Raw genomic sequence first — 56,805 nt, forward strand, 5'->3', positions numbered from 1 at the left:
ATGGAATACTTTTCAATTTTGTTTAAACAATACAACTATAATCCACTTCACATTCACTATCCTGATAAATAATTTCTTTATCAGTGCAACATAAATTCTTGCATTAATCATTTCATAATTTTATTATACCTATTAAAAACAATAAATATTATTCAAAATTATTCAAATAGGTAACACAATTTTTAATAGTATCTAGAAATAATTTATAAATTTTTAATTAACAAATAACTAAAAATAATTCATGTCAATAATATATAAAAACTTATTATTGAACCAATAACCTATCTACTCCTTTTAAACTATTTAATTATAATAATGATTACATTTTTTATTTGAGTAAGTTAAAACTTACAAAAATATGGTTTTCTAGGTAACTATAAGTATTGAAAATATAGTGAATATAGTAGTTTAATTTATACTTTTATCAATTTTATCTCAAATTTTAATTTATAATGTTGATTGACTATTAACCTATGGATAATTATCTAATGACCATACCTAATATAATTATTCACTTTCACATGTATTACAGAAAAAAAAATCTTATCTTGTTCGCATTAAAATTTGGCATTCGATTTTTAATGCAATTTTAATATAAGAAAATGTTTCCTATTGAGTATACATATATTGTTGAGGTAGTTTATTTTTTTTTGTTACATTAGAAAATAGTTTTTATATCATATGATTATTTCTTCAAATTTTCTATTTATACATTTACTAACTTGAAGCTTTAATATTGTTTCATGAAGGTTTAAATTGATTTAAGTATTTCATGTCAGAAAAATATTCAAATTTAATACAAAAATCTGTAAAAATGTCAATCCAATATTATTTAATTGAAGACTACTGAATTATTATTATTCAACATTTCTTAGATGGGTACCGAAATAAAAGATAGACAGAACAAAATATTTTATAGTTCTTTTAATATTAATTTATTTTAAATTGTGCTTAATAGAATTTCTATGATTAGAATCAGCAGATAAAAGCTCTAAAATTGTAAGAACTTTAACATGATATCTAAATCTATTGATTTTGATACTGAATGCCATCATGATCAACAAGTTGAATACATATTTTTAGAATTGTAGAATTCAAGATTTTTTAAACTCTTCTATCATGAAATGTTTTAGATATAATAAACATAAAATATATTTGTAAATAAATTAATAACAATTAAGTGTAAATCTAGTCAATTGCACATTTTTCCATTGTACAGTAACTATATAATCATAAGAGCACAGAATTCTATAAATGAAATAATTAATTATATTATAACTGGTTTACAAATTATCTATTATAGTTACAGATTATAAGAAATGTATTCAATAATTTTGGTGGTATATTAAATTTAAATGAAACCCTTTTTAAAATATTCATAAGACAATATTTTTACGATCAGTTTAATTTTTGTGTTTATTTTATTATACGAGTAGTATACATCAAAATATATATATTTATTATTATTTATCATTTATACTATTTACAGAATGGGCTTGTAAGTAGATCTGCTATAAATCACGAGTTAAAAAATTATACAAGTTCTACATGCTTTAATTTTTGAGTTCTAATCATAGGCGTAATTTGGGAAATTTTTATGGGGGGGAGAGCAAAATTTATATTATGTCGATATACCATGTACTTAAAGATACTTTGAGACTAAACATACCTAATGTATCTTTAGCACTTTATAAAATATCAAGGGGAGCAGTTGCCCCCTCTCGCCCTCCTTAGTTTACGCCTATGGTTCTAATTATAATAAAATTGGTACAATAATGAACGGAAATTACTTTAAATTTAATAGCATTTATCATTAAGTTTTTTATTTAAGTTGCTTATATAATAGATTGATAAAAGATTAATATAATAATAATGCAAAATCAACAACAGTACATCAATCATTCTCAGCATTTTAGCAAAAAGTAAATTCTAATTTTCATTGGCTATGGACAATTATAAATACATTTCAATTAAATCAAAATTTTTTATTACTGACCATAGCTTATAATTTGCTCTCCTACATATTATTATATTGTATATAAATATGACTATTAAATAATATTAAACATATTAGGGTTAATATGAAATAAATTAATCAATCAGTATTTTATTAAGTTTGACTGCAGGCAAAAATAATCGTACATTTCATAATTTAATTTTTAATACAATATAATATGATTCAATCATATTCATTATCTAACCTTGGAATGTAATTAATAATTATGAATATTACAATAATTCTTTATTTTATAATTTTAATTAATAATTGAATAAAAATAATTTATTATTTTATTTTATTTTTATGTTTAATGTAGTCCAATTAGTTTTTTATTTGTATCTTGAATATCTGTTCCTGCTTTCCAGTTTACTTATAATGACAGCTTTTAATAAAATAGTTGTTACTTAAAACCAAAAATGTCAAAAACGTAGCTCATGACTTTTTTTGTTTACAGCTACTAGGATTATCGGAAAATTAAGTGTAAAAAAAAATAATAAATATAAATTTTAATTTAATTGTAGTTATGTTAGAGAGAGATACATTTGACATTTTTATGTAATTTCTCAACAATATTTGTTATATATTATATAGTACATACCTATTAATTGTACAACATGATATTTTTATAAGTTTTTTGTTTTATTCAATATATTTTAATAGTTGATACTCAATATTTAACAGATGTGTTTTAAGTTGTTCTATCACAACACCAATGGGCATACATCATAAATAATTTTTTTATAAGTAGGTTGGAGATAGTATACTAAACTAACATATAATAATTGTTATTTAATTTTAATAGATAATTATTCAATAAAAAAAAGTTATTTTCTTAACTTGTTTTGATATGGAAATAAAATATTCATAACTAATTTAAAACCATTTAAAATTATTGACTAAATATAAATTACTACATTTTGAAATAGCATATTATGTACTGTATTTATGTAGAAAATGTAAGTGACTTTTGATTATTATAGTGAAATTATTTTGTTCTCGAGTTAGAAAAAATAACTTCTTACAAACTAAATAAATTATTCTAATTAAACAAAAAAATGGACAGATTTGAATATAAATAAAATACAATTAGTCACTTAAAAGACTATATTTTATAGTAAAAATTGATCATAGAATAATTCATTTTACAAAAAAGGATATTTTATCACAATATTTCAACGCCTAACATGTACATAACAATTAACAATTGACTAAAAAGATAACAAAAGAAATCTATAATAATTACATTTTACAATAATAAAGTATAAATAAATTTTATGCATAAGTATTGTAAATTTTCATGTAAATATAAAATTTGAGACGTTGTATTGGCATAAGTATAAATAAAAAATATATTATAAATCCATAAAAATTAACTGCAATTGAGAGCAAGTGATCCACAGAAGAAAGCAGTAATGAAGTAGATAACAGCCTGAAAAAAAATCATACTAAAAATTTTAAAATTTATTGCAGAAAACTATATAAATTAAATAATTTTCTTTTTATAAAATATGATTAATACAAATTTTAAAGGCTTGATATTTTGTTTTAAGAGAAAATAATATAATCCAATAGCATTCTGAACTATTATAAATTTACAATAAACAAAATATTGTTTGGGATTTAACAATTCTATAAAACTGTGAAAATAACCAGTTTCATACTAAAGATCTATTATATGTTACACAAAGCAGACATTATACTTGTATTTTAGTATCTGTTAAATTATAAGAAGAGAACAACTATATTTGTTATTTAATTTCGATGTTTTTGATAGTTGTTTGTCAAAAATTATGTGCGCCATAATATTTTAAATTAAAATTATATTAAAAAATGGAAATAGGATAATGGATATTAAAAATGTACATAGGTATCATATACAATTTAGCAAACATATTTAGAGTTTTTTTTATTAATCCTAGTCTGAAATACATAATTTTTAAGTCTTTTGTTTTATTAAGTAAATATTAAGTATTATTTTTAAACCACACTAATTTAAAGAATAAAAAAATTATTTTACAATATTTATAAAATATTTTACTTACAAGTCCTATAGCTATAAATAAAACATATATTTTCACATTTTTCCAGAATAATGAACGCTGTAGAGTACGACTTTGTACTCTGAAATTCATGGATTGTGAACATAAGTTTTCAGTTTTATTAACCAATAGTTCAAGCTTTTCTCCGCGAAGAGCTACACTGTCTGAAAATAATAGTAATTTATTGTTTAAATTAAAATAATGGCATAAATTTACCAACTTACCAATATTTCGAACCATTATGTCTTTTAATTCATCTAATTCTCCATGTACTTTAGATAATGTATCAAACTCATTTGGACTAGAAAATCGTTTCTGTGAAAAAAATAAAAATTGTAGTTATATTTGAAATTAAGATTTTATATAGCATACAACGTTTAGTACCATTTCAGATGCAAGAATTGGAGCAAACTCAGAATTCATGGAATATGCAATAGCATTGGATGCTCGATGACCATATGTCGCTTGAAATCTTCGTTTTATTTCATTTAAGAAAAAAAATGCTTTGGATCTTTGAAATTCCTATAAATATATAAAAATAATTAAACTATGATATACTTGATCATAAAACTGAATAATACACAAATAAATATTTTTTTTCTATTAAAATATTTATTATTAAATTGTTACATAATTATGAAAAGTGATAATTTTATACACAAACGCTTATTTTACATTATTTAAAGAATTATCATACTAAATTATCTAATTTTAAAACTTACATCATCTGTGATACACATATAAACTATTTTATCTTCACAAATGTAATGATACAAGTAACGATCATGAAGTAAACTTTGTTTTTTGTTTTCTGATCCAATCTGGGTTAAAACACCTTCTAGAATTTCTCCAAAATTGCCCTGGTAGTTGGCATGCTTGGCTAGCACGACCATACCTCTGGCTACTACACTGTAGAAGAGTGGCATTGCTTATCAATTATATTATGAACTGCCTGAAATAAACAATAAATAATTTAATTATACCAAAATCAATAAATAGTAATATTCATTATGGAATCAGTGATTATTTATCATAGGTAGCAAAGGTTATTCATAATTTATACTTTTAATTTATAAGATATTTTTTAGTTATTTGAAATATAAATTAAAGTAGGAAATCAAGTTTCAATTAATTATTCAAAAAAACAAAGTTGATAGTATATATAATATATGTATATGTATAGGATTTTTGCATGATAAAATTGTACATAATATGCCTACAACATTTTTACATTTTTATAATTATATATTTTCAATCATACAAACTGAGTATTATAATTTAAATTTATACTTATTATCATAAAGAATTTATTGTATTACATTCAGTGGCAGAGCTAAGTATTTGCTGTTTTTTAAATTTTAAAACTACCTAATTATATCTTAAGTTATAGGTATATATTTTTTTTACATTATGTTAAGTACATGAATACTATTTTCTATATTAAGTGTACAACATTAAAAGGCAATCAACAAATTATTTCAGAAAAATAATAAGTGTAGAAATTTCAAATATTTACATCCTGATACAGTCATTAAGAATATTAATTGTATTCTGATTGTTTTGTGGATAAGAATTTGATAATAATAATAATAAAAATTAATTACCAGTTAATCAATAAATAGTGTATTTATTATTATGATTTATAATAATCAATCAATATCATAAAATATTCTTAATGACTGGTGGTTGCATGGTCGTACTTCTTATAAAACCACATTCTAATTTTGATGCCATTCCAAAATGATAAGAATTAATGAATTTTTAGTTTTTATATAGTAATATTTGATAAACTGTTGATTGTATAATATGACATAACTTGTGTTATGTAACTGATATATCATTTGATGTAGTATACTTATATTTATTATATTTTTATGTCAGTAGTCATATGGTGTGTAAATAATAATATGCATGTATCAAATATTATAAAGTTTAACGTTATTATTTATAAGTATAACTAATAACTATTAATGCAGGTCTCTAAATACTCTTTTATTCTCTATGGTTTGAATCCAATACCAAATGTTATAGTCGGGGAACAAAAATTAGCGTGTAACCGACGCAATCCAAGTGGTTAAATCGTCTAATGGGTTCTTAAGAGGCCAAAAACCGAAACAAAAAATCATACTATCAATGTAAACAATTTAATTTAAAAATATCTTATCATTTTATATGCTATGTTATATATTTACAAAATACTATAAACATAATATACACAATTTTAATTTTAAACATATTTTCATATTATTTATAATAATTAAAACGTTTTCTATTGATTGGCCCTATTTTTCATCTAAAATGTTTAAATTATAGCATAATAGAATTATTATGGCATTATTATATCTATGGTTCAAATCGACTATTGATTACCTTTTATAGACGTATAAATACTAGTAATGTTTGGACGAAAAATGGCTGCTATCACACCAGTTGGTCACTCTCTTATTATATAGGCTCTCTAGGGATGGCCTATACATTTTTTTATCATCTATGAAAATAACAGCAGCAATAAGCCATAGACCTATATAATATAGTTATAATAATAATATAATACAATAGGTCTATGCAACAAACCACCTGAAAGCCGTAGAATAAAAAAAGTAACCTTATTTTGTTTATGATGTGTACACTGTACAATGCACAAAATGTTACGCTGCAAGCGTGAAATACACAGCGTGTTGAGAACCACCGACCACAGGCCGGGTATGGGTTGGGGTACAGTCTCTGACTATAATGTTAAATATGTTAATAAAATACAAGACATGGAATTTAAATGTCAAGGTATTCAACTAAAATATTAGCTAATTCACAAATTATAAACATTATAGGTAGAAAAAACTTTTAAATCAAATATAATTGAAAAAATCTATTTTATAGATTAAATGATATTTTCCTGTTTTAGTTGTTATACAAGACTACAGCAATTATTGCAACTACCACTATCTTAACAATGTCCATGTGCCACATTCTAGTGTCCCGATTTACAATAAATTATCATTATATTATTTGTTTGTATGATTTTGTTTTTCCTTTTAATTTACTCACCAGTTAAAAGTGGTTGAGCAGCCTCATTTTAATTTCAGTATAGTGATCACATTTCAAGATTCAAAATCCAATTATTTTCCTACATATTACATTTTTATTAATTACATATAAATATTATAGGCATATGATCTCTACTTAAGACAAAAGAAGAAACATTAAGGTTGCTTTAGGATTGTAGTAGTTTAATACTTTAAATATCCAAAAACAATGTAAGAATAACCATGATGCAAAATTAATAATTACACTTTGGGAAACTCTTATTTTGAAAATGTAACATCAAAAATTATCAAAAAAGGTTATAGGTTATCAAAAAACACTTATTTTTAACAATGTTATCATCTGATAGTTAGTTATATAATTTATTTTTGCTTGGATGGAAGGCTCCAACTGCTATAATAATATTGTATGATGAAAAATTATTAAATAAACAAAAATATTTCTATAAAGTGGAGGCAAAAATTCAAGGAAAAATTGTTGAGATAGAAGAATGTTTACTTTTTTAAGCACAAAAATAATACAAGAAGAATACTTCCATGATAATGGATTTGTTGAAAGACTTTGTTATGAAACTAGGTATATAATGTTTTATGGTATAGGTTTATAGGTTTATGATTGAACCATGTCTACTCTTCTTAGTGTAATATTGTTAAATATTAAAAAAGAAAGCAATTTAATTAGATGAATGGTGATTGGTGGGCATACAACTTCGATAAACTTGAGAAATTAGATTTCTTAAATATTTGTATGTAAACCTTAGAAACAACTTAATTGATCTGTTACATGGAGGATCTACTTAAAACTTGATAGAACGTTTCTGAGAATCAACAAAATGACAATACAAACCTAACGAGAGACAATATGTTGTTGTTTTTGTCATTTAATATAAATTTACCAAAATTTTAAAAACTCAAATCCCAATTTTCTCTAATAAATTGCTATCAATAAATTATGTTTACAAAAAATATTGGTACTTGTTTGTTATCACCACTAACAAACAAGTACCAAAATATTTAATATATGTAATTAACAAGAAATTATTTTTAATTAACAAAACATACATTTTAAAAATTGAATCATTTCATATATGTGTATAATATGAATCTAGGTCAAAATAGCCAAGTTTAAAATTAGTTCAAATATAAAATTATAAAATTGCAAGCATACAAAAAAAAAAAATGGTTCATAAATAACATAAAATGATACATACAAATTTGTGAGTTTATTTAGAAGGGCTCTTTTTTATTTTCCCAAACCGATACCTCTCTTTATTTTGCATTTGAATTGAACTTTTAACTTTTTTTGAAAGTTATAATAATAAAATAAAAAAAATATTCGACATGAAAATGCAGTAGACAAAACTAAAGTTTCATAGCCTAAACTGGGTACCACTAGACCATCATAGATAAAAATTAATTAAAATATCTCTGCAAGGAATACAATGATTGGCAGTAGGAATTTTCCAAATTTTTAAACTGTGTTGCTAACTTAATTAGAAAATAGTGTATCTAGTTACTAATTTAAATCATTGAATTAATTTATATTTTATTTTATATTATTTAACTATAATAACAAATGTTTGTGAAACATATTTTGTGATATTATTGCTATTAATGTAATTTATTTTACTATTAGAAATACAGTAGGTAAATCTAGGATGAATAAATTTTGCGAGGTAATTTTATTGGAAAATAAAGTATTTACAAATTTGGAGATATTTTGACAGATTATCACAAAAACGAAAATTTACTATGGCTTGTAAAAAAAAAAATTGGGTAATCTGCAATAAAAAAAGAGTGTCAAATGTTAGAAATCATCAAGATTGTGATGAATAAAATAAGGTAGTGTAGTCTTGTATAATACAAAAATTACTGATTCAATTACTGTAAATCAGGGTTAATTTTCATGGTGCTTATTATAAAATCCAATAAACAATTACTGATTGTATAAACCTAAGGTATATTTTATCTATGATCACTTTTAAAATAAATAGTAAATACAACAAATATATTACAAGAATACTGAATATACTTAATAAATAAATAAAAAGTAGATAATTACTAATTAATGTACAAAATACAATTTAACTACATGTATTTATTTTTAAATAAACATCTATCATATGAATAGGATAAAATAATTACTGTTTTATAAGTATCAAACTCAACTTTCATTATACCTATTAAGACAAGAATAGCTCTTTAAAAATAAATTGATAACTTTTTAGTGGCTTACCCAGATGTACTTACATTTTATGATTTAAATTTCAAAATTAAACTTTAAAATTTAATTTGTGTTGTATGGGTTAGATATTTAGATAGCTAAAAAATTAAAAATATTTCAGTCTCAAATTTGAAACTAAAGAAAATGAAAATTGTTTTCTACTTATGAAATAGTATTAATGCTCATCTATACAAAAATTGACGACTACTTGAAAGTTGTTTGAATACTATACTATACTATGTAGAATATAAATCAAACCTATTTAGATAACTACATAGACTTTGGTACTTAAAAAATACTGATAAAAATATCGATAAATCATCAGAAAATCACTTTAAACCAAGTTTTTAAACATTATATTGGTTTCGAGTGATTGTTGGAATAGAGGTAAAGTATTGTTCTAGTAAAAATTCTATCATATAAATTTATAATACTTAATAATAAAGAACGAAATACGTATTTTACTATTATCTATAAAGGTACTAATTATGTATGGTACCAAAGGATGCACAATATTTACTTACTGTGTAATTTGGAGTTCTCAGACGACTATGTTCATTTTTCGACAAATCTAAAGTGTCAATAGCACATTGAGCAGGTGTGTGATTCCACTCGATAATATGCACGGACAGTAATGGACACTCGTCGGTCGTGCGTTCAGTGCCTATATTATACCTAATACTTAGTTTTTGGGGTTTCTTTGCGTCAGTTGCTAGGATAGTAGAATGGGAAGCCGGACGACAACAAAATGTGTGGCGACACCAGACACGGAACAGTTAGCTAACCGAAATGGAAAAATGATATGTATGACGCAACTGCGCGCAAGGACGACACACAATATTACTGTTTTTCGACGAGAGCACGCGCACGGACTACAACAACGGACACACTACTCGTAACGACTACAGTGTTATGATCGACGTTGCATTACAATATTAAAAAATTATTAAATAAGAGTTGTTATTGTTGTCGATGCGCTGCTGTCCAATGAGTGTTCGCGTTATCTCCACCGCCGTTTATCTATATCGCGTAGGCACCAGCTACGTGATTCGAGAACAGGAAAAATAGACAAAGAAAACAACGAGAAAATAAAAATTAATATTCGGAGATCGAACACTTGTACCAATTATCGTCGCGGAACGCACGTTTACGTCGATTATTTTGGATTTTGTTGCTCCCCAAAAAATCAATTCCTACGCGATAATCTTTAGCGTTTTATTACTTATCTACAATTGAAGTTGCGAGTGATTTTATCTCTTAAGAAAAAAAATGAAAAATGGAAAAGCTCTGTCTTGGTTTGAAAATGGTTATTGTTGGACAAACGACGCCTTCGTAAAAGACATGACGGACATTTATGGTAACAGGATTATTGATAACGCGGCTCACTGTTCTACAGCCAAACACTGATAACGGGTTCATAGACATCAGACATCATACCGTGCGATTGTTACTTGTTAGGGATTACGAACTTATTTGTCGCTTTTTAATTAAAACGCTAGAAATAAATTCACAAACACACCCGTCTTATTGGATTCTTACGTTTATGACATTCGTTTCGAACGCGTAAAAATTTACGTTTGTTTTCATTTTTTCCAACGTTAATGGGGTGCATTTATGATGTATTTCCATTGACTGTCAATAATGTGCCGACACTCCAGTGACGTCTTACACTTAGGCTGTGGTTAATGTTAGTTGTGTCTCAAGGTACGAACAATCTATGACCATGTTCTCTTGGATACGCAACAGGAGGCAATTGACTAGACTTGGTTAGTATAATAATAAGTTTTTGTTGCTTTTATATCTGCTAATTAAATTCATTTTTACACTAACACTGATAATATAAACTAATAGCTGAAAACTTATTAATACTCGCATAGTTGGCACAATAATACTTCTTTTATGTTCACAAGAAATTCAGTATAAAATGTCCCTTAATTTTTTAGCATTCACAATTGTATCATTATTTGATTTTAACTCCCGTTTTGAGAAATAGGGCGTTTTCACTTTCACATTATTTAGAAAGCTGTTTGACCAAACTCATTACTGATTTTTCAAAATGTTTTGACTTAATTAAAAAAGTTATTAAACTAAATATAGTCTTCTATTTGAAGATCAAAATACTTAAGCTTAATTTGAAATGCCTAGGATTAGTTAGTTTTTGTGTTTGTAGGTATTGGTTGAGGTGTTTGATGATGATTACAACTAATAAGATAATAATAAGTTTAAATAATAATTGCTTTTTATTGATATCACTTAATTATTTTATTTCACTTATCAGCGCTTATTTTATTTTAACTTTAAGACTTAGGTAATTATTTAATTTAAAGACTTTCTTGTTTTACATCATTACATGGTAGTAATACCTAGAAATGTTTAGTCTGATTTAAGCTATAGAAATTTAATCTTCCCAGTTGTCTTTTTTATTAGCTTCTTTTTCATGTGAAAAATGATTATCAAACTTAAGTAAATGGTAAAAGTGAAAAGTGATACTAAAAATATGTTTATTAACTTCAAAATATGAATAGAATTAATTACATCATTTTATAGCCACATATTATATTATATAAAAATAGTACATACCTATCCTATTCAATTTTAGTATTGGTTCATTATGTCAAACTCAAAACTAAAGAACATATTTTTATAAATAGGTATTTAACAGAGGCGTAGCCAGGATTTTTTATGGGGAGGGCTAAACACTTTTAATTTGAGTTATTGAAAATCAAAAACAACAAAAACATTAAACACTTTTAATAATACTTTTTTTTAATTCAAATATTCTATTATAAAACTAATAACAAGAAATATATGAGTCAAATTTGTAAGACAATTTCTATATTTAAATTTAAATATTTCAAAACAATATAAAAAATACAGCCAATGGGAGAGGCCATAGGCCCTTTAGCCCCCCCCCCCCTTGGCTATGCCACTGGTATTTAAGAAACTTACCTAATTTTCAAATAATTATTTAATACCACCTATTTACAAAACAATCATCAATATAAAGAGTTCCTATCTGTATTGTACTAGACAAAATTGATGAAGTTGCAATAATTTGTTAATTTGTTAGTAATACTAGGGTAATATTTTTTTTTTTTAATTTTATTAAATTAGAGATTCAATCTGCAGTATAATATTATAAAAAGGCATTAGTATTTTGATTTTTGAACTAAAACTATATACTATCATATTATATTCATATGTTCTTGTACACTACCTGTAGTGTTCAAAAAGTGAATTAAATTGTATCCATTTGTTAATTTTTTATTTACTCATGAAAAAATTTATTGTTAACCTATTACAATAGGTTAGTACTACTCAATATAATACGAGGGTATGACGAAAAGGATAAGACCTTTGATTTATGGCTTTTAATAGGCAGGTAGGTATTGTTTGAACAAATTTTTGTTGTTACTTAAATAATTTAAAGTTTAAATTTCAAATATCTTGAACAGTTCGAGCATAATCAAGTTTGAAATATTCAATCACAAGAGCAGATTTATTTTTTTTATTTTTTTTTTTAAGTGGAAACAGTAATTTATTGTGGTTACTTAAATGTGCACCTAAATGACTTAAATATTATAATATTATTTTACATGTTAAGATCTTTATGATCCCTATCGACACCTATTTCATAAGATATGTCATGGAATGTAGTAGAACTGAGTCTATTTATTATATTTTTTAGTTATTACTAGGGCTCGGATTTAAATGTTCTAAAAACTTCAGAAAAATGCATTATAAAACATGTATTTATGCTCTTAATTTGTAGTAATATACCCTATAAAATAAAAAATATGTAAAAGGGATCTCAGATAAGATAAGAAAACAACTTTGTCAAATTACATAGATTATAAATATAACTGTAAATACATTTTTTAATTAAAATAAGCAATATTACATATTATGCATTTAAAAACAATTCAGGTATTTGCAATAAAAAATAGTAAAATATAAAAATAATAAAATAATTTAAACTTATAGCTTACTTAGCTATTTTGGGATTATTTAGGAAAAACATGCAAATGATTAGTAATCCGGGCCCTAGTAATTATTTATTAATGTCTATTAGTAATGTTATTGGTTGATAATAGTTACAGATTTAATCATTGGTACCCACTACCCATATATACATATATTTATTGGAACACAGGGATACAATGTTAATTTAAATATATAAGTAGATTTTGTTAGAATTTGTATTAAAGTTGTATTTAGAGGGTAGTAGTATTAGTTGTAAATTTAATAATTAGTAAATTTTTAGGTTAATTAAACACAGTGGTGTAACTGAGGGCTCGTAGATCCCGCGTTGCAGGGGAGCCCACTGTCATAGGGTTGTATTTGGTATAACAATATATTAGGGACTCATTTTTAACATTTTTTTATTTTTGCGGAGGGGCCCAAATTTTTTTGTTACGCCACTGATTAAACATAAAATTAGTTTTATTTTTCCATCCTAATCAAAATTATATTAAATTATTTTTTTATAATTAATTTAAAAAAAAAAAATGTTAGAATCTTTATAAATTGTAAATTTATTACATTTTAAACTAAGATTTCATTTATTAATATTAAATTATTTTGTAAAAATACTGAAAATTTGGACTGGTTTTGCCAAAATGATCAATGACTGCTTACATAAAACAACTTGAATATTTTTTTTCTTGCTTTGTACTTCCATTATACAGAGTTCAATGAATCATTCTTTGCTTATCATAGATTATCTTGTATTAATTTGTCCAAGTTTTGAAAGGTCTCTAATTCATTTTTAATAATTCAACCATGAAACAAAATATTTGACTATTCTATTACATTTTTGATTTGATGTGATTAATTAATAAATTCTTAATCATGTAAGACATTGAACGCCAGTTTAAAAATAAATTTAATGCACGTTACCATTTTTAAAGTTATTGAATATAGTAAAACTTCCATATAACAAACTTCCATTTAATTTAATTAACTGTTTAAAAAATTATTTTTGGGTACCATAACTCATTGTTAATTATGCACTAATTTTATTTAAAGAAATTTCTCTATAATATAATTTTTTTTAGTTTCTCATGACCCTTTAATTATTAAATTAAATCCAAGTTAAGTTATAAGTTTATTTATAAATATTAAATAATAAATACAATATAGATGATATAACTTTGAAATTACTCAAAAAAAAAAAAAAAAATGATTTTGTCTGAATTTGTTTTGTCTATGTTGTTCAACGGTTAGAGAGAGAAAACAAACATTCCTTAAGAAGATTCATAAATGTGATGTATATTAATATATTATGTATCTATTCGTTTAAAATTTTTGTATAAAATGTACATTTTAGTTCATTTTTTATAAATCAAAATGAGTGGAAGAGATCATGATATAATGTATATTATTTTATCGTATTTATTAATTTTGTGGTGAGTGGGGGTGTTAAAGTTGTCATAAAGTTAAGGCCTTGCAGAATTTATCCCACCCAAAACCTCACAAAGTCTAATGCCAGTCCTGTCTATTAACATACTAAGTTTCATTTGAATCTATTTAGTTATTTAGGTATAATTAAGTAACAAACATCCAAATACAAACTTTTGAATTTATAACATTAGTAGAAGTATAATATATAAATTATATAAAATAATTTTTTAAATCCAGATGTACAGTCTTATTACTATTATTTAAAAAAAATATTAATACCAAAAAACTAATCATTAAATAATTACTAATTACTTTATTATTGAATAAAATATATTGATGGGTATTATAGTAATATTATAGTAGGTACCAATATTGTAGTAGCTTTGTAAATCTGAGTTAATTAATCATTATGTAAGGTATCAGCTCTCAGGAAAATAAAAAAAAATGTATTAACTTACATAATGTAGATTATTCATCAATTCATCATTATTTACAATTAATGTAATATTAAATTTATGAATTATTTAAGTAAAAATCACAAACAATTTACTTAGTTTATAGTTAAAAAATAAAAAATTATCTCTTGAGCTTAAATTTTTGATAATAAATAGAATAAAATATACAGAACTTATGGAATTAAAAAAAAAAAAAAAGTTAGTTGTGTGGAAAAAATTATGTATATCGTATTTTAAGGTAAAAACAATTTAAATGTTAGTTAAAATGCTTAAAAGATTACTTGGACATTTTTTGGTACACAATATGTCCTAAAAGTTTCTCATTAACCTATATAATCTTTGTGAGACTATAATACATCAATTTAAATGTATTTAAATATAGTTTTAAACAATAATCAATAAAAATTTCATTTTAATGACATATGGTACCAGGTTCAGCTACTAATTATTGTCATTACTAATTACCTAATTACTTGGATAGTTTGACTACTGTTGGTTCTAATACATTATATAACAGGGGTGGCCAACATGAACGTGTTTGCGAGCCATATGGACAAATACAATAAATCATGCCAAATATTTATAAATACATTTTATATAATTTGATACATTTTAATAAACGCTTACCAAAAAATTAAAATGTATAACAATAGTAAATAAACTTTAATTTTATAAATATTGTGGGCCATGACAAGAGCCACATGTGGCTTGCTGATCGCAATTTGTCCACCTTCGTTATATAAAATATTTAGTATTCATTTTAGAAATTTTAACTATTTATTTTACTAACAAGTAAATAAATTAGTCATTTTAATTGTTTAATATGTGTGATTAGAGTTAAAAGTTTTATAGCTTAAGAGTTTTAAAGCTTCTATAGTAGTTTTTTATTATAAAAAATAATATTGATGGTATTGTTATAAAATATTTGAGAAACTTAGCTACTTAGCTCACTTTTCCCTCTTGAATTGCATATACTTAAATATATTTGAAAAAAAACATTGCTGGATAAACAATATTTTTTGCCAGTTATTGAAAAAACTGTAACTATTTAGATCAGCAGTTCTCAAACTGTGGTACGCGAAAGACTATATGGTGGTACGCGTTAGGCCAAATGGTGGTAGAACGGAAAATTAAAAATAAATATTCAATTCTGATCTTATTGAAAATTTGTTGTTTAATTCATATTTTATTTTAAAAAACTAATTAATAAAAACAATTATATTGTAGTATTTTACTGTCATATTATTTAAAATAAATGTATTTAACTAAAAAGTAAAGTATTTAATTGTACAACTTAGATCATTCTATTTTTAGTCATCAGTGGTATGTGACTGATTAATAATACACCTAAGTGGTACGCTAAAAAAAAAATTTGGGAACTGCTGATTTAGATACATTGATTTTCCATGCAGATATTCATAGTTATAAGAGATGTTTAACTGTATACGTCACTGGTTGTGTATTACATTTGGTAAATAGCTGTGAGGAAAATTGTTTTTTTTTTTTTCAAAATGTTTAACGTGGTGTAACTATTACATAATATACAGTTTTTGTTTTTTTTTTGTCGAATGTTTTGAACTTGTAACTTGTGGTCATAATTTTATAAGGTTTATTAAAACTTGTGAGAAGTATAAAGTATCTATTATTTTAATTTATAGGATAGGTAAGTTTGTTAGTTTCCTTTAAGTATTTAAAATATTTAAGAATTGAGATTGGACTTTTTATTTAAATAGCAAGATAACAAGAGAAATTTGTTGTTATATTTCATATTATTAGTTTAATAGTATATTGATACATTTTCGTTTTTTTGTAGCCTTCTATTAGATTTTGAGGGAAGCGATAAATTTCATGTTTTTATGTGTGTTTGTCATTAATTTTAGGGACAGTAAAAGTTGAATCTTTAATCTCGATAATGATTTCTTATTAAAAATTAGATCTAATTGGTACTTTGTTGGAGTAAGGATTTTTGAAAAATTAGTTATGTTAAAATTATTATTTTTTGTTTGTTAGTTATAACTCAAAAATGGGACTTAAAATTTTTATTAAAAATGTATATTAGCATATTCTAGTTATAAAATTATTTTTGAAATATTTATAAGAATTTTGAATTTTTTATTTTGATTTTTTTATGATATTATTTTATTACAATATTCTTTTATAAGCACTTAAAGTTAAAATGTTTACAAAATTACCGACGATTGTAGTACAATATTCATAAAATTTTAGATTCTAAACGAAGTGATGTATGTATTGATTTTACAATGATGTGTGCTGGTTTTTTTTTTGACTGTGTACTGCATAATTTGTCGAAATAATGCTTCAATTTAAAATATCAGGGGTAGTTTCCAATGGAAAATTGAATATCCTTGGTCGCTTGGTGCATTATAGAGGTCAAGAGTTAAAAGTTTTCAAAAATATCGGGGTAAAAATAAGAGTGACGGAAAAACGCGGATTTTTACGCAAAATCAATTTTCAAAAAATCGAATTTTCTATATTGATATAACTCAAAAATTAACCAGTGTAAATACTTGAAATTTTCACCAAATTTTTATATTAGCATTATCTATACCTACATGGTTATATTTTCAAAATAATCTGATTTTATTTTATTAGCTATTTATAGACAATTGTCATTTTCGATTTTTCTAAGTATTTTTTTTTAGAGTGTCGATAAAAAATCTTGAAAATGTATTACAAGGTTTCTTATAATTTGTTCTTATTGTAGTTAAAAAAAAAAATTAAAAATCGTTGGTCACAATTTTAAATTATCTATTAAGTGTTCAATGCAAGTTTTTTTTACAAGAAGTATAAGAAAAAGTTTATTGCAATTTTACAAATATTTTTATGAACATCTGAAGTTTTAATTTCGTTGAAACTTGAAATAATTATTTTCGTTTGGTACTCCATGAAATTTTAAAAATATTTAGACTAATTTTAAGCTACTTTTAAGTATTTAAAATTTTCCAAGTTTCTTAGTTCCTAATTTTTTGAAATGTGTTAATGATGATTAATATGCAATGGCGTTATCTACATAAGCGTTCTTTGCTTATTTTCAATCGTAACAACGTTTTCATTTAAGTATAGGTTAAAGTGTAATTAATAGACTAAAATAATATATTTAAAAAAAAAAAAAATTATTTTTGTTTTAATGATATGAAAATAAGAAAATCAAATTTTAAAATTTAAATATCGAAATACTCAATAATAAGCAATTAGTTACGATATATTCATAATTTAATAATTTGGTTTTATAAAGATTTTTAATTATCATAATGAAATTAACTGGACTATATCATTTTAATGTAAGAAAAACAATTTTTAAAAGAACAAGTCTTCCTAAATATTCTATCTATAATCGTATCTATAATTACGTAATTCATAAAATTAAAATTTTCTATACCGATTACTGGCCACTGGGAAAAAAAATTTTTCTAAAGTTACTGCAATGGAATCTTGTTACTTTTTATTTGTTTTATATTATTTACTTTTGTTTCTTCGTGGAGTATTTTGGAATCTAATTGTATAATGGTTATACTAATTTAGTTAACAAATCTTACTACTTAGAATTAAACATCCAAATAAAAAATTATTTTTTATTTACATCATTGTACTTTTAAAAAGTATGTTCATTATTTTAGATTATTATCTATATTTTGTTTTGTTTATTTTTATTAGTTAATTATTTTAGTTGTTATTGCTTCCTTCCCATTGAACTAGGAGACGAACCTGATAGTATCTAAATCCTTATAAACCAGCCACACCCATGTAAACAGATATTTGAAATATTGGAACACCCCACCCAAAGTAATCAATAATTTATACATCCTATAAGAAAATCCAACATTCTTTGTTCGGATAGCATGCTAACCTTTACTTATAAGAAATATTTTTTACTCTAGAGTTTCCTGTAGTACCCATAAAAAGCCTTTTTCCTTTTGCCATAAAGACGAATAGAAGTTGAAGAAATAAATAATACTTAATATTAATTTAAGTTATCATTTTTTATTCTTGTATAATATTATATTACATTATGTAATTTTTCATAAATTTCATTAATGTCAAATGCTGAAATACGTCAGTCTCAGTCCGGATTGAGTTTTTTTGTTTAATGACTAGAAAAATGTGTATAGAAAATGCTAACAATTGAAATTGATTAAAAGTAATAATAAATTTATTAGATAAAAAGGCAACCTACTGCTGTGTTGTAATAAATTAACATACCTTTCGATTTCGTGATTATTTGACGTTTGTTATTACTATGACAAGGAAGAATTAAATACAAATATTGATGTAATATATATATGTATATAATGTACTAATATTTCAATTAGATAAATAATAAATCGTTATTTGGTGAAAAATGTATTTATTTTTGATACTTATTTTCTTTTCTCTTAAACTTTCATCGGCGGAAAGAATTTTAGTGCAGTGGTTTTTAATATATTTTTAAATTTTCTGAAAACAAAATTTGTTGAACTATAGAATGTACTTTAAAAGAAGAATAATAATTGGATTTTATTGCTGAAATAATGAAATGGCCAAAAATGGATTTAGATTAATTAGTCAAATTGATTTGTGTGGTTGATAGTACTTGATTTAATTTTAATAAAAAAAGAATTCCTTCCTTGAAGTTAAAAATATTCACAAAATAAATTTTTTATAGACTTGTTTAAATGATTTGAGCAAATTTATTTATTATATAAGCTTACAATAAAATTAAATGCGATTAATATAATTTTTCTTATACATATTTAAGACATTTTAACCTAACTTATTAAGTTTTAACTTCAATAAATATATTATCGGTGTTCTATAGTATCTTAATAGTTCTTTTAATCTCATTTCCTATTATTCTATCCATTAAAATTTTTAAAACCGATAACAATATTTATATAAATAATATATTAAAAAGTGTTAATGAGTATTAATTTTTATTTTCAAATTAATTTTTTTGTACCAAGATTATTATTTACGTTTTTATATTTTATGAACTACATACGTTGCATATTCGTAAGTTTGCGTAAGTTGTTACTGAAACAATATACCTAGGTACCTAGGTATGTATACTGTGGTACTGTCAATGCGTGTATATATAGTACAAGTATGTTACACTATACAATGTACATTGTACATGTATAATACACTTATGTAGCCCCAATGTGAACTAGTACGTGTCAAATCTAATTATAAAAAAATGAATACAAAACATTGAAATATAAAATTTATGAAAAATAATAAATTCATAAAAATTCTAACCCAAGTTTTTAGTTATTTCTATAATATTTAAATTCTGAATAGAGATAATAATTATTGATTAGTTATAAAGAAATATTTACAATTTTTAGTTTTTAGTATACTTAAATATGTATGACTATTATATACCTATATTTGTTTTTTTATTTTTTTATAAAACCGATGACAATTAGACTAATTAATTTCCTAGCTTGTATACAAGCTACATAATATGTTCCACAGAAATTAAAACAGTTATAGTAGGATCGGAATAATAGTAAAAAAGTTGGAGAGTTTCCCTAATGTATGATTTGAAGTTTACCTTATAAATTATAGAGTAGGATAAGCCACTGTAAATGAAAATTAAATTTAATGATTAATCATTGCATACGAAAATCGATTCTAAGCTAAGAAACTTGTCTCTATTTTTAAATGGATAACTTATCATTTAATTTTAATACTATTAGTAAAACAATTCGTAGAATAAATATTTGCCAAAAAAAAAAAAAAAAATGCATTTATGTATTAGAATTTTCTTTTCATAACTTAATTTAACAATAAAAAGATTTTCGTGTATAATTTATCAATTGTTTGTGTTTGATGAATGATTGTATTATTTTGAAATGTTATGAAATAATAAATTTTAACTTTTTTAGTATATTATTTCCCGAAAAAACGTATACAAGGTAACATACAAATGCATATAATTCACTCAATCGGCTGTTAATATTTTTATTGTTTTTAGTAATAAATCGATAAGTTAATATTTTATAAAAAAAATAGTACTTAATAGTTTTATAATTATTAAAAATTTTTATTATTAATTAATAATTATTGTAGATTGTATAGTTGATAAATATAAAAATATACGACATACCACATACGTGCTTAACTATTGTACTAGCCAAACTAAAATTCCTTAAATTCTTCCTTTAAGAAAAATATCTCTGTGATCAATTACTAACGATGACGTTTTAAATCAAATATTTTTTTCATTGAGTTCAATTTTAATAATATATAATATTAAACATGTATTATATAGTTGAATTTTTTTGATATTCTTGTTTTTTCAGAATAATTAAACAATATATCGGTTTGTGAAGTGTATAACTAAATGTAAGCGACTATTAACATTAAAGGGAATTGATTACTTATATCATCAAGTGTCCAAAACCTACAAAAGGTTGTTTAAATTATACGTTTTTAATAAATTTTATATTTACTTTAATATTAGTTACAACACAACTGATTCTACATTGAACACAGATTTGCTATGTTAAATTTTTGAAAGACGGAGATATACGTGTTGGATCGTTGTCCTCTTAATTATTTGAAAGTTCAGTAATATCTATATTTTAATTTTTAACTTATTTATTCTATAGACTATATAATAGACAACAGCGTAACTGCGTAATGCCTTATTTAGTTATTTGTTGGTACACTCATGAGTCATGACTAATAAATTTATATTATGGTTTTTTTGGTGAAAATGTTTCTCAAAATTGAAATTAAATAAATAAATGATTGAGTTACTTAGTTGTTAGGTTATTGTAGGAGTTAATTTTTTTTTTTTGACGAACAATTGTTTTTACACTCAAATAAATCTATTAATAAATACACGTTTCATTATACATTTTTATCCCCTCCAAAAATCACATCGTTTATTGTACCTATTCATTTTTATATTTTTAAAAGTTATTTTGTTTATCGTGATTCGTAGAGTTATAAAATAACATGCCGCTGTGAGGAGTGAGGGGGAAACACATCTACTACACCCCCGCATGGATGACATTTGATTGTATTCACCCGCTGACATGGTATAACCATCAGTCTTTCACTCATACTTGCGGCTTGCGGACGTATGAAAGTTGATTGTTAGACCGTAAGCGTGCTTAGTTTTTATGGTAGTAATAAATTATTTAGAAAAAGCTAAAACCATTGTGGTTTAAACGTTGAAAGTTTTCTCAATATTAAATAAACATATAACTAGTCTAATATATAATTTAATATATATATTCTATTACTATCTATTAAATTATGCGAAAATTACAAGTTATTATTCTCAAATCGTAATTATAATAAAAAAAAAAATATTTATGTGATCAATTTTGGCCAGCCGTGAATAATTGGCAAATTACAATTTATTTTTATTCTATTTCAGTCGATTTGAGTATGGAAATTTAATATAAAAACGTGTGTTATGGTTATTTCTGTATACCTACAAGTATTCAAAAAGGTATGTTTAAAAGTTCACACGTTATTGGAATGTAGTAAGTTTGTCTTTCGATGATTATACAAAGTGATTTTTTCATTGACATTTCATAACATATAATATATTTATAAACATAATTTAATAATATTTTCATCGTAATAAATAATAACAGTTAAAAGTAATTTTTTTGTTGTTATTATGTCATTAAATTGCAATTAATTAATACGATTTTTAAATGATATTATTTTATCGTGCAATTTTTTACTTAAAATATGTTTGGACTAGATAAAGTTACTGAACCTTGTTGTTATCTGAATACTTATTTGAACAGTCGGAGCGGATACATTTAAATTGATATATTCTTCTTCACGTTTTTCTTATCGAACATTTAAAGTTTAATTGATTATTTGTTATATTAGTATACTATTATAGTCTACTTGGTTATTAAAATTTTATGTTGTGTATACTGTCAACTGTTACTCAGTGTAGTTGTTCAACTGTAATATTTCAAAGCTATTTCAGTATTTTATTTGTGTTAGTGAGTAATGAAATATTTTTTAGTTATAAATATTAAAATTCAATGTTTTGGGGCTGTCGTTTTTTTTTTAAATTTGTAATTTTAAAGTTTAAACTACATCTCAATTAATATTTTAAAGTATTTAGGTTACAATTATTACTAATAAAGTAGGTATCTATATAATATTATCTATAAATTAATACAATTCGACAATGTTTACCTTAATTATATTATTAATTGAGGATATACGTTTAGTATATTTTTATGGTATTAATTGTCTTTGAATGTTTTAATGATTAATTTATACACACCTATTTGAATAATAAATATCTATTTAAATCGAGTTTTAAATTAAATTAACTAATAAAATATATGTGTTTAATTGAAATTTAATTGTATAGAATGTGTATTTTATTACATTATTTAGTATTTACTAAACTCAAATAGCTTGAATGATTTATTTTTTTAAAGCTTACTGCAACTGTTAAAATGCTATATTCTATTATACGTAATATATCTAATTACATCAAGTGTTCTGAATATGATAAAGAGGTTACGTGTCAGTAACGAGTTCAGTGGTTCTTATTGTTTTTATTGTTACTATTAAATCTTGAAAAATATTTAAAAATATTTATTTATTTATTTAGTTGTTAAATTCGATTTTTATCTAATTCATATCATTTGAAAAATAAATTATAGTCATGATTTCCCGTTCGTGAAAATCGTTCGATAATAAAATAAATTAACGTTATATATTATATACTTGCATAATTATCGTTTACAGGATGTTTCATTTTATGATAAAATAGCGCACATAGTTACTTTTAAATTGTTTTAATGTAGGTAGGTACCTGCAGAGTACTTTCGTTTTTAAATGTTCTAGATGCTTTTTACTTAAATAATCATCCAAGTAAATTTGTTAAGTATTTACTGTTAGTTCGGCTCAGTGGAATTAGAAAAATATTATTTTATAGTATCTACTTACCTATTAATTGTATATTGTAGGTGGTTAGATTTAGCCTACAATAATTTCGTACATAAAATTACTAATATTTTAATAACATGAATTACTTTAATTTTAGTATAATGTATGTAATGGAATTTTAAAATAGTTTTACTTTAGTATCGTTGAGTGTAGATTGTACAATCTATATTATTGAATGGTTTGTATGCATTGCAGCGCTCGTTTACAGTGAATGTCACATTTCACTAAACAAGTGTTACCCACGTTAATTAGTCATTCGAGCAGTATACCTATGTAATATATATACACACAATTTAAAAAAAAAAAAAAATGTTAAACCTCGTAATAATGATGAAAATATACAATATTGAATATTTCAATCTGATTTTATACCATTACTAAAACAGTTCTTTTTTTTTTTTTTTGTTTAAAGAATCGACTAAACTTGGATGTTTATTTTAACAATAATTAAACATTATTTTTTCATTACTATTCATAATATTATTTTTGCAAATTATATGGGTTCGAATTATATTTTTAAAAATGACGATTAATTTTTTTATTTTAAAAACACTGTACAATATAATAAAAAAAGGGTTTTTTTTCATTAATTAAACTCAATGGGTAAGATTTGAACAAATTATTATTTATATTAAGACAATCTTTTGTATTAAATAACATTCGTAAAATTAACAAATAACAGTAGCTTAATTTAATCGATTGATTCGCATTTAAATATAGTCTTAATTGTTTAATTAATCTTTAACAATTATGTACTTTGGATATTTGTTAATTATAACTGATAATTAGCTGTGCTAATGCTGAGAGTTTTCATAGTTTCGATTACTTTACGATGACTAGGAATCACATTTAGCTCATTATCCACCCTGTATAGTGTATACATTTTTAAATCATTTATTAATGATCTAAAAGTAACATGTCTTAAATTATTCATTACTTTTTTATCGGTAATTTCATTATGACCTTGTTGGCTTAAAGTTTCAGATAGCGATTTATATGGTATTATGGTTGCAGGGACATTATGTCGGCAAAATGTAATTACTTACACGAAGCGTATTACGAACGACGCTATCCTGGTATACAATGTATGTGTTTGGTTTTTAAACATTATTTTCCCAACATATTATGTCCACGTGTTTATCTTACCTCACAGAATGGTCCATAAAACGTCGACATAACCTTAATAAATTTTTCATTGATTACTAAATATCAAATAAGATTTTTACTTTTTTTGGTGTCGGGTAATTTTATTTTACATCGTAATATTTTAGTTAGTATAATAATATTTGTATGTAGTAGCGTGTGTGCTGATTTGGTTTTTATGAACAGACAAAATATAATGTTTTGTTAGCTTGTCTTCCTATCGTTCTTACCTCAGTGTGCAAAATATTATAATCCATGTCAAAAAAAGGGAATTCACAGGCTCCACAATCCAGTAGCCAAGGCATAGGTAAGAGAAATAAAATAATATATATATATATGTATTTGTATTACTTATATATTATACATATATAATATATATGAGTACCTATATTATATGCGTATATATACACCCACGTGTATACATTTATTATTATTCTTGTCTAATTTTTAATTTAATTATCTATTTTACAAAATAAAGTATTGATATTTTGTAAATTTGTTAAACATATTTAAAAAAATGTCTATGTTGACGTTATAATTATCTATATATAACAAGGAACTAAGATCATTTATTATATTATATTTTTATATCATTCTCATAATATGCTATGTTTTATAATCAATCTAGGACATACATATTGTATTCCATAACAGAATAATGATAAAAGTATATTACTTAAAATACTTAATATTGCACAATGTCTAATTGAATTGAATACATTATCATCAAAATTGCTTTTGTAGTTTTTTAGACGTATTACGTAGATTGTATGCATGTTCAAAATATATGCTTATTAATATAATAACATTGCATTAGAATAAAATAAAAACATTATTCATTATAATAACTTGACAAATGTGTGCTTACTTGAGTATTAAAAGAAATCTCGATTCATCTTATTTAATACATTTTAATACTATAATATAGTTATTGGTTTTTAAATTAGCTATCTCTTATTTTACACGTATATCATGAAATGTTATGGATAACTAAATATTGAAGTACATTTATCATGTTTTTCGTGTATAATTTTAAAGAATTCGTTTTTATATATTGAAAATAATTTAATGTTGGGTCTAATTGTTTTTAGATGTCGAACAACAATAAATTATTAACAATTTTTTTAATAACTGTACGTGGTTCATAAGATTTTTTTATTCTAAAATATATACTTCTATAACGTTCCCATTTTACGCTGTCAATATATTTATAATTCTTATATGCAGGCATGTACACATAAACGAGTGTTCTATCACCCGTAAGTAAATACATTATACAGTGTTTGTAGTAACGCGTCACTGTGTGCTGTTTTTTAAAAAAATTAGGTGTATGTTTTCTAAAATTCGTAATTCCAGTCGTTTTGCCGTCGAGTAACTCGTTTTGTGTATATTAAAAACCGTGAAAAAATAATGTATTTAAATTTAAATATTTATGTGTACAAACTGTTCCATCGATTTTTTCTCGAGTATAATATTTAAAATTGTTCGTAGGACAATAATGAATTATATCGTTGTGTTTCAAGCTTGTCGCACAGTACGGTTTTATATGTTCTTTAACAATGTTCGGTATGGTGAACACAAAGTACACATTACATTTATTATCGTTATTCGATGTTAGATCTACGATTTAGGTACACTTATTTTAAACACCGAACGCGGATCAAAAATCAAACTATCTACTTTTCATTCAATTTCGTTGAATATTATATGTATATAGTATTATTTAAAAAAAAAACTTTACACTAGGTACCAGTGTATAATTGTATACTGTATATCGGTCCAAACTATACCGTATACTGTTCATAGATAAATAAAAACATAGTGTGTAACCAACTTTATACTCTGTAAATAAACCGATCAAATATCATCATGTAAATATTATGTAGGAAATGTGTTTTTTGCACATACAAACTGATGATAATCCCTAAGTTTTTACACATTGTTTCAGATCAGTACGGTTTCGAAGACGATGGACTGCCAGATACTGTTGATTGCCTGGGTGCAAGAGACAGCAGAACGATACACGTCAACTCAGTTCAAAATTACAAGTACTGTTCGAACTGTATATCCACGGCTAAGTACAGTATACTGTCGTTCTTGCCCATATTTCTTTTCGAACAGTTCCGACGTTATTCGAACTGCTTTTTCTTGCTTATAGCGCTCTTGCAGGTAAGTCAAAGTCTCATCAACAATGATGATTTACTGCGTATATAATTACTATATATATATAATGATAATTATTGACAAACGATAACGATAGATATTATGAACGTAAAACGGAACCATTGTGCAACATTTTTCTTCGGTTGCATGTTTTGAAACAATGCAACTGAAAATATTAACCTCGCTCCAGTTATCCATTAAACATTTAAACGAAATTAAGTATTTCTTTATTGTACTAGCTGGTAGTATCTGTAATAATTTTAGGATTGACAAATTTTAAAATTTAAAGATGGGTATTGAATCAATGTAAATATAAATGAGGCTTCTGCAATAATTGGATGTGAGTAGTGATAAAAGTGTTTGTATAAAAATATCGAAAATACATTGTCACAATTTTTCAAATTAATCATTTACAGTAACAATTATTACAAAATGTATCATAATCTCGAAGATTTGCTAATTTATTTTTAGAAAACATTTATTAAATATTTATTATTAAGGTTAATTACCTACTAGAGATTTAAAAAAAGTTTAGCATAGTCGCAATAATTTTTTATGAGCAATTGAAGTTAAAACTTTGAAAAAATCGGATATTCAAACGTATAATAATGAATTATTCCAATTAATTTTCGTTATTTTGTTATTATTTAAAAAATATTAACCATAGAAACTTGAACCATTTCACTATTAGGTAGGTACCTACTTAAAATATATTTTTCTATACGCGATGTATTTTAAAAATTATTAAATAAACTTTAAACTAATTATTCTACAAATCTTATTCTCATCTGTCTATTCTCTACAGTAGGTATGTCTGAATTTCCTTATGAATTAACAACTATTATTATAGTAGTAAGTAAATAAATATTAAAAGAAATATAAGCAATATATGATAAAATATCCTTTGTAATATAGGTTGCAGACCCTCTCCGTTCAGAATTGTTTTTCGTGTGTATATAATTTATTATTGAATTAAATTTAACACATCCAGTACAGTTATTTACTAAATTTTAAGGTACTTTTCTACTGCGAGTTACCCGATTTTTGAAAGTTTGTGATAGAAAGTCATTTGAAAACTTTATTAGTATAAGAATTAATTTTGTGTTATTTTGACTATAAATAAGAAACCAGAATATTTTTATGTGTAATTAATTTTTGCATAAGTTATTCGACCTGTATAAGGAAAACTTTAGCTGTAAAATATCGTTTTTATTTTTTCGATGTCACTTATACTAAAAAAGTTACTATTGTTTCAAAATCGATTGTTTTTAAATTTGAATAATTTTTTTTTGTAGTTCTGATGTCAAAAAAATAAAAACAATATTTTACAGTTAAAGTTCTCCTTTATAATATTAGGTGAAAATTTCGTTTCTTAGTTGTGATTGTGGCCTTCTCGGTTCTTTACTGCGCAAAACAGTTTTTGCTATATGTATACCTAACATTTATAAGACAGAGACCACACATGCGGGTATAGCGTCCTCTTAAAGTATGAACTAATTTTTGAATATTTTCTTTAAATTCGAAGGCTAGTTATCATTGACATTCTTAGTCCTAACTTTACGAAGGATCATCATTTTCAACCCTTTTAATCTTGTTTAGACTTTGATTATACCTAGTATAATATGCTATTAACATATGATCGAAGTTTTAAACTGTATAGATTATGGTTAATCTCGTGGATATATAGTACATTTTATATTTGTATATGTATGGATGTATTCGTTTATAGCATCCTTTAGTAAAACAATTCTGATGTTAACAAAAATTTGGTTATTTAAAAAAAAATCAGGTTAGTTTGAGTTATATACAGTTTTAAATTTTTAACTATTTCATGTAATATATCATTATTAATTATAATATTCGTTACAAACGTTATCAATAATTTGGTTTTTGCATTGAAAATTATTCATTTAATAGTTTTTAACGTATCGAAACGTTGACGAATTGATAACAAATCGTAATAAATTTGAGTATATTTATATATGTGTTAAGTGCTTCTGACTGGTGCTGCACGTACTATATCGTCACACGCGTCTTATTTATTATTGGGCGTCGCTGTTTTGAATTTATGTGTCACCACCGCCGACGCGTTTGAACGATAAACTGCAGATATACAATGAGGAAAATAACGTTTCCCATGTGTATTTGACGTGTAATTTGCTAAAAGTATGATATTTTATGCACTCTTTGATATTAACTGACCTTACTATCGAGGCCACTCGGTTGTAAATGTTAATGGCTTCGTGACCTTTGCATTGGGGTTCTGATTTATTATCCCTGCTGGTGTTTGAGAATATTCCATAAATTCGTTTCTAGTGAAATATTGTACATACATACATAGGTTAGGTTAGGTTAGGTACATATATTTTATAAAATACATATTGTATCGTATATATATATAACAATAATATATTGATATTATAGGGATAATGAATCTATTTTATGAATTGATAATAAAAATTAATTTATTGTAGATGTTTTTAAAAATCTAGTGTGTCATATAATAAATCTACGTATTAATGCTTACACGTTAGTTTTATTTTAAATTAAAAATATCTTTAGGTACCCGATATAACTTCTGGGGTTTATGCAATGGTTGAATAGTATATGGGTGTAGTATGTAGTTATTTACGTTTTCTTTCTATAATAACTAATAAGATTACTTCTACTAATAATTTTAATTAGTCATTACGTTATTTTATAAACAGCTTAGTACGTTATTCTGTAATATTTACTTCGCAAAATTATATCAAATTTGTTATTTAAATTCAATTTAATGAACTATAATATTGTATAACACTCAGTAAAACGGGAGTTTACTAATTGCGCTTAAAATTTTCTTTTCATATACCAATTGAGCTCTAAACATTTTATGGTCGATATACCAATTGCGCTTTAAATATTTTAAGGTTGATAGACCTATTGCGCTCAATACATTTTACATTACCTAAGAAAAACTTATTAGTTTATAACATTATTTTTTTGTTTTTAACGTTTATTTAAATTTAACTTGTTGATGATGGTAATTTATCAAAACCAAAAATAAACGTTGTAAATTTGTAAATATTTTAGGACCCCTGAAAATTAAATTTTTGAAGAGTACCAGTATTCCGCGTTTTTGATTTCTTTTGTTATAAATTTTATGAATCGTACCAATATTCAGAGCATCGTTAGTTACTAACCGATTTTTTTGCGAGTATTGATGCATAATACATTGTGAGATTTTTAATATTTTACTACCTTTGCACTACTTACCACCCATGAATCACAGGGAGCAATGTACTTATGACTTATTAGCCGCTTGTTGACCCTAAAGTCAACAAAAAAAGTCAAAAGTCTTCTAAGTCGGTGGAACTTTATAAGATTTATACAATTTAGTTAATGAAAACTAAAATAAAATAATATTAATAATAATAAGATTTTGAGTTTAAGGTAATCATGATGTTTGTATTTTGCATGTTTTAATAATAATAATAATTTGAGCATAGCAGTTTAGAATAGTATAATTTGAATACAAGCGCAATTGGTATATTGACCGTAAAATAAAAGTGGCGTAATTCGTACACTGACCCTAAAATATATGCAGCGCAATTGGTATATCGACCCTAAAATAAAAATTTTGTTTTAGGCGCAATTGGTCCGTGCCCAGTAAAATATATTGTTTTTAAAAGGTGTGCAAGCGGGTACTGCTCTGATTACTGTATGTATATGAAAAATGATTTTCAGCGGAGACGGCCTGTCATATTATATCATTAAGTACATATTTTCATATCATGTTTATTGATACTGCTATTAAAGTAATTTATTTTACTATTGGTACTACATTACCAATTGGTTGATTACATTTTCGACAAAATATACAATACATTTATTATATTGTTATAATAATAATAAACATAATTTATACCATATTGTATATTATTATTGTTATTACTTTTTGAGTTATACTACCTTAACGGTGTGAATAAATAGGTTTATTGTATAATTATAGATAATATCTAAAAATGATCTAAAATATCTTTTTTAAAGTAAAATTTACGTAAACGTTTAAGTTTAGTAATATTTTTAAATTCTATCAAAATTATTAAAATTGTTATTCAACGTTTCAAAATATAATTTCATCCAATTTTAAACTACAAACATTTATAAAATAATTTTGTTGATATTTACATTTTTTAGATTCTATATAGTTCTAGTTTAAACTGCTTTTGAAGAATAATATTATATTAAATTTTAAAACTTTAGCTATGAAAATTTAAAACGTGTGCATTTTTACTTTAAAATACAAGTAACTGATAATTTTCGTAAATTCTACTGATTTTGTAAAAAAATTGCTTTTAAAATGTATACCAAAAAAAATTGAACCTATAGAATTTTAACTAAGTGAAAATGTTGTTGTTGACAGAAAAAAAATATATTTATAAATTATGAAAATATTCTAAAAATTATTTTATAAACAGTTGGTGAACATTTTATGTTTTTACAGTTATTCATTTTTAAATTATAATAAAATTCAAAAATCAGTTTGTTTACACAAAACTTTCTTTTTTCCTTATATTTTAAGAATATGTGCTATTCTCTGTCGATCTTCGAATTATGATGGCCAGAGCAAATGGAAATAATCTAAGGAATAAATTATATGACAATATGGCTTATTAACTACTATATAGAATTATAACCATAAGTTTACTATTATAGTACTCTATAAAATATGTATAATAATATTATATGTGTTAAAATGGCAGTTTTCTGCACGCAATGGAATGCGATTTGAAGCTATACACGATGCGTTTATTAGAAATATTTTTGAACAATAAATTAATAATTATTATAATTTATTAATTACTATAAAGTATGTCAAAGAGAAAATTGAAATAAATGAGAAAATAATTCATCAACCTAATATCATTAATATCTGTCATTCCGTACACTAGATTATAGATAAAGTATAATTACGTTGAATTATTAATTTAATTTGCATTGTTACTTGTAAATATTATTAGTTATTATATCCTACCTACCTTTTTTTTAGTTTTTTATTTTATTACAAGGGAGTAAATCACGAAATCATATCAAAAAATCGTGTTCCAACATTTAGTTTATTGCAGTTTATTTTGGTGAAATATTAAAATGATTTGTTTCTTGCTGTAGAGATTGGACGTTGAACATATTAGTATACATTTTCTTTGCAACATTCATAATTGATATAAACTGGAATTATTTGTATATATTATATTAATTTTTTTTTTAAATGCAGTGAATTTCAAATTATTACATTTTATTTTATTAATTTATAGTTTAACCTATGTATTATACTAGCTGACCCCGTACACTTCGTTGCCCGTTAAAAATGCCGATTCTATAATATGATTCGAACTTTGATTAATTTGTTATTTAATATTCGGTTTAACGGTATTCAAAACGTAGATATTTTCATTGACAATTTTGAATCTCAAAAAAATTGTGCAAGCACCACTTTAAAAATGTGAATTTTGTAAAATGCTTTCTTATTGCACACCAAATTTGTGGTACGCATGTACCATGTAAATTGCAAGCCTCGATCTATTATTGTTCACGCTTTACGTTTATCAGTCAATCAGTTAGTTAGGTTATATTTTAGTCATTTCGCTTGGCGTTGCCCGTGAGACTTATGATTATGCGAGTAATATATCATCAGGACCCCGCGAAATGTGTACGTAAGTTAATAATTTTTAACCATTAAGTTTCAAAGTTATATCAATTTTTTTTTACTACGGTGGATAAGATACAATAATGTACTATCTCGTGGTTTTTATACTGTTGGTAAAACAGTTGGTTTTTTACCGATTTCAACCCTTTAAAATTAAAATTTTGAAAATCGGGCAACGTGCTGACACTTAGGGAAGTATTTGAAACAATTCTGTAAAAAAAAAAAATTGGAAAAATGTTAAATAGCATCGTCACAAAATGGGTACATAAAAAAAGCCTGTTCTTTTATATATATAAGGATTATCTGATCTTTTATAAGACATATAAATTGGAATTAGTAGAAAAATAATTCGATAAAATAATATTAAAGAAATATTTGCAAAGAAATAATTTAATAATTTAATTTTTATATAGGTGCGTATTGTTGCTTTCAAACATTGATATAATTTATAACATAACTTAAGTAACATGTATGTTAAAATGTATTTTTTTGATATTTTAATATCAGCTATAAGACTCAATAGTACTTCGACCAAAGTGACGAACAAAAATTCAAAGTTTTATTTTTATTTGATTACAGCAAATACCGGAAGTGTCTCCCACTGGTCGGTTCACAACGTTAGTACCATTATGTTTTATTCTTTTAGTCTCTGCCCTTAAAGAAATCGTCGAAGACTTTGTAAGTTTACTCATTATACTACAATTATTATTATTATCATTAATTATTTTTTTCTCGATATGTATGTGCTTTAGAAAAGACATAGAGCGGACCGTGAAATTAACCATCGAAAAGTGGAAGTCTTAAATAACGGTATTTGGACGCCACAACGATGGGATCTCATAAACGTAGGTGACATTGTTAGAGTACAAAACAATACGTTCTTCCCTGCCGATCTTCTAATACTTTCTTCCAGGTATATTTCATAATTTCGATTATGTATATTCACGTATTATTAATAGTTTGTTGGTCCTGTGGTCATTGTGTTGTTTTTCTTTCCAGTGAACCACAAAGTATGTGTTATATCGAAACAATGAACCTAGATGGCGAAACAAATCTAAAAATACGACAAGGTCTTCCAGAAACATCGCGTTATGTCGATGCAAATGATCTCATGCGCTTCAAAGGAGTAATTGAGTGTGAGCTTCCAAATCGGTTGATCTACGATTTTGCTGGCAGCTTAAAATTAGTGGATAGAGTGTAAGTATCACGTTATGTAGTTAGTATTGTATTCAGCATTGTAATAGTTTCTGTTTTCAGTCCGTTGTCTTTGGGTCCTAACCATCTGCTGTTGCGAGGTGCCATGTTGCGTAACACAGCCTGGGTATGTAGTGTAGTTATATACACTGGCCACGAAACAAAGCTCATGATGAATCAGACTTCAGCACCTTTGAAAAGGTCAACAGTAGACAAAATTGTTAACACCCAAATCATAATGCTTTTCTTGTTGCTGTGTACATTGTGTTTGATAAGCGCGTTTTGCAACATTATTTGGACCAAACAAAAGGGATCAAAAGACTGGTACTTACAAGTAGATGGTTAGTAAGATGATTACTCTTAGTCTTATTGAATTTAAAATATATTTTATATATTTTTATTTTTATTTTCAGAATTTGTTACATTCAAATTTGCATTTAATTTACTCACTTTCTTTATATTATTTAACAATTTAATTCCTATTTCGTTGCAAGTAACTGTTGAGGTTGTACGTTTTATGCAAGTAAGTTATCTCATATTTACTTAATATTCATTCAATATTTTATATTTATAATCGTTTTTTAGGCATTGTTTATCAACAACGATATTGAAATGTATCACGAAGAAAGTAACACACCAGCTATGGCTCGAACTTCAAATTTAAATGAAGAATTGGGCATGGTAATAAGTTTTTAAGCATTGTGAATGAATAATATATGTTATATCAGTTTTTTTTTTTAGGTTAAGTATATTTTTTCTGATAAGACTGGTACATTAACTAGAAACGTTATGGAATTTAAACATTGTTCAATAGCCGGAGTACTTTACCTAGAAGGTTCTCAAAAGACCTTAATAAATGTATGTAAATGTTGTGTTTTTCAATCATACATTTCAAATTGTTTTAAAATTTAAAATTGGACTTGCTTTTTATATAGAATTCAAAAAACCATCCAACACGAGACTATGTTTTAGAATTTTTAAGAATGATGTCTGTTTGTCATACAGTTATTCCAGAAAAGGTTAAAGACTCAAATGAAATTCTATACCATGCGTCATCTCCAGGTTTTTAAATTGTTTATGTTGTATATTAATAAACAATTTTATTTACCTGTTTTTATTATTATCAGATGAGCAAGCGCTGCTAAAAGGATGTCAATTATTTGGCTATGTGTTCCATACTCGTACTCCAAGAGCAGTCACTATTTCAGCTTTGGGCATCAATGAGGTATATGAAGTGTTGACTGTTATTGAGTTTACCAGCGCTAGAAAGAGAATGTCCGTGATTGTACGTGCACCTAATAAAAAGATTTATCTTTATTGCAAAGTGAGTTTTTGTGATAGTGTAAAAAGTTGATTTAAAATATTTAAACTTAATTTTTTCAGGGTGCAGATACAGTTATTTTTGAACGTCTTTCAAGAGCGGGTGAAGAGTACAAAGACATAACATTGAAGCATCTTGAAGAATTTGCAAATAATGGTTATCGTACATTGTGTTTTGCTTATGCCGAGATTTCTGAACACACCTACTCAGATTGGAATGAAGAATTTTTGAAAGCGGGTAATGTTCTTACAAATCGAGAAGGTGCTATAGATGAGGTTGCCAAGTTAATTGAAGTAAATCTCATTTTGCTTGGGGCGACAGCCGTTGAAGACAAATTACAAGATCAAGTTAGTTCAAAATAATTTAAATATTTGATGATAAATGAATAATGAATTTGTTTTGATAAAGGTACCAGAAACCATTGCAGCTCTAATAAAAGCGGATATCAATGTTTGGGTATTGACTGGAGATAAGCAAGAAACTGCCATTAATATTGGATTCTCAACAAATTTGATTACACAAGGAACTCCTTTAATTATACTCAATGAGCCTACATTGGATGTTAGTGTATTATTTAGTTAGTTTTAAACCATAAATTATTAATTGTTGGTTTTAATTTAAAGGAACTTAGAGAATCGCTACGACAGCACATGAGTGAGCGGGGACCAGGTGTAGGAAAGCCTGATAATCCTTTAACGCTAGTAATTGATGGTCAGTCATTAAAACATGCTTTATCTCATGATCTAAAAATGGATTTCTTAGAACTATGCATGAGTTGCAAGTCTGTTATATGCTGTCGTGTATCACCTATGCAAAAAGCAGAAGTATGTATTTAATACTAAAATTATATATTATATTTTAATTATATTTTATTTTGAAATAGGTTGTAGAATTAGTAACGCTAAATACACGTCAAGTGACATTAGCTATTGGTGATGGTGCAAATGATGTGGCAATGATACAAAAAGCACATGTTGGCGTTGGTATATCGGGTGTTGAAGGATTACAGGCTGCTTGCGCATCTGATTATTCTATAGCCCAAGTATGCATTACAATTATTATATTTTGTTTTCTATATTACTATTGACATTTTCACAATAATATTAATTATTTATAGTTTAAGTTCCTGTTGAAATTATTGTTTGTCCATGGCGCTTGGAATTATAATAGAATGTCAAAGTTGATTTTGTATAGTTTCTATAAAAATATTTGCTTGTACATCATTGAGCTATGGTTTGCAATTTATTCCGGATGGTCTGGTCAAATAATTTTTGAAAGGTGGACAATTGGATTATATAATGTTGTAAGTGTTTTCAAGTTTAAAATGTAGTTTAAAATGTTTCTCTTCAATTTCTCATTTCATTATTTTGATTATAGCTGTTTACTGCTGCTCCGCCTTTGGTAATCGGTATATTTGACATTGTATGCACTGCAAACACAAGACTCAAGTTTCCTCAGCTTTATTCACAGACTTTGGATACATTTAACGTACGGATATTTTGGATATGGGTGATTAACGCTATACTTCACTCATTCCTATTGTTCTGGATTTGTATGTTTGCATTGAAACATGAAGTTGTGTGGTCTAATGGAAAAGAAGGCGGTTACTTACTAATGGGAAATTTTATATACACAGTAAAATAATTTCTATTGTTACCTCTATACTGTAAAATATATATCAAACATTGCATATTTTGTATTTCAGTATGTCGTCATTGTTGTGTGTCTCAAAGCTGGCCTTCACATACAGTCATGGTCTTATATTGTACACACAGCTATATGGGGTTCAATTGTTGCGTGGTTTGTGTTTCTGGTCATCTACAGGTAGGTGTATTAAAGTATAAATGATAACTAAGAAAAATATATTGTTTATAATAATTGTTATTGTCATTAAAACAATATTTTACAAACAAAGTATTTAATTTCTTATTATATTGTACTATTAAGTACTGCAGTTATTACACAAAAAAGGTTTTCAGCCCTAATTATCTGATAAAACTTTTAAACTGGTTAAATTAATTTTAATTTTGAAAACAGATTTTGAATCATTAACATTTTTATATTCTAAAAATAGTTATAATACCAACACTTAAATTCTGAAAATTCCATTGAAATTATTATATTATTTTATAGTTTTATAATATAATTTTTTATTATAGTGCATAAATGTATAATATACTATACATCTAACTGCAGTCCCCTTAATTTATATTAAAATTTAAAAGTATTTATTATTTACAGTATTTTAATTTCCAAATTATAAAGTCCACATGTTTTCAGTCACAAATTCCAATTTTTACTTATTAAATTATTATAATTGATTTTTTGTTAACATTTACTAGTATAACTTTGTAATTTATGTAATATTAATTTTTTTAATTTCTATGGTTAATACTTAGATTTTACATCTTTGTTTCAGTCACGTTTGGCAGGTATTCCCTATTGGTTCTGTGTTTACTGGGATGGATGTTATGGTATTCTCGTCACCAATTTTCTGGATTTTAATGCTTTTTTCAGTAACTGTTGTTATGGGATTGGATTTAGCAGCTTTATCGTTAGTAAAGTGGCTTTCAAAAATGCCATTATAGTATTATACCCAATGTAGATATGCTTTATTTTTCAACTATTATTTTGTTTTCAGAATTCAAACAACTACCAAAAAGTCTCTGGTCCAAACATTAAGAGAAAATGAATTACGAAAACCAAACACAAATAATGTTGTTAATCCAAGACATAGGTTTGTGTAAATTGATATGCTACAAACACTTTTCGTGTGTTCGAAATAATCTTTGATGTACAGTTTTTATTAGATGAATAAATTTTTATACCGTGTAAAAAGTGTCATTATTAATTAGTTAGTAATATATTTTATTCAAAACTATTTCATGACAATGATTTTATAGTAGATATATTGGATGTATTGTGTTGTTGAACCATTGTATACAAGTTGAAATGTAAAATGATATTGGTTGAACGGTATTTATGAAACCATAGTTAGTGACATGCAACATCATTTATTTTCTATAGTACATAATATATATATACATATATATATAAATTATTCATTTGTGTTAACGTTCTTAAGTGTAGTCGCGTATGTTAATATGTGTGCACGTTATTTATTTATTGTTTCTAGAACAAACGAAAAGGCACGTCTCCTTGAGAACGTAAAAAGTGTTTTCAATTTCAAATCTCGATTACAATCGACCACGGAAGTTGAAATGAATCGTAAGTGATAAAATACTGGATGTTGTGACTTATTGTTTTTATGTTAGTTTGGTTTCTGCACGCAGTTTTGTTTGTTTGGTGATCCAGTTTGATCAATGATCATTGGTGTTCGTTTTTCGGTTAATTAATATTGTTTTTTAGATGGTTTTGCTTTTTCACAAGAAGAAGGAGGTGCCGTCAGTCAGTCAGATATGATACGCGTGTACAACACGTGCTCGCCAACTCCAGAAGTCGTATAAATGCTTGCGAACTGCCGCTAAACCACTGTTAGTTATAATAATTTTATACATATAATACCGCGTGTCAAGCACTTTTAGTTTTACAATCTGTTAGCTGGTCACTCATATTATTATTTTTATTGTTGTTAAATTCATTATTGTCTCTATAATTTTTGTTATGATGTTTATTATGATTATTTTTATTATTATAATTATCATCATCATCTCCATCATTATCATTATTATCATAAATGTATTTTGATATTGAGCTCACCATAATGTTATTTTAATGTTAAAAACATCATAATATCTGCGTGAAAATCCCATTAATTGATATTTGTTGATATTTGCTTATCATTAAATCTCGATTGTTCACTGAATAAGTCAAAAACAAAGATAGTATATACTACACTAGATAAAACTTACTAAATTAACAACTAACTTATTTAAATACAAAATGATTTATAGCCTATTAACTATAATAGTAGTTGTGCCTATTGGTACATAAAGGATAAACAGTTAATGGTGAAATGGTGAATGGGGATCCCACCATATTTTGATTTATAGGTAAATTGCATTATAATAAATACATTTTATATTATTTATGTTTGTTTGCTAATCATGAATATATTAGGAAAACGATTATATTAATTCTGATAATTTTTTTTTATCTAGTGTAGTACCTACAGAAATTTATTAGTAAAATATTTACTCTCATGGAAGACCTAATCTAATTATTAGTTGAAGGTTTTTTTGTAGGTACATTTTTAATGGTGAAGACAGTACCTAAATGTAGACTGTAAACTTATTATATTAAATGGACTGCATAATATTTCGTATTAAGTATGTTAGTATGTATCTAGAAAATGTGTAGTATTTTTCATTAGATTGAATTCCCATACTCAAGGTAAACTGTCGTCGAAAAAATTACGTGTTTTTATTTTTTTTTTTTTTAACTAATTTTTGATCAAATCATAATGAAGTTAAAATTACCTTACATAAATAACGTATTATAGCATACAATAGATTTAATTAAAATGTATATTAATGTTTACATTAAGTATTTCTTAAATTATTATTTCGTGGTAATTCACCTAGCAATAGTTTTATGTCTTCCACACTTAAAGTTCGACAATGACTAACAGATAAAGATGTGTGGTCTATGAATTAATAGATTTTTGAATACAAAAATATAATATTAAGGTTATTCGTAATTTATGTGTAATATATTATGTATTAAACAGAACAACTCAACTGTATCAAACATGTTTCCACGTGATGGACATCGTTTTTTGCCTTTTATAGCTGCTCTTAAAATACTAATATATCACATATTTTCGAAAAATATATACATACAACACTTTTTATGATGACGCCCGACTTGTTTCGTTCCTTATGGTTGAGCTCAATATTTTAACATTTTCTACAATTGCGCGTATGTGCAATCGACGCGGGTGATTTAGAGTGATCAGCCGCTAGTATATCGGGACAAATATTTTTGTTTCTTTCCGATTTTCTACAGTCACATTTCAGTTAATTATAATGTATTTAGTAAATAAGTCTAGTTCATAATTTATGATATCAGTTTCGATTTGATTTAATCATCGTTATTATTATTGTTTACGATCAACTTGACGACCTTTAAAACCTCAGACCAGCCGAAACAAATCGTACAAAATTCGCTAACTCGACACTTGTCCTCGTGGGTAGTTATGGGTGTGTAGAAGAATTAAGATGATAGTAGAGTCGTCGAACCGTATCGTCTCCAAATGTTCGAGACTGCGTGGCAGGGCACACAATCAATCATCGGAAAGTTAGAAACCGACCTTCAGTGTTGTTGGCAAGCATTCCTTTGAGGCTTTGACTCACGGACGCGAGTCTGTCATTTATCCTGTCTAGAATGAGACTAGTCAATGATATTTTTTATACGTGCCTATAACTATAATATGTTTATACCTAATTTGCTACACTTATTATTGTGCATTTACCGCATAGGTTCTATTGCGCACGTGTGTGACAATACTTTGACATTCAATATATTAATCGTATGTTTATTCCCATCACTCTTTTGTACATAAACAATATTTTTCATGTAAATATACCATTTACACATTAAAATATGTATGTGTGTACAAATTTCTGGACTTGAACACGTCATAAACTTGAACGCGTATGTCTTATATAATAATACAATACGCGGATGGTCTCGGTCACGTATTTTATAATAAACTGATAATATTGTGCGGCCGTTGTCCATTTTTAGTTTGCGTCGATGTTATGTTTATCTTCTGCAATTTTACAATCCAAAATTCTACAAAATTCAATACAATTTGGCAGTTATATTCTTGACTAACTGATCGGTTATGTTATACGAGTATAATAATATATCGATTACAGGGTGACGGCTGACCATGATTTTTACGACACGAAGTCCATGTATCATGTCTGTTAGACCTTGGAAAAAACGCCAGTGAAAATTGTGCTTACCGTACAATTGACCGCAGTTGGTACATTTTCTTTTAAATGTTCACTTCAGACACTACATTTTTTTATAATTCGTTTGAGTGGATATAGTGGGACATACGCGTTCCGCGTTTTCCGATCAGCATAGAGGTACGTAAGGTACCTATCTAATCTAATATTCTAATAATATATTGTATTGTACACCTGTTAAATTAAGGAGGTAAACGATGACTGATAGGGCGCGTTCGTTATTTTTTTATTGTTTATTTATTTTTTAACGTCAAATCGATTAAGCGAATACCTTATGATAATATATATATATATATAAAAGTATATTATCGTACTATCGTATAATTCAGTACCTAATGATTGGTATTTGTTAATAAATGTGTATTTATAATTATTATTAAACACCAATGTGATAGATATTATTGCTAAACTGATTTGTGAAATCATTAACGATTTAGTAAAAATACACGAGTTTTATTTCCATCACAACTATTAAGTACCTATTAATTATATATTGTCTTGTGTGTGTATCTCGTGTGTTAACTGAAAGATCGGGACATACCACCTAATAAAATTAAATAGTTTTAAAGCTAAATATACCTATATATATATTTTAATATTACAAAATATATTTACTTTATACCGTAGTAATAACATATTATTTATACAAAATGCTGTTTTTAGATAAATATAAATGTCAATTTCTATGTATTAGTTGTGTTAAATTTGTCACAGTCTGTTCATTTTTTGACCATTTGACCATAATTAATGTACTAATGTGTTGAATAGTATTATGCTAATCATCGCTAACTCGCCAAAATGTTAAAAAAAAAAAAACTGTTAAGCCGTAATATCGGTAAACTTGGATAAAAATAGATTTTATTCGCTACGCTTTAATTGCGTGTTATTATACATTTACAAATATTTTCTCTATAAAATACTTCACAATAAAAGTTGGTACCTTAGATACCTATATTCAGTTTAGATTCTTCGGTTTAAGTACTTTATTAAGTAAGTGCTTACAAGTCGTATCGTATAATACAATTGCATTTTAAGAATCAATCTAGTAAAGAATTGGACTTTGTAATAAATTAGAAATTGGCCATCGTTTAAAAAAACTTGTAGTGTAATTTTGGTCATTTACAAAAAATGAGTAAAAATTATAAAGTATACCAGTATACGTATTTATATACGTATATACTCTTACAGAACTAATTTTTTGTAATTTGATAAGATAGCCTAACTTAATAATTACTCTTTTTCGTGTTTTCTCATCAAATTTTACAACTAATTCAAGTAACTGCAGCGAGTTTGGTGTTAGGCGAGTTGTGTATTATAATAAAAAAGTACCTAATACTATTTCGTAATAAAAAATGATCTATTTATTGTAATATTTCCTCTAACATTTAATAATAAAAACATTTAGTGTCATTATGGCATGACGACTTTATACGTTATCTACAAGATAAATAATAATAGATCCAAATGATTCAATAAGTTTCTATTGTAATAATTGCATTGAATTGAATTTTTAATTGTACGACGAGCTCTCAGGAAAAATCTTATTATTACATAATAGTGTATACCGATACCGTACATGATGTTATTAGCGTTTATTTTAAATAAAAAATGTTTTTATTCAAATAAAGCTACAAGTAACTTACAGTAAGTATGATTATGTGATATTTATGTATTACATGTGTGAAAGCAAATCACTCATTAAAATACAATAAAAAAAAAATATAAAAAAAGTTAAAAAAAAAAAGTATAAGTCTTAATCATGTTTTAAATTTATGGTGTAATGTATAATATAAAGTTTTAGATCTATTTATATTCTGTTTCTGATTTAAATAGAATCGGACGATTCAGCTGTACCTAGGTATTTAGGTAACATAGACAACATTTTCTATGTTGCTTAATCTAGGGTAACCATATTTAAGAACAAATATACAGGACAATACTAATAATAATAATTTTTATTTTTTTTTAATTACCTACTGTTCAACAGAGCGTTCTTACTTGACCCTCCTTTTTTACTATAATACATATTTGATTATATTAGGTAGATACATTCTAAAGTGTCAAACATAATTTTCTATCAATATTTACAAATATTTTAAATATTTATCCAAAAACAATGTCATTAGACAGGTCTTTCTCAATATTTATGATACTCATTACTCATTAGTAAAAGCGGCTAACATGCTGCTGAATAAAATAAAATCTTAAAATTAAAATTACATTGTTAAAACTATAGATATTTGTAATGACGTAAAACTTGTGAGGTAAAGTTTGAGGGGCTGTAGCTGTAGCACTCCCTAGCATCCCCGTGAATGATGAATTGAAATAATTCAGTTGAATATTGATTAATAAAAATTATTAATTGTTATATACAATATAATTTTTTAAATATTTAGACGAATTCTAAAATACTAGTATATCATATTAGTATAACCTAGGTAGAGTTTGTTGAAAATAATTAAACCGATTAATATAATAAATTTTTCAATCTGACGGCATTTCTACTAAATAAAACAAGGATTTTCAATGCAAACAATATCTTTTTGACAAAAAAAAATATTATTTATAATTTATTAGATTGAATTAAAAACAATTAATTACATTATTTGAATGAAACTATTAGTAACTCTTGTTATTCAAAAATTCAGTTAATATTATCAAAAGATAACGCAAAAAGATTAAACTCAATTCAAAAAATTTTATTTAAAGTTTAAATTTTTATGAAATCAAAAGTTAATACGAAAAATAACGTTTAAGGTACTATCAAATAATTTTAGATTTTTGTTATAATATTTAACTTATAGTTAATAGGTCTATGGGCGCTTAATCATATGATTTATAATAAAATAAGTAAAAAAAAAGTAATTAGTTATTATAGGTAGATTAATATTCTTGCTTTATACCTATAGTTCCTATAATAGGTATTTTAGTATCATACCTCTTATATAAGTAATAATATTAATATTTCAGAGTATAGATATAGAGGGTATGAATTAAAATGTACTTTATAACTCAAACTTTGTTGTACCATAAATTAATCACATATGAAGAGCGAATTTAGGAAGCAATCGATTGATATTATTATTTTTTTAATAATAGTAAACAAATGAATTGTAAATTATATAGTATAGGTGCAGTTGTGTTATCATTATGTAGATGTCTAATAAAAATCAAAATCAATGACAATCAAAAATAACTGCAAGTCTCCTAAAGATAAGTATTATTATTTACGTACATAGGTAATTAAATAGTATAGATTTAAAAAAAATATATTAGTACTTAGTTTTATTTATAATTCATTCCAATCAAAACACAGCTATTGGTGGGAAACAGGACTATAATAGTAGGTACTAGCCTATAATATTAGCTTATATTATATTTTAACTTTATCGTATTTTCGTGTTAAATTCATTACAAATTTTATTGATTTTTAATGAATTCATTACATTTTTAAAATGTAACATAAATATTTGTATTGTTCATATTTTCATGTATATCCCTATATTGTATTTATATTGTAATCGATAATTTTTTTTATTTTTTTTTGCTCTCGCTCCACTTTGTTTTAATATACCTATATTTCAAAATATATTATATTTATCATTTCTGAGTGAAAATATATTGAAAATTGTATAGAATAACTAGTTAGGTAATGATATTATATAATATATATTATATATATATATATTAATATAAATTATAATACATATATAATTTCTATACGATTTCTAGTTATAGTATATTTTAATTTTAATGTAAATACTTAACAAAAGTATCTAGTATATTAAATTATATATTTATTATTTATATGGAATAAAAGATTGCATTCTTTATAAGTTGACAATAGAAAATATTTAAAACCGAAAAACCTGCACTATACTTAACCGGTTCATTGTACCTATATAACAAAATACCACGCAATATTTTTAATTTTCCATAGAACTCCCATAAATATTATTGTATTACATTATGATTTATCATAAAATAATACAAAACAATATTTTAACGATTTTTTTTGTTTTAAACTCCAATATTTTTACCACACAAAATGAAAAAAAAGCGGGCAAGTGGGTACCGCTCTGCTGTGCATTAGGAGGTGGGATGGACCTCGGACTAGGGTAGGTTACATTTGAATGCAATGATAGGTATCATTGTATACGAAAAACGATTCTGAACGGAGGTGATTTGTCAGTCTAGAATATATTATATTTAAATATTGCCATGTATTCTAATTTGAAACAAATATTTTATTTTTCAATTAGGACGCATTTGCAAAAGGCGTGGTTAATCAATTTTTCTAAAAACATTGCATGTAGTTATCATAATTCATAATACCTTATATTATCATAGATATGTTTGAGGATAAATTGTTATCGTTACGCGATTTCATAAAAATTTAAAACTCAAACGCTCAAAACATTTTTCCTATAATGACGCTTCAAATTGTCTCTATAGCTTTTTGAAGCAAAACTTATGGAAAACTTAGTGTTGAATTTTTTAACGTTAGATATAAATACAAACAATTTTATGAATTTTGAACTACAAAATAATTTGCAAATATTCATGATTTTGACGAATTTTTGTCAAAATTTGAACTTCAAATGCTAATAAAAACAAATTGTGCCTATGTATTCTTATAATTATTTAATCACTATAAGAATAACATATGAGGAACTTTGTATAAAATTTTCAAGTATTTTTATAGGGCCAAAAAATTTTTATCGACACTTCAAAAAAAAATTCTTAGGAAAATTGAAAATTTCATTTGTCTATAAATAGCTCAAAAAAAGTCAAAATATTTTGAAAATAAAATCTCGTAAAGAAAATGACAATCTAAATAACTGGTAAAATTTTTAAGTATTTACGACTTATACTATTTGAATAACAACAAATATCAAAAATCGTTTGAGGCTAAACCGTTATTTAACGTGGTTTTGTAAAAATTTAAATTTCAAACACTCATAAAAATGTTTTGTCTGAATCCGGTAGAGTTTTTTTTACAGATATTTGAAGAAAAATTTATGGAGAATTTTTTACCAAATTTTCAAAACTTAGTTATAAAAGAAAAATTTTTACGATTTTCCAACCACAAAATTACTTGCAAATTTTCGCAATTTTGACATATTTCGTATAAATTCGAACTTTAAGCACTCATAAAAAAAAATTATGACTAACGATTTCGGATTTTTTTTTATCACTTTAAGAACAACTTATAAAAAACCTTGTATTAAATTTTCAAGATTTTCTGGTCAGCCAAAAAATTTTTATCGTTATTTAAAAAAAAAATACTTAGAAAAATTGAAAATTTCAATTGTCTATAAATAGTTCAAAAAAGTCAAAATTCTTTGAAAATTTAACTGTGTATGGAAAACGCTAATATAAACATTTAGTGAAAATGTCAAGTATTTACATCGATTAGTTTTTGAGTTATAGCAAAATAAAAAATTCGATTTTGACGTAAACTGGTTTTGCGTAAAAAATCCCGTTTTTCCCTCATTTTTTTGGGGTTTTTCTCGATTTATTTCAAAAATATTGAAAAATTTTAACTTTTAACCCCCCAAAGTACCAACTAGATTCAATTTCCTTTTCAAAGAGGGGCTGAAGTCAAAAATCGAAGCATTTTTACTGCTCCAAATGTTGTCGACAGACACAAAAAAAAAAAAAAACACACATCATTGTAAAATCAATACATTTATCACTCCGTTCAGAATCTAAAATGACTTAGATAGGTAAACATGTCTACAAAATAAAAAGATGAAATTGTTACTAAAACATGTACCAAAATTATTGTATTTTTATTTCTCATTTTAATTATTGTAATGTGTATTTATTTGACATTATATATTTTTTTTATTTAAATAAATAAATAAAAACAAATAATACATGTATTTAAAAATTAAAAATACATATATTAATTTTTAAGTATTTTATTATTTATTTATTTATTCAGCCAAAACAATTTCAATTAAATAATTACAATAAAATACATTAATAATAGCTGATACATATACCAACAGAGCTATAATCTCGTATTTGGTATACGGAGTTCAACGATATTGAAATTCGTATTAAAGTAAAATACTTATACAAATAAAATATGGTATAATTAAATAAACATAACACAATAAAATAGACTTAGAAACAAAAATTAACAACAGCATTACATATTAATTTAATCTACGATATTATGTTTATATATATATAACATGTAAGTAATTATGATGTGCGCGGTTTCCACCAACTAAAAGTGTACTGTTTTAGAACTCAACAATTTTAGGGTTTTTTACCTGTGTAAATATTTATAAAATTAAATCTAATCTTTATAAACTCTTTCAAATATGTAGGTATAGGTAGATATCTACTATATGCCTACCTATAAATACTTCTTCACGCATACATGGTAATCGGTGTGTAAAATATCATAAATTATACCTAAGCACTGTGAAAATATATTATGTTGTACTCACCAAAAAAGTGTATAAGGCGGAAAGTTTAGACATTTTTTTATCAGTGTCACCAAGTTTCAGCGGATACCTTCGCCGTGAAAATATTTATATACTATGAATTGTTCATAGAAAACAATAAAGTAGTTATTTAACTCCAAATTACGGTGTTAAATTTATAATAATTAAATTAACTACATAGTGCACATAATTTATTATTTCAATCAGGACAGAGCTTATCGCGTTGAGAAATTATTTAATTATTCATAATAATATCCAAAATTAATTAAACTAGAAAGTTTTAGGTAGATTTTCAATATAATTGTATAATAACACTGCAGGTAGTTAAATTGGTAAAATTGTTTTTTTTTTTTTTATGATTAACTGTCATACTGTCATTTTCCTAAGATTTAAAATTAAATTTAGTTAATTTACCGTGTATGATAACCAATAGACAAGTAGAAAGTTAGTACTTACTTATCTAATATTAAAATAAATGTGGTATAATATTATAGGTATAATTAATAATTATAAGTATGGACGTATGGTGTTTGGATCTTAATGATTAAATGTTCTTCGGGTGCTCCTTATTATAATAATTAATCCAAGTATTTAAGAAATTCTATTTAGTATTTTATAATTACCTACGTGGCTACGTTAACAATATAATAATTTAAATGTATGTAGGTAATATATTAATAGTTGTTTTTTTTTTTTAATAGCTTATTTAAAAAGTGTGAAAACAATAAATTTATGTTACTCGGGTTATGCGTTGAAAAAATATTCTAAACAAAAAAATATCAGCATCTATAATATTTTTTTTGATCACAAAAACCAATTTGAATACCTGATCAGATAAATTCGTCGAAAATTCATCGTCATCATGAGTCAAAGAAGATTAATTTATGCAGTCATAACTGGTATGATTATATTATAAAACAATAGAATACATTTTTTCAGTTTTTCTAAAAAACACTATATTAGGTTATAGGTAACATTATGTCGTCAATTCTTGTAAGTTATATATTAAGTTAATTAATTCATAATTGTCTGCATAAATTAAGATTTTTAGTCGTTCTTTAAAGAACTTAAATATTAAAGTTTTGCGTCGTAAAATTGTGTTCAATTAAAACAGTTTTTTAACGCTTATTTATTATTTGTGTACAGCTGCAGATAACTGTCCGATTTTTGAGCCATTATCTATCTAAAAGTATGAATTTAATGCATATAAAATTGGAAAAATATGTATATTATATAATATTAATACAGTAAGCTCTAAAAATCCTGTAATATGTAAAAATCAATAATAAATATGTGGTCAAGATACGGTCAAGTTATAACTCTCTGATGTACAGTGGGTTACTATTATGCGTATGTTAAATTTGAATGCAATGATACCTAATAATCGTAAACGGAAAATGATTCTGAACGGAGATGATTTATCAGACTAGGATATATTTTCCAGTGGGTGGTAAAAAAGGTTATTTTTATGAACCAAAATATTAAGTTTTGAATGTAATTAATCGCTTATTATTGAGTATTTCGATGTTAAATTTTAAAATTAAATTTTCTAATTTTCATAAAATTAAAATAAAAAAAAAATATATATATAATATATATACATATATTTTAATATATTATTTGAGTAATTTAATTTAGTATTCCCTTTTACTTATACTTTAATTTTTTTAATTTTTAGAAAACATTGTAACGACTGAGAATAAGCAAAGAATACTTATGTAAATAATGTCATTGCATCTTAATAATGAAATTGGGCTGAACCAATGAATTATATTATAAACACATTTCCAAAAATTAGGAACTAAAAAACTTCAAAAATTTCAAATACTTGAAAGTAGCTTAAAATTAATCTAAATATTTTGAAACTTTCATCGAGTATTGAAAATGACAATTTGAGTAATAATATCAAGTTTCAACGATTAATGATTAGCGATCAATTTAAACTTCATAGAAGCTCATAAAAAATATTTGTAAAATTTCAATAAACTTTTTCTTATTATTCTTGTAAAAAAAACTTATATTGAAAATTTATTGGATTTTCAAACTTAATAAACTTAACTTATGAATATTAAAAATAAAAAGTAGTTAAGTGAGTAACTCTCTGTGGTATAGTAGGTATCGAATGGACCTCGGATTAGGTCACTATAATGGATAAGTTAAATATTTAAAATATTTTGCAAATATTCATGATTTTGACAAATTTTTATCAATGTATAAACTTAAAACGCTAATTAAAAAAAAACCATGTCTGTATTTTATAATTTTTGTATCACTATAAGACTAACTCATTAGCAACTTTGTATTAAATTTTCAAGTACTTTGACTCGGCCAAAAAATTTTTATAAAAAAAAAACCGAATACTTCAAATGCTTATAAATGCCTTAAAATAAGCAAACTACTTTGAAAATTAAATTATACAAAGAAAATTTTAATCTTATAATATCTGGTTAAACTTTCAAATATTTACGAATTATACTTTTTAAATAATAACATATATTTAAAATCGTTTAAGGATAAATTGTTATGGTTACGCGATTTCGTAAAAATTTAAAATTCGGATATCAGACTCATGACATTATTTATTTAAAGGAAAATTTTGTGTTCAATTTTTTAACCTAAGATATAAATACTAAAAATTGTTCAACTACAAAATTGAAAATTACTAACAAATTTTTGGAATTTTGACGTAGATTTCGTAAAACTTTAAACTTTAAACGCTTATAAAAAAAAATTTTAACTAACGATTTTTGTTTTTTTTTTTTTAACTTGTATTAAGTTTTTAAGTTCTTTTTGGGCACCCAACAATTTTTATCGATACTTTAAAAAAATCAAAAATTTCAGTTGTCTATAAATAATTCATAAAAAGCCAGAATATTTTGAAAATTTAACCATACATGGATAACTTATTAATATAAACATTTAGTGAAAATTTCAAGTATTTACAGTGATTAGTATTTAAGTTACAGCAATAATCGATTTATTTAAAAACTGTTAGAAACATTTTACTTTAGACTTCTATAAATCTATCATACACGATACACCAAAGATATTCAATTTTCCATTAGAAACCACCTCTGAAGTTTTAAATTGAAGCATTATTTCGAAGTTATGCCGTACACAAACATATAAAAAAAACACGTATCGTAAAATCAATACATTCATATTCATCACTCCGTTCAGAATTTAAAAGTATATATAAATTATTATTTTTAAAAAAAAACAACAACAATATCAACGAATATCTTTTCAATTTTCTTAATTACATCAAATTATTTTTATTTAACATTTAATAAAAATTCGAACACAACTATTATAAAAATTCGACCTTTGGTACTTTCATAGTTATATTTTATAAGCAAACAAAACAAAACGTTTGTCGATTCAATTATATGTTAACCTTACCAAAGAAGGTAAAAAATATATAAATAAGAAGAATATTCTTAAAACAAAATATTTGAAAAAAACATGCAATTTATAGCTAGTTATTTTGGCCCTGAGTAGGTGAAAAAACTTGCAAACTAAAATTCCGTATATGGTATTCACCAGCAACGGTGTACATAAAAAAATGAACAAACTTGTACAATGTGACTTAAAAAACGTGGAAACATTTCAATTTCACAGCTCAATAACAATATTCATATCACACGTATACCTACTAAAAAAAAATATAACATAGGTATACCTAATAGTGAAGTCATTTAGAATTTATGAATGTTTCCGGAATTAAATCGGAAAGCTTTGAAAGTTTGGTTATGGGTCCTTAATAACCAAAAAAAAAGTCGCTATCGCTTCGTGGTTTGGAAGTGTCCGCCATCTTGGATTTTATGTGCAATTTTTCAGTTTTTTTAAATTATCTTTAAAAATATTCATTTTATCACAAAAGATGAAAATATTGACAAAATATACCTGTAAATATATTTATAATTATATGTAGCTTAAATATTAACTATTAAACCCTACCGCGCGTTGTAATATTTGATGTGGCGTGTTTTAATATTCTATAATCTATATATCTATTGACTGCTCCATGCTTGTCTCACTCGTGTAAACTATACAACGCGTTTTCTAGTAATTAATTAGGTAATTAAAGTAAGTTTTTCGTGTAATATTTATGTTTTTTTGCATGTTCTATACTATTTATAAGTATTACGAATTATATTTGTTGATAAAGGTACACTATATAACAGGGGTGGCCAGCGAGAAGAGACTCACGGGCCACCAAATGTATTAATAAATATGGAAGAGCCAAAATAAATGAAAAAAAAAAAAAAAGATCATCATATTATTATATAATACAAATATTCATATTAAAAAAAATTGTTTATAAAAATGTTAGGTACGATAAGATGCGAGCCGCAAAAGTATATGTCACCTCTGCTATATAATTTATATTTTATTTAAAGTAAATTTAATAATGTATGACTAACTTTTCAAAATGTATACCTATAGTTCTATTAATAAAATGTTAATAAGTACACAAATAACAAATATTTTTTAACATAAATTATTTTTTTCAAGTAATAAATAATAATAATGCTTATAATTTATTTAAAAATATTACAATAAATTCTATATGTACAAGTAGGTTATAAATAGTTTTTGCATTAGGGTGAAGGACTACTTTGACCATACAAAATTTCATCTTCACCCTGAGTATCATCTAAAATTTCTTTGGAATCCTCATCAATTATTATTTGTAGACGATTTGAAGTATTTGAAGTTTCGTGTTAACCGTAACGTATTTTGCATGCATATCATTTATTTGTTTTTTCTTTTCGTCACTGATCTCAAATAAATGTAAAATTATATTTGATAGGGCCAAATGAACCAACATAATATGTCCTTTTACAGCTCTAGAGTATGCATGTATGCATAACCAGTAAGAGTTTCATCAGCAGTTATCTGCTCCATCAATAGTAGGTACTTAAAATTTCCTTTAAAACCACTTCCTGTGAAACCCATGTACCTATATCATAAGTAAATGACGATTTCATTTTGTTATGTAAAACCTAATCTAACGATGATATTTGATAAATTTGGACTTATCGCTACTATATATAACGAGCTTTAAATTTTAATATACAGTGGCTGATCAAAAGTTACAACACAGTTATTATAGTTCAATGTTGAACATTTTTTTGATGTGAAATGCAATACAGTATTTAAAGTATCAAAATTATTAATATTTAATAGGTAAATTGACAAACGGAAGCGGAATTATTCTTGATTATTAAAATAGTTTATTTTTAGTTAAATTTTCTTAACATCGGCAATATCCATAACAAATGAGATTAAGGTATTTGATATTTTTCTACACCAATATTATTTAAATGATCAAGAATAATATGTATGACAATCTTCGTTAGCTGGTTCAAATATTTTGATACTTAATTTCCTAAATCTTGCGAAGATGGCATTACTTTCAATCGATTTATTTTATTATATTTCCAATTTTCATTAAGTTCCCGATTACCGACCGATTTAAAATAAGCTGTCGTATGTGTTTAGCTATTATTAATCATAACCGTGTCGGTTTATTAATTTTATTTGTACTGACGTTGTTACATTTTCTAGTTTACTATATAGTGCGACGCGTATATAGAAAGCCTTTAATTAACAGTTCATCTATTTAAGCTACAACAATTTATAAAAGTATAAATTTGTTGTAAATCTGTCAATATTTTTAAGCAGAGTGTGATAAAATGAATATTTTTAAAGACAATTCAAAAAAGCCAAACAACTGCACACGAAATATAAGACGGCCGCTGACACTTCTGAACCTCGGAGCGATGGCGACTGTTTTTCGGTCAATATAAGTAATCCGCGACCAAACTTACTGCAAATTTTCCGGTTTAATTGCCCTTGCAAAACACTTTTTTGATACGAAATTATTATTAACGTCTTATCGTCATCATATCATTATATTATGTACAACAGTGGCCGCGAGCGAGTTCGTGATGGGCCTGTGGGCCGGGTGGCCTTCGTGGGCGCTGACGAAGCGACCGGAAGCCGACACGCCGGCCGAGTGGCTGAGCCGGGACGACCACTCGTGGGCCGTGGCGTCGTTCGACCTGGCCAGCCTGGTGAGCGCGTGGCCGGCCAGTGTGCTGGCCGAGCGGGCCGGCCGGAAGGGGTGTCTGCTGGCCGTCGGGACGGGGCTGGCGGCGTCGTTCGGCGTGCTGTACGCGCCCAGCCGGTGGGCCGTGTTCGCGGCCCGTTCGCTGGCCGGCGTCTGCAAGTCCGTGGCCTACGCGTCCGTGCCCGGCTTCATGGCGGAGATATCGGCGGACAGGGCGCGCGGCCGGTTCAACCTGATCGTGGTGCTGTCCGACTCGCTGGGCATGGTGGCCGCCCTGTCCGCGGGGCCGCGGGTCGGCTACGCCGTCATGAACGGGCTGTCGCTGGCCGCCGCCCTGGCGTTCCTGGTGGCCGTGTTCCGCGTGCCCGAGACGGCGCACTATCTGCTGTCCAAGAGCCGGTTGAAGGAGGCCAGGTCGGCGCTCCGCTGGTACCGGCCGCGGTCGACCACCGCCGACAACAACCGGCGGCTCAACTGCATTACGGCGGCCGTGCGGGACGACATGCGCGAACCCGGCACGTACCGCGAGCTGTTCGCCGACGACGGCAACCGGGCCGCCGTGCTGCTGGTGGCCGGCGCGTGTTTCGCCCAGCGCGCCGGCGGCGTCGGCTGCGTGCTGGCCTACTCGACCACCACGATGCCGGCCGACGGTCCTGTCCGTCCCGGCGACGTGGCCGTCGTGTTCGCCGTCGTCCGGCTGGCGTGCACCGTGGCCGCGGTGCCGCTCATCGACGTCTACGGCCGCCGGCCGCTGCTGGTCGGCTCGCACCTGGCGCTGGCCGCTGTGACGGCCGCGTACGCGCTCTGTCTGATGCCGTACAACAACAACCGCGACGACGACGACGGCGGCGGCGACCGCGACCGCCTGCCCGCCGACAACAATTGGGGCCCGTCCGCGTGCGTCGTCCTGTTCTCGGTGGCCTATTCGATGGGCGCGGGCATCGTGCCCGGCGCCCTGGTCGGCGAGATGTTCCCGGCCAACGTCAAGTCGCGCGCCGTCACCGTGGTGGCCGTCGTCTCGTCGCTGGGCTCGTTCCTCATCAACAAGGCGTACCTGCCCGTCGGCGACGCGTTCGGCGCGTACGTCATGTTCTTCGTGTTCTGCGCCGTCAACGCCGCGTGGACCCTGCTCGCGTACCTGTTCCTGTTCGAGACCAAAGGCATGTCGCTGTCCGCCATCCAAGACCACCTGAACGACTACAACTCGTCTTCGTCGTCCGACAGCGAAGACGGCGCCGATAGACCGCCGGTGGGCTAGGTGTCGTTAGGTTTTTTTTTCCCGGCCTCGGGCGACGCGTCCGCCGTACAAGCTGATTTATTTTTCACCACCCCCCCTCGTGGTTAGGTCTCGGTCGTCCCCGTAAATGTTGTTTTTGAACGTCTCCGGTCACGACGACGGCTCTTACGCGCGGGTCCGTCTGAAACGTGTGTGTCACTCGTTATTCAAACTGCAGCCAAAATGTTTCTTTATTTGTAAAATCCGGTATTCGACCCATACCACACACTGAATGTAATCGCAATCTATTATTGTAATTCAATGAACTTTGCTCAAAAACGATTTTATAGACTGCAAACTATTGACCGTCCCGCGAATGATATAGTTTAAATCAAATAATATTAAGTCACGCGATGAGCTAATTTAAAATACAATGTTCTTTTCATAACTTAATAAATATATATTTTACAGTTATTCTTTCAAAAATAATATATACTATAGAACAAGCGCATTTTTATTACACCAAATAATTATTGTCTTTATTTTTGCTATAGGTATATGTTACATTGTTACAAAGTACTTACACTTAGATACGTAGTTGGACGACCATAATATTGTATTTATCTTTAAATCATATTTTATAATAAACAACTCTTAAATAACCTTGTTACATTAATCTATCGAATAACTGCTAATGCGATTTATTTTCATTCTTATTGTTTGCTATAATATGAGGATTATAGCATATAAATACAAAGTATAAAACGAATAGTGTTATAAATTATACCTAATCAGTAATCACTATTCGTTCTGGTAAATGTCGGTAGGTTTGTAATAATCCATAAGAATTGTTACCTTCAATGTTTAATTTGAAATGTTTGGTCAAACATATGATTCAAATATTTAAGTCGAAGAAATACATTGATCTACATAATAATAAGTCTAAATAATAATACTTATAATAGGTACAGTTTTATTTTCCACTAATGTTTACTTGCACTTGACATTTTTATAATTTTAATTTGATGATTTTTAACCATATTTAATGGTTTTGAGCGTACGAATTTATTTTGAAAAACATTAGTTCTTTTTAATGAATCACTTTTTGTTATTGTTATAATTTCTGTGTATAAACTATAAACTACAATAATAACCTTGCAACGAAAACGACCAATGTGTATATTTTGTTACAGACAGGCTTTGCTTATGATTAATTAAATTACATTTTGGTCTACTAATTATAAGTACTTTAGGTTACCAAATCTAAGTAAATAAGTTATTTTAGGTTTATTTGGTTTGGTGTATTAGTGTATACTTTCAGACACAGTCTTTATAAAGTTAAATATAATATGTACAATATAATAACTAATTATGTAGTAATGTACATTGTACACACATTGTATAAACTGGTCGTGCCTTTCGTCACATAATATAATAAAAGTTTATTTAAAAAACAAAAAAAAGTGTACTGAATCAAATAAAAATGTTTA

General features: G+C 26.3%; 3 protein-coding genes across 10 annotated transcripts; 2 read left to right on the top strand and 1 right to left on the bottom strand.

The window, feature by feature from the left end:
- Window positions 1-2,493: 2,493 nt before the first annotated feature.
- Window positions 2,494-10,298, bottom strand: LOC114125065 (vesicle-associated membrane protein 7). Of its 2 annotated transcripts, XM_027988550.2 has the most exons (7): window positions 9,828-10,292; window positions 6,409-6,526; window positions 4,761-4,990; window positions 4,423-4,560; window positions 4,263-4,353; window positions 4,042-4,202; window positions 2,494-3,428 (listed from the first exon to the last, which is right to left on the bottom strand). In XM_027988550.2, exons 3-7 carry the CDS (start codon window positions 4,962-4,964, stop codon window positions 3,369-3,371), a joined length of 654 nt encoding a protein of 217 aa, XP_027844351.1. In that variant the 5' UTR covers window positions 4,965-4,990; window positions 6,409-6,526; window positions 9,828-10,292; the 3' UTR covers window positions 2,494-3,368. The 2 variants fall into 2 exon arrangements, with proteins under 2 accessions (XP_027844351.1, XP_027844350.1); XM_027988549.2 differs by lacking the exon at window positions 6,409-6,526 and having other exon boundaries at window positions 9,828-10,298.
- Window positions 10,299-10,724: 426 nt separating this feature from the next.
- LOC114125064 (probable phospholipid-transporting ATPase IA) lies at window positions 10,725-42,246 on the top strand. 7 transcript variants are annotated; one of them, XM_027988545.2, is made up of 23 exons: window positions 10,725-11,069; window positions 25,404-25,557; window positions 27,199-27,419; window positions 33,682-33,780; window positions 33,855-34,015; window positions 34,102-34,299; window positions 34,360-34,637; window positions 34,710-34,819; window positions 34,882-34,977; window positions 35,038-35,154; window positions 35,232-35,358; window positions 35,424-35,620; window positions 35,680-35,964; window positions 36,026-36,178; window positions 36,241-36,441; window positions 36,501-36,659; window positions 36,735-36,920; window positions 36,995-37,252; window positions 37,323-37,441; window positions 38,037-38,171; window positions 38,259-38,354; window positions 38,754-38,845; window positions 38,987-42,246. In XM_027988545.2, exons 2-23 carry the CDS (start codon window positions 25,506-25,508, stop codon window positions 39,082-39,084), a joined length of 3,438 nt encoding a protein of 1,145 aa, XP_027844346.2. In that variant the 5' UTR covers window positions 10,725-11,069; window positions 25,404-25,505; the 3' UTR covers window positions 39,085-42,246. The 7 variants fall into 7 exon arrangements, with proteins under 7 accessions (XP_027844346.2, XP_027844347.2, XP_027844348.2 ...); XM_027988546.2 differs by having other exon boundaries at window positions 25,459-25,557; XM_027988543.2 differs by lacking the exon at window positions 10,725-11,069 and adding an exon at window positions 25,106-25,192.
- A 6,480-nt stretch (window positions 42,247-48,726) lies between these two features.
- On the top strand, window positions 48,727-56,013 carry LOC126552905 (facilitated trehalose transporter Tret1-like). Its single transcript, XM_050208040.1, has 2 exons — window positions 48,727-48,919; window positions 53,958-56,013. Exons 1-2 carry the CDS (start codon window positions 48,883-48,885, stop codon window positions 55,355-55,357), a joined length of 1,437 nt encoding a protein of 478 aa, XP_050063997.1. The 5' UTR covers window positions 48,727-48,882; the 3' UTR covers window positions 55,358-56,013.
- Window positions 56,014-56,805: the final 792 nt, after the last annotated feature.

The sequence above is a fragment of the Aphis gossypii genome, chromosome X, assembly GCF_020184175.1.
Source record: "Aphis gossypii isolate Hap1 chromosome X, ASM2018417v2, whole genome shotgun sequence".
Lineage (NCBI taxonomy): Eukaryota > Metazoa > Arthropoda > Insecta > Hemiptera > Aphididae > Aphis > Aphis gossypii.

Bases quoted from the DNA above. Each gene is read 5' to 3' on its own strand.
- LOC114125065 (XM_027988549.2), bottom strand. From the start codon at position 4,964: ATGCCACTCTTCTACAGTGTAGTAGCCAGAGGTATGGTCGTGCTAGCC. The intron at 4,354-4,422 runs GTACTAAACGTT...TTTTTTTCACAG, and splicing joins CAATTCTTGCATCTGAAATG to AAACGATTTTCTAGTCCAAA. The intron at 4,203-4,262 runs GTAAGTTGGTAA...TATTATTTTCAG, and splicing joins CATAATGGTTCGAAATATTG to ACAGTGTAGCTCTTCGCGGA.
- LOC114125064 (XM_027988545.2), top strand. From the start codon at position 25,506: ATGTCAAAAAAAGGGAATTCACAGGCTCCACAATCCAGTAGCCAAGGC. The intron at 34,820-34,881 runs GTAAGTTATCTC...ATCGTTTTTTAG, and splicing joins AGGTTGTACGTTTTATGCAA to GCATTGTTTATCAACAACGA. The intron at 38,172-38,258 runs GTTAGTAAAGTG...TTTTGTTTTCAG, and splicing joins TTGGATTTAGCAGCTTTATC to AATTCAAACAACTACCAAAA.
- LOC126552905 (XM_050208040.1), top strand. From the start codon at position 48,883: ATGAGTCAAAGAAGATTAATTTATGCAGTCATAACTG. The intron at 48,920-53,957 runs GTATGATTATAT...TATGTACAACAG, and splicing joins AATTTATGCAGTCATAACTG to TGGCCGCGAGCGAGTTCGTG.